This window comes from Populus nigra, chromosome 5 (assembly GCF_951802175.1).
Source record: "Populus nigra chromosome 5, ddPopNigr1.1, whole genome shotgun sequence".
NCBI lineage: Eukaryota > Viridiplantae > Streptophyta > Magnoliopsida > Malpighiales > Salicaceae > Populus > Populus nigra.
In genome coordinates, this window is record NC_084856.1 from 2,454,135 (window position 1) to 2,518,187 (window position 64,053).

Here is a 64,053-nt window from a genome sequence, read left to right on the forward strand (position 1 = left end):
AAGCATGCCATAAACTCGCGGCAACGCGTGGGCATAGCATCTAATTAACTAATACTCTAAAATTCATGAGGAAAGTACTGTAGCTTTCCTCACATGTTTTTTTTTTGTCTTTCTTTCTTCTTTCTTCTTTTTTTCTTTTTTCCCCACATTTTTTTTTCATTTTTTTGGGTTTTACATTTTTTTCCCCAAGATTGTCTTCTTTTTTTTTGTGTGTTTTTTTTAAATTATCTTTGTTGATTTTTTTTTAATATTGAATTAGTTGAGAATTTAGTTTTGTAGTTTTTTTCTTTAAAACATTATGGATTACTACAATGTTTTCCTCCATGGTTTTTTTTCTTTTTTTTTATGAATTTTTTTCTTTTTTTATCCAAAATGGTTTTTGTCGATTTTATTTTTTTTCATATTGAGCTGGTTGAGAATTTTGCTTCGTAGTTTTTTTTTCTTTAAAACACTATGGATTGTCACAATGTTTCCCAACATGGTTTTTGTTTTGCTACAGTGTTTTTCCACATGTTTTTTTTTTAAATTATCTTTGTCGATTTTTTTTTAAATATTAAGTTGGTTGAGAATTTAGCTTTAACTTTCCCCACATGTTTTTTTTTTTACTTTTTTTTCCCCAAAATTGTCTTCTTCTTCTTCTTTTCATTTTTTTATGTTTTTTTTAGGAATGTTTTTGTGGATTTTATTTTTTTAATATGGAGCTAGTTGAGAATTTAACTTTATAATTTTGTTTCTTTATAACATTGTGGATTGCTATAGTGTTTTCCTCACATGGATTTTTTTTTTCAGAATTGTCTTTGTCAATTTTATTTTTTTCATATTGAGCTGGTTGAGAATTTAACTTCATAGTTTTTTTTAGAACACTGTGGATTGCTACAGTGTTCCCCCACATTATTTTTTTTGTTATGATTTTTTTTAAAATTATCTTAATCGATTTTATTATTTTTAATATTGAGCTAATTGGGAATTATAATTGTAAATTTCCTCATGAAACACTATAAATTGCTACAATGTTTCACTGCATGGTTTTTTTTCTTTTTTTGTTATGATTTTTTCCAAAATTTTATTTTTTAAATATTAAACTGGTTAAAAATTTAGTTTTGTTTTTTTCTCTTGAAAACATTGTTGATTGCAATAATTTTTTTCCATATAATTTTTTTTCTATAAATCCACAACAGCGCACAAGTATGCCATAAGTTTGCGGCATCGCACGGGCATGACATCTGGTGTTTATCTAAATGACGCATCCTTGAAAAACCAATCAAGAGAAATTACAATTACAAAACATTATAAATTTCTTACAATTTTTTTTATTTTACTGTAGCCCCACCGACCTTTTTTTTTCTATTTTCAATTCGTTATTTTTTTAATAGCAACTTTTCATGCCCAAATTAATAATTAATTTGTCAAAACTCTTGAGGGATAGACAAATTTAAAAGACAATACACGGATAAATATTTCCCAAATCTAAAATTTACGGAAAAAGTTTATTTTAGTACTCCTATTTTCATTCTTCTTTAATTCCTTAAATTGTTTGTGAATTGAATTTTATCAAAAATTTATTATTTTTATTTTTTAATTTATGACTTCGAGAAGGAGAGAGTAAGTCATTGAGTAAAGAAAAAATTTTCGGTTGATACTGATTTTAACCACTAAAACAAGTGATTTTAGTATCAATAAATTTTATTCAATAAAAGAAGCTTGATAATGATTATTTTGAACCTTAATATTGTATGGAAAAGAAAATCAAAGTTGAAAAGAAAATTTTTACTCAGTTTGATTTGGTTTTTTAAGTTTTTTTTTAAGATTTTTTAAGTTGATGAATTGTTTTTTTAATGTTATAAGAGTTTTTATTAGGTATTTATAGATAAAAATAGATTTTTAGAAAAAAAATAAAATAAAACCCCTTAATTTTCCCGTTACCATAGTGTTAATCTACTTGTATTTTTTTCAAAAAACAAGTGGATTTGCTTAAATACAAATTGTGCTTAAATGCATACAAGTATCCACATGTTTGATTGAATAACAAGAAAAATTCAAAATTTTCTAGATTTTGCCTACGTCCAAGTTGGAATCTTGTTTTTTTCATTGTTCAATTTGTTTTAGTAAACTTATTTTTTTTATATTTTGTTTCTGTAAAATTTGTCCCTTTTTCCATCAATGTTTTTTCTTGAACTTTTTTTTAAGTTTTTTTATTATAATATAACTAAATAAAAAATAATTTAAAAAAATAAAATTAGTAAACCTAGTTGAATCCACGACTCAAATCATAAATTTAGCGGGTCAAGCCGTAAAACTCCATCAATCCAAAATATTTTTATCTCAGTACTTTTTTAAAAAAAAAATCATTTTGAGTTTTTTTTAAGCATTTGATTTATTTTAAACTGGACTTTATAATATTTTTTTAGTTTTGTTTTTATAAAATTAATTTATTTTTATAAAATTATCATGATCTTATAATCAAGATCGTGAGTTTACTACATTAATCCACATCGATTTAATATATTATTTTTTTAAATTATTATCATTCTTTACATGCTTGGATTTGTTTTTGTTAACTATTTTATTTTGCCTTTTGACTTTTCTTTTTGCATTTAAATTTCTTTTTGGTTCGAATGACAACGTGGTACAAAGAAGTAACTTAGAATATTTGAAGCATCAAGTGAATGCTCATATAGAATGCAGAGAAGTGAGCCCCTTCGATAATAACATATTTATTAATGAGTTGATTTAGGACAAGTTTTATTTTAAATTAATTTTAAACAATAAATCCTATATAACTTGGTTGATTCAATCGATTCATTATATTTTAATAAAAATAATTAAATCCCGTAAAACATGATTGATTCAATCATATTTTTAATAATTAGATTGATTCAATTAAACTCTGTCCATGTTATTTTAATAAAAATAATAGACTCAAGTTAATATAATAATCTAAACCTAATTCTAGATCAATTACTAGATTGAATTTAATAAATATAGACAATCCATGTAAGATTGTACAGAAACATAATCTTTTCTACTCGATTTTAACACTTAGTTTGTTTTTGTTAATGTCTCAAGATATAAGAAACCTGAAGAGATATAAATAAGAATATAAAATAAATTGTATTTTAAAATAATTTTTAAATGAATTTCTTTACTTCAATGAAAGGACACACAGAAGAAAGAAAAGAAAAGGGAAACCGCAGCCACACTTGCAGACGGTGGACACCTCACACCTTAGCTATCCTTTAACAGCATCCATGTCCTTTTTTTTTTTGTTTAACTTTCTGCACGAGGAAGAGTAGAAAAGCCCATACGCGCCTCTCCTCACATTTCAGAATCTTTCACACCCTTCATAAATCTCTTTCCCTTTCACTCTTCTTGCATCACACCCAAAAAGAGAGAGCAACAGAAGACATATTCTCTTGTCTTGAAAGCACTGAATTTCCTTTTTCTGTATTTCTTTTAACTTCTCTATAACTTGGCCACTACCTTCCTTTTTTTGTTCTTTATAGATTTCTTAGAATTGAAGCGGCTGTGCTGTTTGTTGCTGTCCTTCATTTACCTTATAACTCAGCTACAATTCTCCCAACTCTTTATAAGCTGCCATGAATTTCAGAGGTGCAAGTCGGGTAAGCCCCATCTCTGTCTCTGTTTATTTCTACAAGGGCTTGTTTTCTTTTGTTAAAATGAGATTGTTTTGACTGTCTGTGTTGATGCATGCATGATTTTTCTTCTCTTGTTAACCAACGATGTTGTCTGGCAAAATTTGTCCCCTTTTTTCTATTTTGTTATTAAAAGATTTGATCTTTTGGGGTAATGAAGAGGAAATTCGTTGTTGTTTGAACCCATTTGTGATTAATCTTAAAAGAACGGATTTTTTTATACTTAGAAATTGCGTTTTAATTTGACAGCAAGTTATTTATGTGATTAATTCACTGCAAATTTCCAGGCCAATGCATCATCCGGCATGGGGGTTGCTGATCACAGCAAAAATACATTTATTGAACTTCAGAGGAAGAAGGTACACCGATATGTGATCTTCAAAATTGAAGAGAAGAAGATGGAAGTTGTGGTCGAGAAGACCGGGGAGCCAGCTGAGAGCTATGAAGATTTCGCTGCATCTTTGCCTGACAATGATTGTCGATATGCTGTTTATGACTTCGATTTCGTGACTTCTGAGAATTGTCAAAAGAGCAAAATCTTCTTCATTGCATGGTGAGTTTCTGCCTTTCATTTCATTAATTTCGATTTGATTGGTTGGATTAGAAAATTATTTGAGACATGATAGATTTACACGATTCTTTATACACGTGTTATGTTTTGATGAATCCCTCGAAAGATAACTTGCTATGGTATTTGGATGTCTTTGGTGTTGATCGTGGACTAGCTGTAATCATAAAATTGCCAAGTCTGATGGCATGCTATAAATGGGACTTGATTTCTTTTCTTGTTGAAAGATATGACAAACGATGATGTGTGTCTATCCCTGCACATGATAAACTCTTCAAGAAGTATTGTCCCATTGAAACCACACAATGAGTTTTATCCTTTTAAAAAACGTTTCTTGAGGAGAGATGCCTTTTGTGCTTGTAAGTAACTAAAACTCTTGTTTTACAGCCAATATGAGATTGATGGAATCATAGCACATTTGGATCATCTTGTGTTTCAATATAGGCACTACTGGACTAGCATATGCAACTTCCTCGGCCCTTTCTCCATGTGCAAATTTTTGCACATAAATAGCTGAATTATAGGCATCCATTCTTGCAATATAACACAAGGAAAGTTTTCTTGCCTTCATATGTCTAGCCTCCACAGTTTCTTGTTATACTGAAAAGGCTTGGAGCTGTTAGGGTGATGATTATGATAATATTTGCATAATGCCGTTAAGGTAGCCACAAAAATTGCACTCTGTTTTTCTGCGATTTGTTCACAATAACAATTGCTAATGGTCATATACACACATATACGTACAAATGTTATGTTTGTACATGTACTTGTAAATCTATCTAGTAAATAAATCAATCTAGATAAGATGTTTGGACATCTCCTTTTGGTGTTTATGATAACCAGGGAATAAATTTTTAGCTTCAGATGTTACTATAAAGCTGCTTTAAGTTGTGTTCTGTAGTCTACCCTTTCAAGTTAAACCTGGTATTTTGATGTCTATCTAGTACGATGACGAGCTCATTAGGTAACTGAGGGGGTTCGGCCCTCAGAGATATCTTCGTCTGTCTGAGAGCATGAATTGATATTCAATACAATTTGATTACACTAAGTCTGTACTCTAGGCTGCACTTTTTTTTGCCCATTTAGTTCTGTCTTGTATCATTTTACTTATAATAGCCCTATATCCTTGAAGTAAGTATAGAATTTGTAATTTGGATTTTGGACTTTCGAGTCATGAATTTGCATTTTCTCGCTGCCACAGCTTTATGCCAAAGACTGACAAACCCATACCATGAAAATAATTTGATGGCCTATTCATTCTGTTTATTCCCGTGCCAACTTTTATACCTTGTCTTATGGGAAAGAGCACTGATTATTGATTCCAGCTGCAATTTTTCACACCTCTTAAGAACTTTTGCGTGTTTCCATCCACTCAGCAGAAAAATTGATTTCTTCTTTCATTTATTCAATGTATGACCATTTAATCAGGTCTCCTTCAACCTCTCGAATCCGTGCTAAGGTGCTCTATGCCACATCTAAAGAGAGATTTAGAAGGGAACTGAATGGTATCCACTATGATATTCAGGCTACTGACCCTACAGAGATGGATCTTGAAGTGATCAGAGACCGTGCAAATTAAAGAGTCCATACCATTAATGGTTTCTTCCGAGGAAAACAAGTTTGTCAAGCTCTTGCCAACTTGCGAATTAATGCCTCCTTGTTCCATTAATCTACGTACTGGATCCTTATGTGAACAAGATAAACTGCATGTTACTTAAATAACTAGCATTGCGGAAGTGTGATAAGCAGCTCTGTGCTATTATATTGGAAATTCCTGCTAAATTCAGCTTCCTCAATGTCCCCTTGTTTCCCTAAATTCCTGCTAAATTCAGCTTCTGCACTGGAAGCTGTAGCAGATAAACATCAGCAAATCGAATTTCATTTACATATGTACTCCAATGAACTAACGAATCAATACAAAAATAAATGAGAGGGGTTTTTTTCCAGACCACGTTTACTGCTCCTGCTCCTCAATTCTCACGGGACATTATCTCTAGAGATTTCCCCTTCAATTCTGGCACCAAGGAAGTAAACAGCAGACCTAAGAGGTTAATAAAACCTAGTACAATAAGCGAATTGCGCACCCAATACCAGCAGGGTATCCAGCACATGCCTTGGCTTCGTCCGGATTCTGAGCCAAATATAAGAAACCAAATGCACCAGCTATATCCCCAAGCTTCCCTGATGCTGCTGATATACGGTGGCATGCAGACCTCAACCTTGCAGGGAAAATGGCGGCTGTCACAACAAATGTGGTGGCACTGGGTCCAAAATTTGCTAAGCAGAAGGTTGTTGAGTGCATCATCACGAATCCAATTTGGGTTTCCTTGTGAGTCCAGTGGTAGTAAGGGATGGCTGAAGCAAATATAAAATTGTCATGAAGAAGGCGGCCAACAAGTGGATGACAAATCTTCCCAATCTGTCAATCAAAGCCACTGGAACCAGTAGCCTAGGACAGTACTCCATAGAGCAATAAGTGTTCGTGCCTTTGCAATTCTATAAACCTCTTGAATTTCATTAATAGTTTATGCGGGAGGAATCCATCCAATTGCGCTAAAGAAATCCTTTTGGGAAAGATTGTGGTTGAAGAATGCAACCCTGTAAGCGAAACTCGTGGCATCGAAGAAACTCTGACGAGAACAAACCAAAACATTCGGCTGGTTGCTTATTATGACATGTGAAAAGCCTGGTAGACATATCCATGGACAAGAATGACAGGTTCAAGTTTAAGAAGAGCCTTGGTCACACCAAACAACTTGTTTTACGGCATAAATTTTGATCTGAGCCATGGATTGTGTTCAAATTATATGCCATTAAAGTTGATAATTAAACTTTTTATATTCATATATTATTTTTATTTCATCATATCATTTAAATTGCGTCAATTTTTGTGATTATCAACCTGTAAAGGTTTGTATCAGTACCTCTCAATTACTCTGCATAATTTTTTCATAATAGAGATAGGTTGACAAAAATTTAGATCATTAAATACTGTCCTGTTATGTGAACTTAGCTCCAAATTTGGCACTAGCCCATAACAAGAAAAAGGAAAATTGAAACATCTATCATGTGTTTAACAAACTTATTTTAGAGAAGTGGCTGAAGCAAAATTTAAACCGCGGGCACTGTCCTGTTATGTGATCTTGGCTCCACATTTGGCACCGACCCCTCATCAGTCTCATTCTCACCAGACATCTCCTCCAAAGATTTTCCCTTTGATTCAGGGACCAAGAAAGTAAACACCATGCCGAAGAAGTTGACGACACCCAGGACAAGGAGTGAATTCTTCACACCAATACCTGCAGGGTACCCTGCATCGGCCTTGGCCTTGTCCTGGTCCTGAGCCAAATATAAGAACCCGAATGCACCCACAATTGCTCCGAGCTTCCCAGAAGCTGCTGATATACCGTGGCAAGTGGATCTTAACCTCGCAGGGAAGATCTCGGCTGGTACAACAAATGTGGTGGCATTAGGTCCAAAGTTTGCAAAGAAGAAGGTCAATGAGTACATAACCACGAATCCAATTCGGTTGTCCTTGTGGGTCCAGTGGTTGTAAGGAATGGCCAACGCAAACATGAACACTGTCATGAAGAAGAAACCCATCAATTGGATTGCAAACCTTCCTATCCTGTCAATAAAAGCCACTGTGAACCAGTAACCTGGGACAGTACTGCAAAGAGCGATAAGTGTTTGCGCCCTCGCAATTCTATAAACCTCATCGATGGCATTCATGGTCTGTGCTTTGGGAATCCATCCGATCGCGCTAAATATATCCTTTTGGAAAAGATTTTGGCTGTAGAATGCAATGTCAAGCAAGAACCACGTGGTTGTTGTTCCAAGCAAGTGGAGTCCATGGCGATGAAGGAACTTTTTTGTGAACAGACCAAATTGATTGGACTTGTCCTCGGTCAGTTGCTCGACCTTCTGCTCTTCCGCCTCAAGATCCACCTGCAGAACTCTTGACATATCAGTCGCAGCCTGTTTTGCATTCTTGGCGACAAGTGCAGTGTAACGGGCAGTTTCAGGCATCTTCATCCTCCAGTAGTAGGTAAGTGCAGCGGGAAGCGCTCCAACCATTAGAATTATACGCCAAACGTAGTCAGCTTGTGGGACAGTTGAGGCAAGTGCATCAACCTGGTAAGCTGGAGCATCAAACCTGGCCTTAAATGCAGATGATATAATTATAGCAAATATCCCACCTGTCAAAATTCCGAAACCTTGCATAGCAAAAACTGCAGCAATGAAGGCGCCACGAGTCTTCTTGTTAGCATATTCAGACATGATGGTGGCAGAAAGTGGATAGTCACCTCCAATACCAAACCCAAGCCAGAAACGAAAGAAGCAAAGGGTCGACATGACAGCCTTAGCATCACGGCTAAATGAAAGACCCGAGGCAATCGAACATATGACCATGAGCATAAGAGTCATACCATACACTTTCTTCCTTCCCATCTTGTCACCAAGCCAGCCAAAGAAGAGCTGGCCCGAAAGAGTTCCACAGAACGCCACACCATTAACAGCTGCCGATACATTGGGAGGCAAAATACCAGGTTTCTCTGCTCCATCAACATGGTAATATATGCGGCCAAGCAATTTGGTGACAAGGGATATGCAGAAGAGGTCATAGGCATCGGTGAAGAATCCCATGCCAGCAATAATAATTGCAGTGAAGTGATACCATTGTGTTTTTGCCACATCAAGCGCATTGAGAACCTGTAATTCCCTGGCCATGACTACCTAGCTTAGGTAGGAAAATGCCTTTCCTTGCTCTCTCTTTTCTCTGCAAAACTCTTCACCAGAGTTTTGTGAGAAAAAAGGGACAAAAAAGAGGGAGAGAAGAAGCTAGAAAGAAAGAAATTAATAAAGAAGCTCGTTTGGTTCAAGAAAGATGGTGTTTCTTGAATATATGAGCGACGAGCACCCCTTGAATTCTTAATAAAGCAGCAAAGGCAGGCAAAGATACCACGGCTCACGGGCATATTCCCCCCCTCTTTTCGCCCGCCCTCTTTCCTCGGTCAATGACCTTATTCATTTACGTTGCGTTTATGTTCATCCCTTTTACACCTACAATGATAACTTTACCTCTATTTCGTTGGCTACAGCAATTATTCGAACTAAAAAAAGTCGTCGTCGTCTTCTTCTTCTTCTTCTTCTTCAATTATCATTATTATAGAATTTGTGGTTTATTAATTTTAGTGGAAGTTACAAGAGTGTTGAGCAATTGTAGCGGTTTGGTTCCCTTATTTCAAGTTATATAGATTTCAGTTAAATTGAATTTATTTTCTATAACTAAATTAAAATTATCAACCACTCGAAGTATGTTGAGACAATCACCATGAACAGAGGTCCATAGCCATGACTTCTCTTTCTCCTAGCTTGCACGAGTCAAAGCAACAGCCCTGGTGAGAGTAGGAGGGTGACAATGAAACATTCTAGTCATGCCATGTGGCTGGTCAACATTATGGACATATCTCTTAAAAACGGTCTGGCAGGTAAGGGATGGACAATGATTAATAATTTGGTTCCAATTTTGGTTTGCTGTAATTTGATTATTATCAGTGTCTTCTTGGTAATTCTGTGTATAATACTTTTTAATTGAAAATATATTATAACTTTTTAAAAATATTTTTATCATTAACATATTAAATTTATTAAAAAAACATATAAAATATCAATTATAAAAAAAATTGATATTTTTTTATATAAAAAACAATTAAACAAACAAATTATAACAAAATAAAAATAAAAATCACTCATTGCACTTCTTACCTGTAACTACACAGAAAAGCAATTAGAACGGGCCTCCCCTCCAAAAAACAAGGGCCATCGTGTATTTTTTTTTTATTTTTTCTATAAATTCATGATAATGCACAAACATACCACAAGCCCACAATATCGTAGGACCCTAGCATTATGTGTGTATATCCTATTACATCATCCCGATCAATTTACAGAAGAGAAAGAGAATAAAGTTGCATAGCCATAGACTCGATACAAGTATGAATTGAATATAGAGAATTTATTTTTTGGTACAGTAATGAGTGTGCATTTTTTAAATTATTTTTTAAAAATAATATCAATTAATGTACAAATTAATTTGAAGACACTTCTAACCCGAAGGGGCTGTTCAAATTCTTAATTCATGAAAACTATATGCAAGTTATAACCATAAGATTTGATCTCTGTTTCTTATCAAATTAATGACAAAAAAAAAAAAAAGAAGCTTTGTCAGTTCTAGATTCTAAGAAAAAGGTAAGTGTTAATTAGGTAAAAAGTATGGACCTTACAATATGCTGAAAAAAATAATCAATAGTAATGTTTATATTGTCAATTATTCAGATAATATGAGTATTTCTAAGATTTTTAATGTTTGAGATATCTATAAAAAAACTAAAAATTGTATGTAAAAGGTAAGTGTTAATTCAAAACGCTTAAATTTAATGTTTAATTAAGTGAATATTAACTACTAACTAAAATGTTAACTATTCATTTATTTTGGAAGGTTTAGGTTAAAAAAATGATGAATTATATTAAAAAAGACATGAAAGAACTAATTCCATTTGATACTATTTGTGTTTCAAGACTCTGGATTGTGGGCAGTTCATAGAGAGATTTTGTGGCTTGAAATTTATGCGAAAGGAAAACTAAGGCGTAGTTTCATGGCGATTATGTATGTATTTGTATTTTAATTTTTTTTTTTTAGTTTAACGTAGATGTCTAGGTTAATTTATGTGTATCTTAAATAATCCCACGGATCTTGAAGTTAACGACCATGTAAGCTTCTAGTGGTCATCATATTAACAACTACAGGGCTCGAATATGAGATTACAGAGAAAATAAATCTCTTAATCTCAAGTTATTATCACTAGACCACTATCTATTTTAATTTTTAATTAATGACATTGATGCCAATATTTTCATTCATTAATGTCAAGGACAGATTACACGTGCAATTAAAGTTGATAATTAAGATTTTTATTTTCAAATTTTATTTCTATTGCACTATATCATTTAAATTACATCAATTTTATAATTATCAAATTAAGATTTTTAAATTTCTTCGAAATAGCAATTATAATTATGTGGAAATGTTCTCAAATAATAATAAATAAATAAATAAAAATATGCCTCCTAAATCCCACATGACCATGGAGTCATTTCCATTTCATTTAGACTTTGTTTCTGAGAATTCCAAGTGCATTTTAAAGAGTTCAGGTCAGATTTATAACATGAAAGAATCTAACTACCTAACAGGTTAGGCAAAGTATGAATCTTTTGCAAGTCATCATTAAGAGTTTTCGGCTACTGAAAGCTATGTAGCTTGTCTTGTTAGATTCTGGAAATAAGTCAAAGGTTCTTAAATGGTGATGGTGGTTCACGATTCACACGTAATTCCTGGTACTTGAGCCATAATTGATGCTCGGATGCTGCTGGCTGGCTGGCTCTTAACTGTTAATTAGTCGTCGGTAAATATAGGGAAAGTCTTTTTCAACACGAACACGCACACATGGAAGCAACTTCAGTAAAACGAAGTTTCGTTAGCTCCTCATGAGGCAAAAAGATATACTAGTTTGGAGAAAGAAACTGACGTGTACCAGGGAGGAATTAAAGGGTCTTCAGAGTTTTCGTTCGAGGGGTCACCCTGTAAAGGTTTGTACCATTGCCTCGCAATTGCTCTTGCATAGATAGGTTGATCAAATTTCAAAGTCAAAAAAATGGGGGTGTAGAAGTAGGTGAAGGCAAAGAAATGGGGGTGTAGAAGTAGGTAAAGGCAATTGCTTGGAAAAATAAAATGCTAATTTAAGAGTATTATTTTTTAATTTTTTTTTATTTTTTGGTAAAAATATATTAAAATAATATTTTTTAAATAAAATTAAAATTTAAAGAAAGGTCTTATGAAACGCCCCTAATTCTCGGAATGAGTTTTCTTTCTTAGTTCTTTTTTTCCACCTGCGACAATATTAGGAATTGACTATTGAACCCTATTGCACGTCTATATCAAAACGGAGGTCCAGCTGAAGTATGGAAGCATTCACACCTCGCTTTCGAGGACACCGCAGAAAAAAACAAGAAAGATGCAAGAAATCAAAATAAGCTAAGGAAATGGAGGATTTGTCCATGTGGTTAGAATCGATTGGAATGCAAAAGCTAAAACTCATCATCACAATAGCGTTTCAACAATGTAAACCTCTTTTGACATCTCAGCAAGTTGAAGTGACATAAAAGAGACCTGATTTACTCGGTAACTTACAAGGCTGAGGAAGACAGAGCAGGGGGAGAGATACACGATAGCAAGAGAGGTATATTGAAAAATCTATCAAGGATTTAACCAACTTATAATAGAGAACTGGATAAAGAAAAAATTTAAACCAACGGTACTGTCCTGTTATATGAACTTTGCTCCGCATTTGGCACCGACCCCTCATCAGTCTCATTCTCACCAGACATCTCCTCCAAGGATTTTCCATTTGATTCAGGGACCAAGAAAGTAAACACTATGCCGAAGAAGTTGACGACACCCAGGACAAGGAGTGAATTCTTCACCCCGATACCTGTAGGGTACCCTGCATCGGTCTTGTCCTTGTCCTGGCTCTGAGACAAATATAGGAACCCGAATGCACCCACAATTGCTCCGAGCTTCCCAGAAGCTGCTGATATACCGTGGCAAGTGGACCTTAACCTTGCAGGGAAGATCTCGGCTGGTACAACAAATGTGGTGGCATTAGGTCCAAAGTTTGCAAAGAAGAAGGTCAATGAGTATATAATCACGAATCCAATTCGGTTGTCCTTGTGGGTCCAGTGGTCGTAAGGAATGGCCAACGCAAACATGAACACTGTCATGAAGAAGAAACCCATCAACTGGATTGCAAACCTTCCTATCCTGTCAATAAAAGCCACTGTGAACCAGTACCCTGGGACAGTACTGCATAGAGCGATAAGTGTTTGCGCCCTTGCAATTCTATAAACCTCATCGATGGCATTCATGGTCTTTGCTTTGGGAATCCATCCGATCGCGCTAAATATATCCTTTTGGAAAAGATTTTGGCTGTAGAATGCAATGTCAAGCAAGAACCACGTGGTTGTTGTTCCAAGCAAGTGGAGTCCATGGCGATGAAGGAACTTTTTTGTGAACAGACCAAATTGATTGGACTTGTCCTCGGTCAGTTGCTCGACCTTCTGCTCTTCTGCCTCAAGATCCACCTGCAGAACTCTTGACATATCAGTCGCAGCCTGTTTTGCATTCTTGGCGACAAGTGCAGTGTAACGGGCAGTTTCAGGCATCTTCATCCTCCAGTAGTAGGTAAGTGCAGCGGGAAGCGCCCCAACCATTACAATTATACGCCAAACGTAGTCAGCTTGTGGGACAGTTGAGCGAGCTGCATCAACCTCGTAAGATGGAGCATCAAACCCGGCCTTAAATGCAGCTGATATAATTATAGCAAATATTCCACCAGCCAAAATTCCAAAACCTTGCATTGCAAAAACTGCAGCAATGAAGGCGCCACGAGTCTTCTTGTTAGCATATTCAGACATGATGGTGGCAGAAAGTGGATAGTCACCTCCAATACCAAACCCAAGCCAGAAACGAAAGAAGCAAAGGGTCGACATGACAGCCTTAGCATCATGGCTAAAAGAAAGACCCGAGGCAATCGAACAAATGACCATGAGCATAAGAGTCATACCATACACTTTCTTCCTTCCCATCTTGTCACCAAGCCAGCCAAAGAAGAGCTGGCCCGAAAGAGTTCCACAGAACGCCACACCATTAACAGCTGCCGCTACATTGGGAGGCAAACTACCAGGCTTGTCTGATCCATCAACATGGTAATATATGCGGCCAAGCAATTTGGTGACAAGGGATATGCAGAAGAGGTCATAGGCATCGGTGAAGAATCCCATGCCAGCAATAATAATTGCAGTGAAGTGATACCATTGTGTTTTTGCCACATCAAGCGCATTGAGAACCTGTAATTCCTTGGCCATGACCACCTAGCTTATCTAGGAAAATGCCTTTCCTTACTCTCTGTTTTCTCTGCAAAAATTGAAACCGGAGTAAAAACCATGCAATATCACAAGGATCTTTAGAAAATAATATCGAAAATTTAAATGAGTTTGCTTAAGAGCCGGTGATAATTGAAATTCCAAATGGCGACACCAATAAAAAAAGAACACAGAAAAACAAACAAACAAACAAAAGAAAGCCATTCTCACTCTTCACGTTGCTTGGGGACGGTAGGACTAATTCTCAAGACAGCAATAAAATACATAGATTCTAATTTTGTTAAATACAAGTTTTGGATTTTTCAAACAATTTTTTATACAACGAAGAAAACAGCATATTCAAAGGTTTATCGGAAGAGACTATCCTATTAGTCAAATGGAAGGTCCAACTGCTACTCTATTTCTTAATCACCTCACTTAAATTAGCTTTCTGGAGAGCAAGGAGCAGTGTATGAGACAAGTAAAGGAAAGTAACAGGCACAAGTAGAGACAAAAGAGCAGTTCCTCTATTTCACACAGATCTTTTTGGTGGTAACTATGAAACAAACAAATAAATAAATAAATAGCCCATTAGTCATCTAGAAAAGGAAAAACTTCCATGACGATAGGAAATTTAAAGTAAAAGACAAGGAGAACTCATAGTAGCTAATAAGAAATCTCTCTCACACTGGACAACCACAGATGCACGCTACCACAGATGTTTAGCAATTTTCCATGGCTAAAAGTTCTGTTAAGACAACGACAAATAAGAAAAATTCATGCCCACAAAAAACATTAAATCTCATACACTATTGTGAACAAAAAGAGAAGCTGAAAATTCATCGAAAAAAGAGAGAGAGAGAGAGAGCTGAAAAGGGCATTTTCTAGATGTAACAACAACATTTGAAAGTAGATCTACTGCAAGAAAATCTAGATTTAAAGAGAGAAAAAATAAGAGCAGGGGTAGAAAAGAAACACCTCTACTATTTGATAAATCGAAAGTGTTAACCAAAATTATCAAGCTACACGTACAAGTGGATTCAGGCAGGATGGATGGACAAGAAGTATTATTATGTTTTTTTAACAAAACATGATCATGGGAGAGAGTTTCCTTACTCTACGTAGAATTTTAAATAGTAATATCAATTAATTAAAAGCTTTGATTCTTACAACTTACAAGAACATTTATTTAAAGTGATGCTTAGCTTTTCCAAGGGATGGGGTGAGATCCTAGAATCAGACTAGTAATAATAAATTAATAAAGAAGATCAACCGGCGATTATGGCAGCATTTGTGGACCAAAAAAATCAAAACTGAATCACAATTTGCAGCAAGGAAGTTGAAATATAGATCCAGACAGGTCTCAACTGGCAATACTTGATATGAGATTTGAACCTAAATTGTTTCTTAATTGAAAAAAAATATGTATATGGAGAAAGCGAAAAAATCATGAGTATAACAAAAGTTGTATATTATCGTTTTTTTTTCCTCCCTCTTTTGCATGCATGAGAGAAACACAAGAAATGACAAGAATACAAGGCGAGAAAACCCCATAAAAGAGAGAGCTTTAATTTGCACACTAGCTAACCTTCCTTCCTTCACAAATCTTGCTGTCTTTCTCGAGAGAGTGAGGAGGGGAGAAGGAGGGAAATGAAAAGGTGGAAAAAAAGAAATTGGTGAAGAAGAATGCTGTGGTCCAAGTAAGAGAGTGTTTCTTGGATATATATATATATAGAAGTAATAAAGCAGCAAAGGGATAGGGAAATATACCACCGGCATATTCCTCTCACTATTCGGGCGCCCTCTTTCCTCGGTCAGCAACCCACACGCTTTTCTATTTCCCTTGCCGTTTTATCTCCTTCGACACTTGCAGTAATAACTTCGGCCTCTTTCGTTGGCCACCACTATTATTCAGCCTGAAAAAATCTTATATTATTTATTTTATTGGAAGTTGTCTCAGTGTGCTGGCCAATTGGATCGAAGTAAAGGCTTTCTTTCCTTATGTCCAGCTATCAGTTAAATTAATTTACTAAATTAACTAAACGTAAAATTATCAACGACTTGTCTTGAAGTGAGCTGGAACAGTCACCATGAACCATGGTCCATAGCCATGAATGTTATTTCTCCGAACCTGCACTAGTCAAGGTGCTGTCCGTTGTAACAGTTCTAGTGAGCGTAGGAGGGGGGGCAACTGGGGGCATCCCCGTGTGAGAAAGAAACTCTAGTTATTGTTCGGAACAATTTGTTCCCCGTAGTCGTCGGTCAACATTATGGACATTTGAGTTAAAAAGTGGTCTGAAATTCGTGGAGGGAGGGATGCATTTTGATCGATTGTTATACTTCTTAGCAGCGACTATGTAAAGACAAACAAGTAGGAATGGGCCACCCTCCCCAAAGTCTACAAGAGGGCCACCATGTACTCTATACTATTGTCGTTTCTGATGTGACAAGGCATGATTCCATACACACACGGAGTATGTGTTTATCTTAAAAAAAAAAAAGATTTTTTTAATGTTTTTTTCCATGATAATTTTGATGGGTTGAAATTAAAAATTTTAAAAAAATTCATTTTAATTTATTTTAAAGTAAAACACACATTTAAAAAGTATTATGCACAATAATATCAAAACACAATTCCATGTGTTAAATTGAGCAGATCAATTTCTTTTTCTTAACCACGTTGTTCTATTAGGATACTATCATGTATTCTTGTATGGAGTATTTTTTAAAAAATATTATTTGTTTGAATATGTATTAAAATAATTTTTTTGTTTATTTTTTATATGAACACATTAAAATCTTAAAAAAACACTAAAAAAAATCAATTTTATATTATTTTTTAAGGAAGCATTTTTAAAACACACCAAAAAAAAATCACCATACTCTTAAACACTAATAATTCATCCCGAAAAATTTATTATTTCATTAAAAAGAAAAGAGAATGAAATTGACATAGAAAGTTGTTTGAGAGCAACTCGTGTTTCAAGATTTTTTAAATTTAATTAATTTTTTTTATTTTTTTAAATCGTCTAGATATAATGATATCAAAAATAATTTTTAATATATATATATAATTTATAAATAAAAAATTATTTTAAAAAACAATTATTTTTGTGTTTCATTTTAAACTGGTGACAAGTGTCCCGTGTATCAAAAACCAGCTGAACAATTTGGTCAAAATATGTGAACTTTCTTGATGATAAATTCATTGCTTCTGGAAATGATGATTGTTAGGGAGATTTGGAAGTCATCGGTGATGAACTCAAAGAAGGATGATTAAAACTCTTCTATTCATGTAATTTTGTCATATAAAATAAATAAAATTCGATCAAAGTCATGGAGGAGAAGCCCAGAGATACATAGAGGAGGTGACCTCAACCTGTCGTTATCGGTATCAATTCCCCCCTCTTCTTACATGAGCATGATAATTGCAAAATTTCTATGCCCCGCCACCCGGATTCCTGTCCAAGTGGGCATCTCTCATTTGTCGTCCACAGTTGACCTCCCTAGTCAACTCCTTATCTCGATTATTTTATCTTTTTACTTGCATCTCCAGCCATGCAATCCTGCGACGGGATTTTCTTCATTTCATATTGAAAAAAATCACTTGCAGACAAGCAAATAATGCTGCAGTTGCATGTATCTCACTCTTTCCCTCTCTTGTTTTTTTCTTTTTTATTGACAGTGTGATTAGGGATTTAATAGCTGTCACAATTTAAACAAAAATTATTTAGAAATATAATAAAATAATTTTATTTATTTTTAAAAAATTATTTTTGATATTAACACATTAAAACAATATAAAAATAAAAAAATAATTTTAAATAAAAAATATAAATTTTAAAATAACACGGGTTTAAACAGTGTTACCAGACATGCTATAAATAAAAGGAATTATTTTGCACGTCAAAATCAGATCCCTCGTGGTCAAGTCTTAAACTAACAATTAGGGGTACTCATTGGTTCAAATAATTCAGTTTGGATTAAAAAATCAAATTCAACCAAATTTGCTTTTCTAAAACCTTGAATGGAAGTGAACTGAATGAGATAATCTGATTTATCGGATTGGTTCTATATTTTTGAAACCAAATAAATCCAATTTAATTCATAGACCTTTTTAGATCGGCTATTTTTAACATGTTTTGATTTAATAGGGCTTTAATTTGTAATGAGTTTTTAGTTATAATAATCCTTTTAGTTCGATTCGGATTTTTAATTTCTAAAAGCTAAATCCAAAACCGAATTTAATCATTTAAAAAAAAACTTTTAAATATTTAGCACTATTTAGTACATACAGTAATAAAATGTCCTTTCTTTCGATAGCTGTAAGAGTAGCTAGTTTTCTCGCACGATCAAGCCGGCATGGATTTGTGATTTCCTTTTTGTGTTCAAAGAAGAAGGAAGCTCACACTTTGATTTGATTTTATTTACCTGTCACTTCTCACAAAACTAGTCTACCCTTGTCAGAAGGTATTGATTGATTTCATGGGGGAAACACAGTACGACGTCGCCTTAAAGCTTATCACAATAGTCGTCGAGTTATAATCTTGTGCACCTTTTGCTTCCGTCGTCAATTTTTTCAATTTAATACAGCTTCATACGTCAAAGTACATCACAATCAACAGTAGCAAAATGGCAGAATACTACACCTTGATCTTGTGGGTTGGTGTGTTTTTAGTGGTTTTGACCGGGTTTATTGCTTTTAATTTTCACCAGTGGCTTCCCATGATTTGGAGTCGCCAGATAAATTTTAAGGTGTTTATGGAATAAGTTGTGGTATTTTATTAGTTATTTTTTAAATTTATTTCAAAAAATAGATACATTTAGAAGAAAAAGACGTACCAAGTAGAAATATTTTTTTATTTTTTGTAGGTTATAAGTTTTTTTTTTCTCTTTGTGTCTATCTCTGTTTTTAAGATAAATTTAAAAATTAACTAATAAGATATTAATAATTATTTCATGAGCACCATAAAATCCTCTAGAATAGCCGAACAATCTATTTCATAATCACTCCACCACTCCACAACGTCTCCCAAACAAATTGAAAAGGCAATATTGAAATTGTATTTCCACATGCAATTTTTTAAATTTAATTCATGAATAAATAAGCAGAAAAGAGCCCACCTTGTTTGTACACATTATGTTTAATAATTACTAAACACTTAATTATAATTCATGAATTTCGGAAACGATTGGAAGCGTATGGATGCTAATCTGCCGAATTCAGTACAAGAATGAATTGAGTTAAAATGGTCTGAATTCCGACTAATTTGGTTCCACTTTTTGTTTGGCGTTTTTGGATTTATTATTAGACTTTTTACCGGTAACTATAAAGACAAACAACTAAGAATGTGATACCCCTCCCAAAAGTCTACAAGAGGGCCATCATGTAGTATATATACTGTTAATTTTGTTTATGATGCGACCATCTTTGAATGCAATGAATATATATATAAAACGAGATTGAAAACTTAATCTCAACACTAAAATAATTTATTACGATAAATAATATCAATTCAATTATAAATTAATTAAATTATATAGTTAAATATCTAATAAATTAACTCGTCGATGTGCCTGCACCATCAAACCATGAACATGTCGTCATCCAGCATCATAAACAACATCATCCTTCTCTATTGCATTGTCCAAATGTTGAGCTTCTCCAATCTCGTCAAGTGAAAAATGACACAATAAGAACCAAGTATTAAAAGCATCACATACAACATTGTCGATAGCATCACGAACTGCGACTGCAGCTCTCCAATCCTCGTGTATTAAAACATTCACCTAATATATTAGAAAATATGGTATTATCATTTATAAGATATAGATAAGAATTTTATCATTTTTAAAAAAACTAATCCTTGCATATCAATCTATTATATCTTGGTGTATAAGGCTCAAAATTATATGGGTTACATGATGGCTGACGTGGAGTGTAACATGGATGTCTCATAACATACTCTCATGATGGTGTTATGAATCGCCTTGTTATGTTCATGTACCGTGTCATATAGAAATTTAACTCAATAGGTGAATACTGCTCTGTAAATATGTGATATCTCCTCACATGCCATAAATTGAGGTATTTTACATTTAAAAAATTTCTCATAGAAAATTTATATTTAATAATGCATTCCTAATTATTATTATAGAATTTCAATTGAGAGTTATCTTTCCGTAGCCATGTTGAGCATTTGATTTCTCCAAACATTAAGATAACCAATGTGAAGATTCTCTTATAACCAAAACTTCATATTCATAATAAAAAATTAGTAAATATTTAGATTAACAATATTTAATGGAATATAATATGAAATTATACATGTAGAAACAATAAACATCCATCGATTTGTTTTTTGTCTGACATACATGTGTGGAAAAGATGATAGTACAGATATGCGAGCATTGTCAAGCACAAAAAAATTTTCTAGTATTGGCAGAAACTAACATTGAACTTCATTGCCTATCATATCACTAAAGATCATGGCCCCAAACATATGCATTATGTATGTTCTAGCATAATAATGCAATACAATCTTTGTAGCCCCCTATGGTAAGGTTTTAAAACTCTCTTTCAACCATGTTAACCTAATAAAATCCCCTTTATATCTCTTAGGGGGAGACATCCAACAAATAGTCGAAGACATAAATCATATTTGTTGAAAATTGTGAGGCCTGTAATAGAGGTTTTATTTATCGAAAGGTTGATTTGCATGACAACATCTTGTAAAGTCGGTGTCATTTCTCCAACATGAAAATACCATTCATATGATGGTTCATGCTTACATTATAACTGCATATAAATTGTAGTTGAACGTTGTACTTTGTATTAAAGTGAATTTTTTACATACCATAATTTAATTGCATTGATTGAATCGACCTGGTTCAAAACATTTGTCTAACCTCCAACTTAGTATTTAAACTTAAATTTCTACGACTTAAAACCTAATCAAATCTCATCACATGAGCAGAACCGCTAACACCTTCAAATTCAGGAACAAGGGGTCTTATTGTTTGGTTTATTGGCTCACTCTACCCATCTTCCTTAACTACATCGGTATGTCAACCATCTTTTTCATTACTCGGTTCAAATTCATCATAACTATTGAAGTCGTTATTATATCCAACAGAGGTTTCATATGCACCATTTAATGAACCAATATTAGATTATGGTATCACCGACAGACTTATTGCATTTGATGATTTTTTGGTTCTTTAATTATAACTTGGACCAGAGTCGACTCCAAACTCATAATGATATCAACATATCAAAATAATATGAAAACATTAAAAAAATACTAGTTTGAAATAAAAAAAATTATTTTTTTTGAAAAAACATTTTCAAAACACAAAGTAAAAAACAACCTGTTTAGTTATGAAAACTATATGCATGTTATAAGTCATAACCACGAAATTAATGACGGGCAAAAATGATGGGGCAGTTATAGCCTTCGTACATTCGTGTTTCTAGAACCAGTTGAACAATTTGGTCAAAATACGTGTGCTTCCTTGATGATAAATTCATGACACTAGTCTTACGATGATATGATGTGACTTGGATTTTAATTTAATTTATAATGTAAAAGAACAAGACACAAATGTTTATTAAAGAAACATTAGGGTATTCTTTACGTTTAATGAAATAAATTAAAAATATTTAAATATATAAATTAAAAAATCATTATTAATACTAATTAAATATTAAAATAAAAAGCTAATTTTCTTCAACAAAAAGTAAAAGAGTTGATATTAATTAAAATTTAAATAAAAAATATTCAAAAATTAAAAAAAAATATAATTACACGCTGCTATCTTAGATAGATCAAGCCTGCACGCATGGCCAAGCAGTGAGAAAGTCAATGTCCATATAGTAAGCTGGCGGAATAGTTTTTATTGAAGGAGTTGTTTGCTCCACTTTTTTTTTTTTTTTTTTAAAGAGACTGCGCCATTGACTTGAACAGTGCATATGTGAACAGTTCAGTTTACTGTAAAACCACCCAAATCGTGCAAGCTTACTGTACAATTAGTATGGAAAAGATGATCATCGGAATGATCTGAAGTCATCGGCGATAAATTCAAAGAAAAATAATTAAAATGCTTCTGTTTATAAAAATAAAATAAAATAAAACTTGATCATGGTCACGGTAACTTAGAGTCAGGGAAGCAAAACCCACAAAATACTTAAAGGCGACCTCAGCCTGTCGTCCTCGGTGTCAGTTTTTCCCCTCACCCTCCTCGAAACCCCCTCTCTGCCATTATATGAATAATAAATATGAACGTGACCTGCTATCCTTATCTTTTGGCCCCCTCCACCAGGAAACCTTCATCTTTATTTTGTGAGCACAGTTGACCACTAGAGTCAACTCCTTCAACTATGAAAATTAAGCGCCATTATTTTATGAACATCTCTAATCATGCAATAAAGCGACGAGGATTTCATTAACTCATATAAAAAATTATTTGCAGACAACCAAATAAGGGTGAGCATCGGCTCAGACAGTTCGATTTGAATAGAGACAGATTGTCCTTTCCTTTCATTTCTGTGAGAGTAGTTCTCTCTCCTACAAGCCGACATGGACTCGTGACTTCCCTTTTGTCTTCAAGGAAGAAGGAAACATAGAAGGAAGCTCACACTTTGATTTTATTTATCTGTCACAACTCATAAAAATATTACTATACCCTTGCTGGGTTCTTAAGAGGCCTTGATTGATTTTGTGGGATAAACAGTTTCAGATAGCAAGCACAATATTCGTCCAGTTACAATTTTGTGCAAACTTTTGCGCGTTCATCATTGAAGATATCTCAAAATCTAATATGTTTAACAATAAGATTGATGGTTTGGATTATGGATTAATCAAATATTTATTAAAATAACTTTATAGTAAAGGAAACTATCTCTCGATAAATAACTTATAATATCTACAAAAAGTTATCTTTTGGGGGGGATCGAGCAAGGACTCTTAAATGATTAAATCAATAATCATATAGAGAGTAATAAATATATTAAAAAATGTTAAATTATAATAACAAAATTGTTTATTTTTGTTCTAGATATGTGTACCTTCGAATGTAAATTTTGAATTTTTTATCTAGATAATTTTAGAGATATTTATAGTTCATGAATTATATTTTTTGCTTAAACCATGAGGTTAAAGAATTATTTTACCTTGATAGCATTAATATAAAAAACATATTTCTTACACATGCAATAATGAAAAAAAAAATCTTTATATATATATATAGTGATTTGAGAAGGCATATAGCCTTCATATATTGAGAAGGCATTAATCTGGTGGGTTGGTAGGTTTTTAATTTTCATTAATGGGCTTCCCACAGACTGGAATAGCTGAACAATTTAATTCATTGTCGCTCCACTACTTCAAAAGGTGTCTAACGAACAAATTGGGGAGGCAATATAATTATTATAAAGAAAACTGAGTTCGTGAGGTGAAAACGTTGTTCAACGTGAATTGTGCGATCACTCATTAATTAAGTAATACTCTAAAAGGCGTGGGAAAAATACTGTAGCTTTTCCCACGCCTTTTAACTTTCTTCACTTTCCCCATTATTTCCCCATTCCCCATGCCTTTTAGTTTCCCCATTATTTCCCCATTGTTAATATAATAATAATAATAATAATAATAATAATAATTATTATTATTATTATTATTATATTATAATCATATTATAACATATATATATATTTTTTCGTTTTTAATTTCTTTTTGTTTTTTTCGTTTTGCTTTATTTATTTATTTTATGCTTTTATGGTTTTTTTTTTGCTTTTTTCTTTGTGTTTTTTTCTTTTTATGAATTTTGTTTGTTTAATTTAGTTTGTTAATGATAAAAAAATTTTTATTTAGTTATCAGACTTTCATGAAACGGATCCCGAGTTTGATGGATTAACCTGGTTTGACAAGTTAACCTGAAATTTTATTTTTTTTGCTTTTTTTCTTTTTAATTAATTTTTTTTGTTTAGTTTAATTTGTTAATGTTAAATTTTTAGTCTATTTAATTATCAGGCTTTCATTACACGTATCCCGAGCTTGACAGGTTAATTCAGTTAATTATGGGTAACCCGTCAATTTTTTTTTTCTAATTAGTTATCAAACTTTCATGACGCGAATCTAAGATTTGATGGGTTAACCTGATTTGAAGGGTTAACCCAGTTAATTCAGTTTTTTTTATTTTTCTTCATTAGTTTTTTTCTTCATGTTGTTTTTTTCTTTATTTTTTTCTTTTTAATTAATCTATTTAATTATCATACTTTTATAACACGACATTGCAGCAAAATCCATATCCAAGGCTCTTGGGTCCAGTGTTACAACCAGACTCACTTAAACTTGAGTCATGTAAGTTTAATATTATTATTAATATTTTAAATATTACTCTTGGGTCAAGCGTTGCAGCTAGACCAAAGGCTCTTGAGTATATTTTTATAAAAAGACATAACACTGTTAGATTTAGAGTTTTTTTTGATATTTTTTATGCAAGAAAAAAAAATTCGTGACATATGCCTTTGTTTTGTTTTTTTTTCCTTTTTCTTTTTAAACCTTTTGCTGTGAACTGCACAGTGCAGTCCGCAGTAAAAAAGATGATGCATTTAGTTTTTTTTTATTATTATTCTTTTTTTCTTTTGTAATTGTTCTTTTAATTTAGTTTCTTAATATTAAATTTTTTCTGTTTAATTATCAGACTTTCATGACATGGATCTCAGGTTTGACGGGTTAACCTGGTTGATTCAGATTGTTTTTCTTTTTCCTCATTAGTTTTGTTTTTCAAATTTCATTTTTTAATATTGTATGCAGTCCATGGTGAAAAGGCTGATGCCTTTATTTTTTTCTTTTTATGCCTTTCACTATGGATTACACAGTACAGTCCACGGTGAAAAGGCTGATGCTTTCTTTTTTTCTTTTTAATTAACTTTTTTTTTTATTTTGTTGATATTAAATTTTTTTCTATTTAGTTATTAGACTTTCATGACACAGATCTTAGGTTTGATGGGTTAACCCAGTTAATTCATATTTTTTTTCTTTTTTTTTCATGTTGGTTTTTTGTTTTTTGTTTTTTTTAATTAATTTATTTAATTATCGCACTTTTATGACACAATCTTGCAGCCAGACCCACATTCAAAACTATTGGGTTTGATATTACAGCCAGACCCACTTAAACTTGGGTCATTCAAGTTTAATGTTATTATAAATATTACTCTTGGGTCAGGTATTGCAGTCAAACCCAAGACTCTTGGGTATAACTTTCTAAGAAAACCTAACACTTTTAGATCTTAGTTTTTTTAAATATTTTTTATGCAAAAAAATTGACCCCGCGGCATCGCGCGGGTCATTTAACTAGCAATATACTAAAAGGCGTGGGGAAAACATTGTAGCTTCCCCACGCCTTTTAATTATACTTATATATAATAATAATAATTATTATTATTAGCCTTTTAATTATACTTATATATAATAATTATTATAATTATAATTATATTATAATATATATATTTTTTCGTTTTCATTTTTTTTTGTTTTTATATGCTTTTATAGGTTCTTTTTTTTTGCTTTTTTTGTGTTTTTTTAATGAATTTTCATAATTAGAATTATAATTTGTTTTATATGCCTTGAATATAGCTTTATAAAAAACCTAATAGTTTTAGATCTTAGTTTTTTTAATATTTTTATGTAAAACAATTGATTCGCGGCATCGCACGGGTCATGTAACTAGTAAATCATTATAGTTTGTAGCAATAATTTTTATTTTATTTATTTATTTGATTCTCAAATTTTTTCTTCTAGATTGAGTTCTTTGATTTCAAAATTGAAAGACAACGACTTCCTATCTCTTAACTAGATGTGAAATTAAAAAATAAAGAATCAAGATGAAAAAGACACTAAAAAATAGATGATGGGTTAAAAATTAGAGTGAAAATCTCAATTTAGTCTTCCAAATTTTCAAATTATAACTTTTAGTCCCTTAATGAAGTTTGATAAAAAAAAGTTTAATGGATATTATTTAAAACCTCAATGTAATCTGAAAAACAAATCAAAGTTGAGAAAGCAACCTAACTGTGAGGTGGTGATTTTTTTTTTATTTTCTCGTTTTGATCTCTAAAGTCCTTTTCTCCTTGATGGAGCCCTTCAATTGCAAAATTGAAAGACAATTGCTTTCTATTTCTTAATGAGTGGCAATATTGAAAAATGGGGGACCAAGGTAGAAAAGGTGTCAAAAGTAGGTGGTGGCTCAAACTTGGCATGAAAAGTTCAATTTAGTTCAATTTTTCAAATCATAATTTTTTGGTCCTTTAAATTTTTTAAAATTAAATTTTGGCATAAAATTTTATTTCTATTGTTTTTTAGTTCATGGTTTGTGAGAGGTGAGAAAGAAAGAGAGCATCACTAGATTTTAGCGTAAAGACAGAAAGTCATCATTGACATCAATTTTGACCACTGAAATGGTTAATATTGGTGTGCAAGTCGAAGTTTAGAAAGAAAAATTTTAACCAGTTTGATTTTATGCTTTTTGACTAGTTTTTGAGTTTTATAAGTTAATAAATCGGTTTTTAGATGTATGAAGGTGTTTATAAAATATTTTTTGGGTTAAAATGAGTTTTTAGAGTAGAAAATGCTTTGTCTTGATTTTTTAGCCACCACAGTTGTGTCTAAAATTAGGGTAGATGGATAACATGTCCCTTGTCTTGGCAAATAAAGTGCTGTCTCATTATTATATATAAAAAAATAAGGGTGAAGAACAATATTAAGAATATTTTGAATTGGGTTAAGGTCAATAATCAAATTACAAATTTGATTGGTTAAGCTGGAATGTACATACTCTTTTTTTTTAATGCACTTTTGGCCCTTCAATGTAAAAAATAAAATAAAATATATCTTTGGTATTAATGATTTATTTATTTTTTTTAACTTAAAAAAATAATTTCACCCTTTGTTATATTAGCTAGCTAGTTGGCTCTATATAGTTTAGATATTTAGAATATTTTGATAAAATTTTATCTCAATTTAATAATGAAATAAGAAACTATACTTGTTTCATTAAAATGTGCATTAAACTAATTTGAAATTTCTCCAAATCTAAAAAAAATCTTAAATATTAAAAAAGTAATATAATAAGGGTCGCATGTTAACGTTTGTTAAAGAATCGGAGTCTAAAGGAAGGCAATAATAGGTCCTTGGAGTTGATGAAACAAATAAATAAGCTCAGTTTATGAAGTTTCTTAATTTGAATGCCGAATTCAATGTCACATTCAAAAATATTTATAATTTTTTTTTGTAACGTTGAAATTTATGAAATTCTTATTCCTTTCAAATGGGTGTGTGTGTGTGTGTGTGTGTGTGTGTGTGTGTGTGTGTGTGTGTGTGTGTGTGTGTGTGTGTGTGTGTGTGTGTGTGTGTGTGTGTGTATATATATATATATATATATATATGCGCGCGTGCGCTAGACTTTATATATGAAGTGTGTGTTAAACAAAAAAAAGACTTGAAACTTGACAACAACATACATATTATCTTTAGAAATTACTAATTAAACACTTAAAATTCATGAATTTAAGGAGCGATCACAAGCATATGGATGCTAATCTGCCGAATTCATCAGTAGCTCTATAACGTTAACAGATGCAGGCAAGAATATCTAGACAGGATGATTATATTCAACGAGAGATTTCCACTTAATTTATTATAGGAAGTAGCTGCCAGGAGATTAAAAAGAAAGGGGGCAGTGTTCACCGTTGCAGTCGGCATCATCGATCTTAATTTGTTTTATTAAATCTTAAGTATTTGCTAGCAATCATTAATGATGATATGTACCCACGTAATAAATTATTGTAATGCTTCGAATTTTGCGGCCTAATGGAGGGTATAACCATCGTCCTTGACAAGTTTGAAAGAAGAAATAATTTTTTTTAAAAAATTATAAACAAGAATTGCTGAGTTTTCAGCGGGTAGAGCTGGGAATAAAGGGTGGATGCTCAATGATTACATTTGTGTGAGTGCCATGAAGGTGGTCAAATTCTAAAGAACAATAAACTGCATAAAAACCTAGCTACCTCCAACTTTCTCACCACTTCCACTTCATAATGTTGGCATCCACATTCCTTAAAAAATGTTTAGAATTCGCTAGAGGAGTCCATTCTCAAGGGCCATAGCTTAAAGTAGAGCTTCCTAGATCTTTCTTACCATCATTCATTCACCACTCTTGAATCGAAACCCCTTACAGTGAAAGCTAGCCTCCCACTCCCACTCCCACTCTATAAAAATCTGTATAATTTGATAAAGGTTTCAATGGCTTCTTGGAATCTCTTTCAATGTCCCATGTAAAGGGGGGAGCATAATTATTTAAAAGGATATCCAACACAGTCACACAACTAACATGGCTGCAAGATACCCCTTCCTTTGTTTCTCTCTTTGACAATAAAAGCAATAAGCACTACAAAATGGTTCTCAGAAAAAACCAAAAGTAGCTTTCTTGCTAGAAAATACCATTGATTCAATGGATTTGTGGATGGTTTTTATATGGTCTATTCAGGTTGGCTAATGTTGTGGATTTGAAAAAGAAAAATGCACCAAAATTAAAGTTCAAAAAGTTGTGAAGTGTCTTATGTTAGTGTCTGCCCAAACACCATCGGTCTATAGAATGGACTCTTCTGTACACCGGAAAGTTCTGTTTATAGGTCAGACCATATTAAAGAGATTGAAGGACCCGCCCATGATGATCGCCCTATATCACCTGATATTTTTGTCTGCACATAATGACTAGTTTTTTCTAGGATGGTTGATAGTGATAAAACAGTGTTTTTGACTTTAGAAAATAGGAACACCAATACGACTCGACAAGATTTAATTCTTCAACGCGCATATTATCTGAGTCGTGAGTAAAAGAGAACCTAGAAGTCCAAGATTGCTTGGGAAAGAAATAAGGTTTATGCTTTGTAGGAAGTAGCAGAGGTTGAGGAATCTACAGGTATTTTGAAGCACGAGGAATGAAGACAACATATATGTGCGTATGGCTGTTAAAACCACAAACATGGGGTTCCATGTTCTTTTGACTGGATAATTTGTCTTGGGCCTTTTTCAGCTTTTAGACAAACAAACGAGAGAGACAGACATGAGAATAGATGAAGAGGTTTGACAAGTGAAAAATAGACTCTCACTTTTTGATATGAATTATAATCTGAGAGCCCAGACGAACCAACTAAGAAAATCTAGTCCCGAGCAGGCAGGACTAGTTAGGCATTCAGGTTCGAAATCTTTGCCAAGACCCATCTATTTTTAATTTGTATATTTTTATTATTAAAAAACTATTTTAATTAAAAATTTTAAGTTTTTTGGATGGAACTTCAATATATAATTTATATTTTAAGACTAATTAAAAACACAGAAGAAAAAAAATTAAAAATATAAAAACTAGACTAGTCCTAATACACAGGAGAGATGACTCCTCGGAGTAAACTTCGTCTAGATGAGAAAAAAGTCTAATTCCCAATGAACAATTGGGCCAACTTAGATTGGTGGGATGCGCTAATTAAATGGTTCAGGATTTTCAGGCAATCCAAAAATCATCAACTTATGCTTTTAGACAGCTAGGTTTTTGGTATGTATTTCCCAAATACAATCCAGGTGTTCATATAATATTCTTTTTCATAACCTCTAATAAATTATTTTGAATTAATTATAAATAAATATTTTTAGATTTTATTAAATTAAAATATTTTGTTTTTAAAATCTAAATATTTTTACATAAAGTTTATAATTAGATTATTTTATTGATTGTTAAGACATCTAAATTATTGTTTGAGCACTGAAAGAGTAGCATAGGCCTTTCTGGTACACTGGCTACCCAAAATCCAGTATGCATCGAGAAGGGTCACATGGGTTCTAAACCCACAATGCATGGACTTTATGTTATGATCAAGTAATAGTAGTTCTTCTGGGCTTTAGATTCTATCTATTTATATTAGGGCTCGATTCCCTTTCAGGACAAGGGTTAAACACCCAAATTAGAAAGGCTTTATTTAATTCCATCTCTCTCTCAGGCAACACTGATTCTCTGGAGTAGTCATACACTCGCAAAATCAATTTACTTTTTTGTCTCATTTATGAAGAAACGTTTTCTTTTACTAGTTTTTTGGACGAAAATTACCACAAAACAATAGGAATTAGCTTATCATATATGTTGTTATATTTGTAGATCCATGTTTTTTTTTATAAGTTCAATTTGTTATTAAATATAAAATTATTTTTGTAAATCAAAGAGATAATGAAACGAACGGAGCATCTGCTACTCTCCTACACGTGAAAGACAGATGGAAGGATTCTCTCATAAGGCTATACAGGCTTCTTATCTGCTGCTTTTATCTATATAGATTTCGAATGATGATTTCTAGAAAACTGATTGAATCGCCCTAAAAACCTGATTATACAGAGAAATTCCAAGAGCTGTGCCCTAGAAATTAGAATAGCATAGAGTGCTTGCATCGATGCATTAAAAAAAATTAAAGCTCACGTTCCTAGGAAGCCAAACGTGATGGTGGTGGCGATGATGGAGTTAAGAACCAAAAGTTTTTAACTTTTCCATCACGTTCTCAAAACTATAGCACTATTTATTACATTTGATATTCATTGAAATCAATAAATTAAGTCCGACTGAGATTTAAATAACAAAAAGGTGCGGTAAGAGACGTGTTGTTAAAGTTCAATTCAGATTTTTCAGTAATATTGTCTCTCCGATCTGGAGTTCTTAACAAAAGTCTAAAGAACTCCAGATCGGAGAAAATTACAGACTAGTTAGTTACCATAGACTGAACCAAGCCTACAAATGTTAGACATAGAACCACCTGGGTAGTGCGATTAAATATAAAAGGCATTAACTAGGTTAGTATCCTGAGTAAACTTGTTTTGTTTTAGTGTTAACAGATGGTATTTATTTATTTTTTAACCAAAACTAGCCATACATATACGCACGGTTTGACTAGAGAAATTATAAGTTTATATATAGATTTATTTGATTGTTGGATGGTTTTACGTTTTATATTTTGGATGTTTTTTAATGTGTTTATATATATGCACATGTAAGAATCCAGATATTCTTCTCATCACAATTGTCTCCAGCTATATATACATATAAAAAATTGCCCCTTTTTTAATTATAATTGTCAATGTTACTTATGTTTGAAGTTTAATAAATGATATCAGAGTTTTTATTCAAATTAGTCCTATGTATACGTACAGTTAACTGAAAAAATTATGATTTTATTGATTCCATGACTTGTTGAATGATTATATATTTTATATTTTGGTTGTTTTCTATAATGTCTATGTATTTATTTATCTCAAAATTATTCTGTTTTTAAATATAGAGTAATGTTCTTTTAAAAATAGTTAAGGAGTGGATACATAATATATACACACACTAGCTAGTTATGGAGGCTGATTTGAGAAAGCATTAACTAGGTTAGTATGGTGACTGCAAGAAAATAAGTGAGTGCGTGGGCAAGAAAATAAGCATTTTGAGCATAGTGAGTGCATGTGCGTGGGGTTACTTGCAGTGAGGTTTGTTCTTTGAGAGAGAAATATTGTGCCGAGTGGTACTGTGACGGTGATAATGGGGGAATGAGGGTTTAACTGAATGCAACTAAGTGCAGTACTATGCAGTGTTTAAAGTTTAACTGAATGCAACTAAGTGCAGTACTGTGCAGTGTTTAAACTACAATGACAGAAATTAATGCGCGCGCACACACACACAAAACTAATTAAATCTTATTTTGGCATTATTTTTTAGAAGTAGAATCATGGAAAAGAAAAGGACAGCAGTAGTTAGATACCGACGGGGATGCTGATTCACTTGAGGAACAACTCTCTCACAAGAGCTTAAAAGTTCTTCCACATATTCAGCTCCTAGCTAGATCCTCGAACACCACCACTTCTTTGGTTCCTAACCCTTTATAATTGGGTTTGTAGTATTGGGTTTCTTCATAAAGTTAATATATATTTTCTTGTAATGTTTCTGTTCGTGCCAACTAATGTTTGTTAGGCATTAATGCAAATTAATTATGATATGCTATACTTTTGTTGTTTGCAGATGTCTGGTGAGTAGTGACGTTATTTCTGTTTAGTTAAGGAATATTGCATGAAGTTTAAATATATTTTCTGCTCTTCAATGTATTTCTAGTTTATTTGACAATTAATCTTTTTTTTTTTTTTGATAATCATCGAGAGTATATTGAGAAGGCCATAAAGCGAATAGCCAAAGAGAAATACAAGCGATATAAAAAAGAAAAAAGAAAAAAGAAAAAAGAAAAAAAAACTGATCTACTACAGCAAACAACAAGAAGACTACCTAAGATTTCTTATTACACCATAATTTGATGCCATCAAAAGATCTTAAGAGGTCATTTCCTGTATAATTAAAGTTTGAATCTTGAGTATGCAACCAAATAACAACCCGATGAAGGATGGTGGAGAAACAATCAAATAAGTTTATAGTTCCCTCCTCAAAAACAATTTTGTTACTCAGCAACCATATACCCCAAATAGTACTACTTGAAATTAATGTCCAAGCTGATCTTTGGAATTTGCCATGAACCATTTCGGGCCACTGCAGAAGAAGCAAGTCAATTGTTCTCGGTAAACAACATTGGATACCCCACCAATCCAAAACTTTCATCCAAACACTCCTAGAAAAGTTACAATGTATAAAAAGATGCTCTGAGATTTTCAAATTTGAGCTGCAAAAGACACATGAAGCTTGTGTGGCAGACAAAACAGTCCGTTGATGGAGAAAAGCTCTTGTACTAACTTTGTCCTGTACTGCCAACCAGAGAAACACCTGAACTTTCGGAGGAGCCCCTTTAATCCAAACATTGGCTTCGAAGACTCTATCAGTCTCAGAGGAGGTATTGTCAATTAGGGTGCAACACGATTTAACTGAGAAGCTGCCATCAGAATTGCATGGCCATATAAGTTTGTCATCTTTTCCTTGACGAATTATCGTTGGCTCCAGCATTGAGAGTAAATGATGATATTGTTGCTCTTCATAAGATAAGAGCTTCCTACGCCAAACCAGATTCCATCGCCATTGATCATTCACCCATTGACCCATCTCATTAACCAAACCATTCCGAAAAGTAGAAATTTGGTAAAGCTTAGGGAAAATGCTACGTAATGCATTTGATCCTATCCACACGTCAGACCAGAAAAGGATGGAGGATCCATCTCCAATCTTGAATTTAATATTTTTACGCAATAATAAACCGATGACACTGTTTGGATCTAAGATTGACAAAACATCTTTCCAAAATGGGGAAATATGACCATGCAATTTTGGGATTCCATTCTCGAAAGTTGGGGAGTAAAGATGGGTTGTTACCTGTTTCCATAAGGCTTGTTCTGGTAAGCTTAGCCTCCATATCCATTTGAAAAGCATGGATATATTTTTTGACATTAAAGAACCCAACCCGAGGCCTCCTTCTTTTCTAGCTTTCACAACAATACGCCACTGCACCTTGCAGATTTTCTTTTGCTTCGCCACTCCAGACCACAAGAATCTTCGTTGAATAGATGTTAGTATATTGCAGACACCTTTAGGCATAAGAAAAGAAATATAATATACTGGCAATGAACTCAAGACACTTTTGATTAAGCAGATACGTCCTGCCATACCAAGCATACGACCTCTCCACATGCTCAACTTTCGTCTGAAATTCTCAATAATAGGCTTCCATGTAGACAATCTTTTAGGATTGGATCCTAAAGACATGCCTAGATAAGAGCAAGGCAAGAAATCAAATCTGCAAAAGACTGAATGTGCCATACTAGCACAAGTATCTTTCCCAACATTTATGCCAATTAAAGAGCTTTTATGGAAGTTAATGTGTAAACCTGAACAAATAGCGAACCACAACAGGATCCTTTTAACTGTTTTGACCATATGAAGATTAGCAGGCATGAAGATCAAAGTGTCGTTTGCATATTGTAGGTGACTGAGGCAAAAGCTGTCTCCAAAAGGGATACCTTTGAAAAGATCATTTGAAGCTGCTCTTTGAAACAAAACAGATAATCCCTCTGCTGCTATTAGAAAAAGGAATGGAGAAAGGGGGTCACCTTGGCGAATCCCACGACCCATCAGGAATTCCTTAGAAGGAGATCCATTAATCAGCACTGATAATTTTACAGTGGAGATGCAAGTGTTGATCCAATTAATCCATTTTTCACCAAAACCCATATGCCTCATAACCTGCTCTAAATAATCTCACTGCACACTATCGAAAGCTTTGTGAAAATCCACCTTAAAGATAAGGCTCGACACTCTGTGTCTTTTCAAGGAATGAACTGCTTCATTGGCAACCAAAAACCCATCAATTATTTGCCTCTCTGCCAAGAAAGCTGTTTGATTCTCACTAATAAGGTCATGCATAACTGCTTTCAGACGGCTAGAAAGAACCTTTGCCATTATCTTGTAAATGCCATGAATCAAACTAAGAGGCCTGAAATCTTTGAAGCCAACTAGGGAAGCTATCTTCGGAATTAGATGAACATAAGCATGATTGACTCCTTTTGGAAGCCTACCTGTTTTGAAGAAATTCTTGGCCAGGTCTAACAGATCATCTGCAATAAAATTCCAAGCAAGCCTGTAGAATTTGAAATTGAAACCATCTGGACCCGGACTCTTGCTCCCATCACAATCCCAAACACTCTGCTTTAATTCTTCCAAAGTGATATCTCGCTCCAAGTTAGCTGAAGAAGAAGCCGAGAGTGTTTTAAAACCAACAGGCCCTAAACCAATTCGGAATCTATCAGAACTTCTGAATAAGTTGGAGAAGAAGTTAACCGCCGCATCTTTTATGACCGGTAAACCTTCAACAACAGAACCATTATGAACCACTTTCTTGAGATGGTTTTTAGCCCTCCTGAAGTTAGCAACTAGATGGAAGAAACGCGTGTTGCGATCGCCCAGGCGACACCAAATTTGGCGAGACTTTTGACGCCACATGCTTTCTATATGCAAGTTACATTGCCACTGTTTCTTGATCAATGAATCAAGCGAGTTCTGCTCTACAGTAGATAATTGCCCATATTCTGATTTCTTTTCTATAGCTGAAATATTGCTATGGATCAATGACAAAGCAGTCTCCTAATGCCCAAAACCAACCCTGTTCCACTGTCTGAGCCGAGTTGCCATAAAGCTGAGCTTCTTAATGAGCTTGAACTGACCTGAAAATTCATTGCAAGCTTCATCCTATATACCCTTTACGATATCTTTAAAATTTGGATGATGGAGCCAACAATCCATGAATTTGAAAGGAATCCAACCTTTTTCTGCAGGTGAAACCCCTAGGATTAAAGGGCAATGATCAGAGAACCCTCTTGGAAGCCGTCGAAGAGACAAAAGAGGGAATTGCAAATGACAACAAGGACTAGAAAAAATACGGTCTAGTTTACTCATGGATCCCCCACGAAACCAGGTGTACAAACCCTCTGACATGTTGTACTCGATTAGGTTGCAATCATCAATAAAATGTCTAAAAGCCGTTGAACCCACCTTGTTAATGAAGCCACTGCTTCTGTCACTTCGCAACATAGTTTCATTGAAAACAATTAATCTTTCTCTCTCTAATCTAATCAAAATCCTTGACATTTAGCTGCACTATAAGAGTTTTTCTGGGCATGAATTTGGGGCCAGCAACAGAAACATGTTTCTTAGTGATGTGTGAAGTTGCCATAGCCTGCTTGCCGCTTGCAATTAAAAAAGATAAAGGAAAAGGAAAATGTGGCAAGGAATGTCATTACCTTTGATATTATTAGTGATCTTTCAGTTTTAACTTGAGCTTAGGCTCTCTTCGGTTTATTTTCTCCTTGACATCCATGCCTGCTGCTTGGTTTCAAGACTTGTTAAAAGCAATAGATTTCTCGCACATAATTCTTCACGTATGTGCTGTTCTTCTATCTTATAGCATTCTTCAAATATATATATTATCTGCCCGGAGACGTTTTGCTTGAAAATTAAATTAATCAAAATTTAATTTGTTGCTTTATGGCACCATCACCGGTGACGCTAGACATCATACTGCTTGTTATTAAATATTGTGTTCTTGAGGAATCTGAGGACTAAAATTGTTGAGCGTAAATAAAATATATATCTTGAATAAGACCTAAGACTGAAGTATAATGTTAGGCTTAAGGGCTTGACATTGGGCAACAGCTAGAAGAGAAGGACATGTCAAAGTAGTGCCTCAGGATCGTTGATGTGGCTAGAATTAGAAATGGTTTTATAACTCCATTTGTAAGTTCGAGCTAATTGGAACTGAGATTTTCTATCTTTCTACGACGGATCCTCATAGACTCATACAACTCCATCACATTCAGATATATAACTCACTAAAATTAATGGAATTTATTGTCACTAACCTATTGAAATTTGGAATTCAGCGCACCGATCAATATAATTGATCAATGTTTTGAATAGGTGGTCTCATTTATGAAGAAACATTTTCTTTTACTGGGTTTTTGTTTTTTGACAAAATTACCAAAAAAACAATAGGAATTAGCTTATCATATATGAGAGAAAAAGCTGAACAAGGGAACGGAATAGTTGAAGAATATGAATTTACTACAATTATTGTCAAGAATACAAACGTGAGCACTACAACTAGTTTGTACATGATACTCTCTATATATAGAGTACTAATTAATTATTGCCTTTTTATCACTTATTTCTTTCTATGAATACAATATTTCTTATTTATATATATTGATTTGTTTCTAATGTGAGGTAGCTGTAGTTTCCATCTATAAAAGGTTTGTCATAGCTATAATTTCCTTCTTTGAGAAGTAGCTGTTGGTTGAAATAGTTGTTGATTCTTTATTGATCTATCTTTGATCTGCCACAACTATGATTTCTATGTATGGTTAATTACCATTCTGAATAGTAGCCGTTGGAGGTGTTAATTCAGAATGGTTGTTGACGAGGGTGACAATTCTATGATGCTGCTGCTGTTGTCTCCTGCTGCTAGGGGTGTTCACGGTCCGGTTCGGTCTGGTTTTAACCCAAAAATTCAACCGAACTGGAAAATAGTATTTCTTATTAATATAACCCGAACTGAACCGAGAACCGGTTCAAACCGAACCGGTTTTGTTCGGTTCGGGTTGGTTTTTTAGCATAAAAACCAGAAAAACCGGACTCATCTTCATCACTGAACAAATCAGAGGAAAAATCTGACATCAAATATTAATCTAAGCTATTAATCACAACAACAACTTGAAAATTCAAGAAAAGCAACCGGAAAAAGCAACCAACAATCAAAGTTTTCCACGTAGGGGCTGAGAAGGAGAAGAGATGGGCTGGGAAGGGGAAGGGAAGGGGAAGGGAGGTCCCGAGAGAGCTGATTGACCATAAATCTCAAAGCTTGCATTCTCCCAGCACAAGGATGGAACTAGTATAAGTTATATTGTATCACCATCAAAGGCAAGATTTCTTGAACAATGGTTCCCTCGCATCTGGATTGTTAAACTGGAAGGGGAAGGCTGGGAAGGGGGAAATGGAAGGGAAGGCTTGAGGAGGGGTGGCGGCTGGAAAGGGAGAAAATGATTTAGGGTTCTGGGAAGAGGAAGGGAAAGGGGAAAAGGGAAAGGCTGGAGAGGGAGGGGAGTTGGCGGCTAGAAAGAGAGAAAGTGATTTAGGGTTATGGGAAGGGAAAAGGAAAGAGGAAGGGTAAAAGGGAAAGGCTGGAGGGGGAGGGGGGGTTGACGGCTGTTAAGGGGGAAAGTAATTTAGGGTTAGGAATTGTTCTTTTTATACTTTTTTTTTAAACCGGTTCGGTTTGGTCCGGTTCAATCGGTTTAAGCTTTTTTATTTATTAATCGGTTTATTCAGTTTTTTCTATCGGTTCGGTTTTTTCGGTTAATTTTTTCTCGGTTTTTTCGGTTTAATCGGTTAGTCGGTTTTTTTGAACACCCCTACCTGCTGCTACTGCACTTGCTGGCAAGGATGAGGATCCTGTGCTGCTGCTGTAGCAGCAGAGTTGTTTTGTTGCTGTTAATAATATGATGTTGTTGTATTTTTAGATATAATCTTTCAATCCATAATTTTTTTATAAGTTCAGTTTGTTATTAAATATAAAATTATTTATAATTTAATATTCTATCATATATTATCATCATGTTTATATGAATAAAATTGAAATTTAAACAAGTGAAAGTTATTATTCTGTTAATTTAACCTCTAAGATAACCTCACCCAACATTTCATTAATTTTTGTGTCATTAACTTTATCAAATATCTAGGGATACAAATATTAGGGCAAAAAAGTTATTTTGCCATGGTCATTAACTTTATAAAACAATTGCATTTGTGTTTTTAAAAATTTTATTTATTTTTGTTAAAAATTAATTTTTTTAATATATTTTTTATCGTTTTGATATACTAATTTTAAAAATAAAAAAATATCATTTTAATATATTTCAATATAAAAATCATTTTAAAAATATAACTATAACGCACAGCCCTAAACAAATCAGCTACACTCCTGAACGCCACGGAAAGACTGATGGCAGGATTCTCTTATAGGGTTCTATTCATTTCAATATTTAGCAGCACTCTAGATAGATTTCCAATGATGATTTTCGAGAAAACTGATTGGATCATACTAATACCATGATTATACAGAGAAATTCCAGGAGGTGTGCCCTAGAAATTGGACTCCCACAGACTATAGAGTGCTTGGATCGATGTATTAAAAAAAAAAGCTCAGGTCTCCAGGAAACAAAAGGTGGAGGTCATCTATTTTCGTACATGTGCGCGGTGAACTTCGACAAAATATATATAAAAAGTTTTTTAACTTTTCCTTGACGTTCTAGAAAATATAACACTATTTACATTTGATATTCATTGAAATCAATAAAGTCTGATTGAAATTTAAATAATAAAAAGGTGTGGTGAGAGACATGTTGAGGTTCAATTCAGATTATTCAATAATATTGTCTCTCCAATCTATAGAGTTCTTTACAAAAGTCTAAAAAAGGTTTATCCTTAAAATCTTCCTTTAAAAAAAATTTATTATAGGTTTCTTTCTCTGTGTGTGTCATTGTTACAGACATCTCAAATTTAACAAATGGTATTAGAACATTTATCTAACTTTGTTCTTGTCATTACTCTTATGACATATATAATTTTTTTTTTTATCATAGCCAGCTGTCTACAATTATATATCTATATATAAAAATTCAGTTTTTTTTTCTTATTATAGTTGTCATTCTTAATAATGTTTACAGTTTAACAAATAGTATTAGAACTTATATCTAAATTAATTCTGTATATGCACAAACGCGTGGATAGTTTATTAAAAAATTTATTATTTTATAGAATCAATGACTTGTTAAATGATTATATATTTTCTATATTTTTATTTTATAAGATGTATGTATAATTATTTATCTCAAAATTGTTCTATTTTCAACCATAGATTGATGTTTGGTATCTTTTAAAAATTAATTTTTGTTTGATCATACATTTGGATATATAAGATATTATCTAGTTATGGAGGCTTATTTTCAAGGATTTATGTTCAATTTAATCAATTCCTTGCAAGTTTTACAAAAACCCTTTCAAGATGACTGGCAATTTAAACTTTGTAAGCTAATTTTTTTGGATGAGAAAAGAGGAAGTGAGTGTGTTTTGATATGGGCGGGTACTCTGAGAATAATGCATGAAACCAACACATCTGATTACAGCTTCTTATCATTGTTTTCGAGTTGTGGAATTTTTAATTTATTCGGTCCCCAAGCCAATAATCAAAAGTCGAGCAGAGCAGAGCAGGCGAAAGATTGAAATATTTTTTTTTTTTTTTTTTTTTTTTTTTTTTTTTGATTATCGTGGGTGTCCGGGCCAGCTTGCGCGCACCTCGACTAATCCCACGGGTCCTGAAGTTAACGACCATGTAAGCCTCCAGTGGCCATCATATGAGCAGCCATAGGGTTTGAACCTGAGACCTAAGAGGGAGCAAACCCCTTAGTCCCAAGCTCTTACCACTAGACTACCACCTAGATCGAAAGATTGAAATATTAATATGCTCGGTCGAGACACCCTATACGACAAATCTATGGCGACTACTTAACGCCACATTTGCTTACGTCGATAAAGGGTATCTAACAGCATTCTTTTCGGTAAATTGTACGAGCTTGTTCTTACTATTAATCTTTGACCTCTCTTACAGCTGGTAATTTCCGTTACTGTGTAACAACGATGAATGAAAATTCTTTAAGTGCCAACGGTAAATTTCAGAATCTCACTTGTATGTTTTTTTCTTCCTGGTAAAAAATAAAATGGAAAAGATAGTGGGTTATCCCTGATTGAAAATATTACATCACCATTGCATTATATTTTTATTAAATTATAAAATATAAGTGGGAATAATAAATAATCTTAAACATTAACCAAATTATATTTTATCTTAAACTAGTTTAAACATTGATCTAATTAAATTTGGTTAATTTAATTGACTTGGTTTGATCTAGATGAGATCCAACTAGTTCAACTTCAAGAATTTTTAAAATAATTTATGATGTTTTAAAGTTATCTCGGTTCACACAATAAATATATAATTTGAGTCTTAATTAGATGACTAAATCTAATAACTATGTCCTACATGTGGTTGTGTTAATATCAAAACTTTTAAGTCATTTCTTAGAAGAGCTTCGATAATGCAAAATATGTCATCTTGAGAAGATTTTGCATATGTAATCCTAATTAGTTTCAATATTTATAAAAGCATCATAGGTTTTGTTTTATTCTGGTATTATTTTTTAGAAGCATAATCATGCAAAAGAGATTTTTATCAGTTTTTTCTCACAACTGTTTTTCTCTTTTAGTTTCTCTCGGGTGTTTTTCTTTTTTATTAAACAAATAATACTCGAAAGCCACCACTTCTTTGGTTGCTAACCCTTTATAATGGGATTTGTAGTATTGGATTTTTCTATAAAGTTAATATTTTTTTGTATTGTTTCTGTTTCATGCCAACTAGTGTTTGTTATGCATTAATGCAACTTATGATATGCTACCGTTTTGGTTTTTGAAGATGTCTGGTGAGTCCTAACGTTACTTCTTTTTTGTTGAGGAATCTTGCATGAAGTTTAATTATATTTTCTGTTCTTCAATGTATTTACAGTTTATTTGATGATTGATCTCTCTCTAATCCAATCAAGATCCTTGATCTTTAGCTGCATTTGAAGTGTTTTCTGGGCATGAATTTGGGGCCAGCAACAGAATCATGTTTCTTAGTGATATGTGATGGATCAACTTGTGGCTTTGATGGTTTATCTAGGGTTTACCCACGACGACAAATGCCATGCCATTGCTTGTGTTGTGATTACTTTCATATCCTATACTTTGATTTGGCACATGCCCGTGGTTTGATTTGAGAACTGTTAGTGGGTGACAATAAAATGTTTTTTTAGAGAAAATTGTGGTGCCAAGTTGTCAGTAAGATGTCTCAGCCTTCTTGCAACTTACTATTAAAAAATATAAAGGAAAAGGAAAATGTGGCAAGGAATATCATGACCTTTGATATTGGTGATCTTTCAGTTTTAACCTGTGCCAGATTGTCTTTCGTTTATTTTCTCCTCGACATCGATCCATGCATGCCTTGCTGCTTGGTTTCAGGACCCAGACTTGTTAAAAGCAATAGATTTGCAGCCCATAATTCTTCAGGTATTTGCTGTTCTTCTATCTTACATCATTCTTCAAATATATTTTCTGCCCGCAGACGTTCTGCTTGAAAATTAATGAATGTTTGGTTTTACTTGATTCTGTCAAACTTTAATTTGCATCTTTATGGCCCAGCCAGTGGTGATGTTATATATATTACTGCTTCTTATTAAATATTGTGTTTTTGAGGAATCTGAGGGGTTAAAATTCTTGAACATATATAAATAATATATTTTGATTAATTGCAGTAGGCTCATAGGCTCGTGCTTAGAAAGCAACGGATTTCCAACTCGATTTTAATTCTGAGTTACATCATACATGGATCTAATTACACTTGAGATTTTCTATCTTTCTACGTCGGATCCTCGTAGGCTCATACAACTCCATCATATTCCGATATAGAGCTCACTAAAATTAATGGAACTTTTGGTCGCTGACCAACTGAAATCTGAAATTCAGCGCACCGATCAATTTAATTTCTTGTGAGTATGAAGAAACATTTAATTTCTTTTACTAGTTTTTTAGCTGTTCTTACGAAAATCACAACAAAACATGTATTAGCATATCGTATTTTAGGCATAGTCTTCAATCTATATTTCTTTTTAAGTTTAATTTTTTATTGAATATAAAATTATTCTCTAATTTAATTTCATGTTTTGTCACAAATTAAGTAGAAAGTAGTATATCTATGTTGACAGAATCAGAATCTAAACACGTGAAGGTTTTAATTATGTCAATTTAATTACCTCTAATAATGTAACCTACCTGAATGTTGTAAGAGAAATCAAACCCTATTTAATTAAAACTAATTAACCAGCATTTCACTAATTTTGGTGTCGATCGATCGAATATAAAACATATAGAAGTTATTTTGCCATAGCCTTTTTGTAAATCAAAGAGATCAGCGAATGCTACACGCCTGAAGGTCAGAGACAGGTAGAAGGATTCTCTCATAGGGCCTAATTCATTCCAATTTTTAGCAACTTTTAGATAGATTTTCAATTACAGGGAAATTTCAAGAGTGGTGCCCTAGAAATTAAAATAATATAGAGTGCTTGGATCGATGCATTAAAAAAAGAGAAGAAAAGAAGAAGCTCAGGTCTCTAGGAAAGAAAAGGTGATGGTGCATGGTGGTGGCGGAGTTAAAACTTTTCTCGGAAGGAAACAAGTAAAACCATAAACTTAACCAAGCCTGCGAATACTGGGCCTATATATCCTGAGTCTGTGTGCGCAACGAAAGAAGCATTTGAGGATAGTGAGTGCATGTGTGGGGAGTTAATTACTTACTGGCAGTGAATTCGAGAGACAAAAATGGAGTTGAGTGGTGTGACGGTAATAAAGAGAAAGTTTAGTGTGTGATTGTTAACACCTAACTTGGTGTGTTTAGTGCTAACATTTTGTACAAGTGTCCTTGTAAATAAAAATTTAATTGTTCTTTTCATCATTGTTATCCCAAGACCAACAGATGGTATTAATTTCTTTTTTCAAATTTGTCCCTAGATATATGCACAGTTGACTATAGAAATTATAACTTCATGAATTTATCGGTTTGTTAGATTCTTACATGTTTAATATTTAGTTTTATATATATATATATATATATATATATATATAGCTGTGTTGAGTGTCATAGATACACACACATATAGATATAGCTAGCGCCAGCTGTTATGAGAATAAAAATTGAATTTTTACGTACACAAACATATATATTTATATATGTGTGCGCGCGCGTGTAACTGATCTTATCTATATATGTTTATATAAAAATTTAGCTTTTATTTTTTATTATAACTGTTTTTTATTACTGATGTATCAAGTTTAACAAATGACATTAGAATATATATCTAAAATTATTAACATCATAGCTTTTATCACATATATAAAAATTTATTTTTTCTTCTCATCACAACCAGCTGTCTCCAATTATACATGTATATATAAAGATTCAATTTTTTTCATTATAGTTGTCCTTATCAATGATATTTTAATATTAATTAACAAATATTGTAAATGCACAACTGGAAAAATTATGATTTTATAGACTCAATGACTTGTTAGATAATTAAATATTTTATGTTTTATTGTTTTGTATAACATGTGTTTGTGTGGAGGGGGCACAACTGGCTTTATAGCTATATATACTTATATAAAAATTTAGCTTTTATTTCTTATTATAACTGTCCTTTATTATTGATGTATCAAGTTTAACAAATAGCATTAGAACATGTGTCTAAAAATATTCTCATCATAACTTTTATCACATATATATAAATTTATTTTTTCTTCTTCTTATAGCCAGTTGTCTCCAATTACATATGTATATAAAAAAAATCAGTTTTTTTTTTTATCTTATAGTTGTCCTTATGAATGATATTTTAAGTTTATCCCGAGATTGTTCCTTTTTCAACATTAAATTGATGTTGATGATGTCTCTTTTTAAAGATAGTTTAGGTTGGATCATAAATTTGGATATATAAAATATTATCTAGCTATGGTGGCTGATTTTCAATTCCTTACAGGTTTTACCAAAACCTTTTCAAGATCATTGGCCATTGAAACTTTTTAAGCTTATTTTTTGGAAGAGAAAAGAAGTGAGTGTGCTTGACAAGTCGGTAGAGATTGAGTGTTAATGGGCGGGTATTATGAGAATAAGGCATGGAACCTCCATACCTGATTACATCTTGTTTCTTTTCTCTTCTCATTATCATCGTCTTCGAGTTGTGGAATTTTTAATTTATTCGGTCCCCGAGCCAATAATCAAAAGTTGAGCAGAGCAGAGCAGAGCAGGCGAGAGATTGAAAAATTAATATGCTCGGTCGAGACACACTATACGACAAATCTATGGCGACTACTTAACGCCAAATTTGCTTACGTCAATACAGGGTATCCCAGAGTTCTCTTCTCGGTACATTGTACGAGTTTGTTCTTACTATTAATCTTTGACCTCTTTTACAGCTGGTAATTTCCGTTACCATGTAGCCACGATGAGTGAAAATTCTTCAAGTGCCAACGGTAAATCTCACTTGTATGCTTTTTTTTCTCCGGGTAAAAGGTGGAAAACATAGTTGGGTTATTCCCTCCTCTTTATTGGAAATTTTATATCACCATTGCATCATATTTTTATTTTAAAACATGGTTATTAAATATAATGTAACTTCATAAATTGGCTTGGTATCATGTGAACTTAGAACATAATTTAAGCTAAGTTTTATTTTAAATTAGTATGTTTGTTGTTCTAATTGGACTAGCTGACTTAATTCATTCCGTCAAACTTGGATGATATATAAATAATTCAGTTTAAAAATTACTTATATATATTTTTTAAAAAACAATTTTTATTTAAAAAAATATTATTTTGATATTATCTTAATTTACCCACAAACTTGCAATCCTAGTCTTTCATCAAGTCAAATCTCAAGTTGAGATTGTTTATAGATAACGTTAGGACTTTCAACCTCTAAATGAGGAGTTCACTTACCGCTATTGCAAACTAGCGTTTAATTTTCGAGAAGATGTTGCATCTGTAATCCTAATTAATTTCATAAGTTTTGTTTCCATATGAACACTATGGGAATTATTCAATGCAAATGTTTTAGGTTATGTGTGTAATTAATTAATTTTCGCACTCATTTTGTAAAATAAAATATTGACAAGAGTATACGTGTCAATCAAGTGCAGCCTAATTAAACTTTAGTTAATTAATTATTTCTATTGGTGTTAAGAGAATTTTCTTAACTATATTAAGATTTCTATTATAATGAAAATCCACTTGATATGGACCTAAAGGAAAAGCAAATTTTATCACAGAGAAAAAGCAAAGACTTGTAATAAAGCAGTCCTAGAAATTCAAAAGCCTTTCCCCGTATATTTTCTCCCAGTAAAACAGAAGGAGGGCGCCGAAATTAATTCTATAGAGCAGAGATATTTTGAAATCGAAAATTATTATATATACATGGAGTCTAAGCTCTCAATTGATATATATATATATATATATATATATATATATATATATATATATATATATATATCGCACCAAATAATAAAGTATCACCCAAATTTCATTAACACATGGGCACGTACAAATTAATCCACATCAATATCATAGTACAAATAACTCAAATAAATTGGCATTTGAATCCAAAAAAACCTTAATCTGGAACTGTCATAAATGAACCGAAACAAGGTGGAGCAGTGCTACGCGCACGCGCTTGCAGTTTGGGTCGAGGGATTGGTGGCGGTGCATGCTCTTTATGTGCTGCACTGACCAACAAAAAAAGAAAAGATAAGAAAAGACAGCAAAAACATCGGGGTTTTGAGGGGTAATTGAGGTTGTGACTAATGGGTTTTGTCTAGGAAAGGCTTCATGTTGATGTTGGTTGGTTATGGTGGTGTTTTCAAGTGATTTTTAGGTTGAAGTTGGTGGTTTTCAGGTCTGATTTTTTCTGGGCAAAATTAGACTAGTTTGAGTTGAGGTTTTGGGTGGATCAACACCGTGATAAAAGGGAGACCAGAATTGTGTTGAGGTCGGGTTGCTACTGTCGGTTTGAGAGGATAAGATTGAACATTTATGGGTTGAAATGAGATCGGTCAAGGGCTGTTACGGGTTGGTTCGGGCTGCTATGGGTTGGTTTGTGAGGAAATCACACTGATGTTGGGTTGGTTCGGTCAAGGGTTATTGTTGGTGTGTCTCTAGCGACCGGTCGGAAAGTGATGAGAGAAGGTGGCTAGGGTTTTGATATTTTTTTTTTTGAGAGAGGGTGGAAGATGATGAATAGTCCTTTTTCTCTCTTATTTTTTTTTGGTTTTTTCTTTTGTTTTTCTCTCTTTATTACGTGTTATTTCTCTGTTGTTTTTTTTATCTCTTCGATTTTCTCAGTGTATGCTTTCGCAAAAATATTTCGGACTACCTATCTATTAATTTATAGGTCCTTCATAAGATATATTTCCTTATATATATATATATATATATATATATATATATATATATCCTTTTATCCGTCTATCTTTTAATTTTTTTATTTCAATGTTGTTTTGGAGAGGCTCAGACTTTTTTTTTTCCTTCCTATTCTTCACCTTATTGTCGTTTCACTCCCCAGTTTTATTTTTAATGTTTTTTGAATATAAGACCAAAAACCGTTTACGACAAATTAATATATTGTTTTGTTTTAATTAAAATTAATATGACTTCGCATGCAGATCATTTTATAAGAGATATTTCTTACAATCCCACCATCCTCTTTTTTTTCCTGTAAGTAATCCAATATACTAAGGGAAAACAATAACAATTAAAAACTTTAGAAATATATATGTGGATTATTTGAATTATTGAATCGACAATTAGGCCAAAAAAAAAATCTGTAATTGAAAACATATTGCAATTGTTCTGTTTAATTGGATGTGATGAAAATATATATTTTCCATACAAATTAACAAACATATAATAAATAAAAGGAATAAAAAATAGAGGAATATTTTAGGCATGAAATAATTCAAAATACACACAATAATAATTATTAGGAATATACTAATCTTAGAACAAAATGTATAGTTTACTCTCATCAAATTTCCAAGGCTAGCGAAGTGAGTCTCGCAGTCAAATGCTTTGAATTTGTTAATGGATTTTAGAAGAATAAAAGGGAATTAATGAAATACATTGATGTTAAAGATTAAATCTTTTATTAGGCTAAATCTTTGCAAGTAATCTCTCGGAATTTCAACTACACTATTTTCAAATGTTGGCTTATTAACTTAGAAAACAAATTCAAATTCTTTATATGTCAGTCCTTCCTAAAGTTCTGGAATTAGTAGTAAGCAAAATGACACTGTTAAGAGACAAAATACTTGTTTTGCTTGCTTGTATTATCCGTACAATCCCTCATCCTTATTTATATAAAGGACCTTTTGGGCTTCCAGTAGTGATGATAATTTAATCTAAATTTCATGTATATGGATATGATATAAATGGGTATTTTTTAAAAAATAAATAATGGATACATATTTGTTAAAAAGTTATATAAATTATATCTTGAAACATCATGTAACAAGCTTAGCTACTGGGTCAAAATGATTCTTTAACATGGTATAAGAGTTTCGTTGGCTAAGCAGTTACGAGTCTGAATCTCATCACTCATTCTATTTGATAAAAAAAATTAAGCACAAGCTGGTAACATGAGCTTAAACAAGTTTTAAATTCAAAGAACTTTCACTTGAACGAATGTGTTAGAAAATTATATAAATTATATATTAAAATATTATCTCATAACTTATGTTAATTACTGGATTGAAATGATTCTTTAACACTATTGGATATCCTATATATAATTTAAAAGCATCTAAATTTTTTAACCAATAAATAATAAATAGGATATGAATACAAGAAACTCGACCTACAGGTACTCGTTGCCTTAACTTGCTACTAAAATAAAATTTTTTAAAAATCAAATAATTATTTGATATTTGTATAAAGCGAACATCATTGTCATGTGATTAATACATATTTTTAGCATTTGGACGGTGGGAATCTGGCACCTGATTTGAAGAGAATTTATAAAAAAAGAAAAAAAGAAATGCTGTCAAACCTCTTGCTTTCTAATCTCTAATGTTTCGAGTAAATTTGAAGGACAATCTTTTGTCAAGTCTTGCGCTCTCTCTCTAACCATTTTCGCATAATATTTGGTGGTAACTTTATGCTTTAGTTATCGCTTTATATATTATAATTATTTTCTCATCTTAGACACTGATTGCGGCAGACGAATATGAAGTTTCTCTCATCAATAATAATGAGATCTCATCATCCTGGCAAAGAGCTACTGTGTGTGTGAATGATAAAAAAGATGTTTTTTACTCTCACCTAAAAATTGAAGCTTTAGATTGAGTAGTCATTTGACATTGCTTAAGAGTTGGTTAATTCAACCTCATGTTTAGGAGCACAAATCCTCAAAATCTTCGTTTAATTTATTTCTAAATTAATTTCAATTTAATCTTTCTTTTCTTAAATACAGTTGTTTTTCGTTTCGAGTTTTCGCTCTTTAGACTTTAATCAATATTATGAGTTTGTGTTGTTCAAGTGTGTTTTGTCAGGGATTTATTTAATTTCTAACAATTAATAAGATAACCTCAACTATTATATATATATATATATATATATATATATATATATATATATATATATATATATATATATATATAAAAGGTGTGTAGATTATGGACAATGGTGTATGATATATCTTTATATTTAATTTCTAACAATTAATAAGATTTTTTTTCTTTTTTTCATTTTAGATGGTGGACGTTAATTAGACCAGTAGTATGATATTATATATATATATATATATATAGAACTATGCACGGTCGAGTTAAAATGAAACAACATCAGATACTTACAACGTACGTAGTATTTTGTTTTTTTAAGAATAATTAAACTGATAGGAACGTACTTCACAGTGCTAAAAGATTATTCATGCCATATTTGGAAAACACATCTTATTTTGGAACATTATTAATTACGGAAGTTCAAAGAATATTGACGATGTTTATAGAACTATGTTCAAAGAATATTAATGTGAATTTTTGTGAATAAATGAACGAAAGAAAAAATTCATATCTTGTTCTGATATCTGGAAGGAAATTACACAACTAATTGAGTTTTATTTGGTATTATTTTTGAGAAGCAGAATCATGGAAACTAAAATTTTATTCAGTTTTTTCTTACTAACATTTTTTCTCCTAGATTCTCTCAGTTTTTTTTCCTAGTGAAACAAAAAATCACACACAAAAAAGGAAAAATATACAAAATCAAATTGGAAATTAAAAGACAGTAGTAGTGAGATCCTGACGGAGATGCTGATTCATTAAGGAGTACCTCTCTCACAAGAGCTTAAAAGTTCTTCCAAATATTCAGCTCCTAGATCCTCGAACACCACCACTTCTTTGGTTGCTAACCCGTTCCCTTTCCCCTTCCCTTTCCTACTCACTGCTCTTCTTTTGGAATGAGTCTTCTTCAGTGCCTCGGCTGGGGAGCACCAGTACTGATCTTCTAAACCACTTTTCATTTCTCTTAATGATTTTCTCACTTTCTCAATCGGAAAATTGAGGACAGCCTTAGAGCCATGCAAGGATAATGCAGCTTGGTCATAAGCTAAAGCAGCTGTTTCACCAGTATCAAATGTGCCTAGCCAAACTCGCACTCCGTTTCTAGTGGAATCTCTTATTTCCGCCGCGTATTTTCCCCACGGCCGCTTTCGGACCCCTCTATAGGTCTTTTCCCTTCCGGGATTTTCTTCTGTAGCATTCGGAGCGGCTTCCTTTTCCTCGATCTCATTCGAGGAAATAAGTTCCGACAAGTCTTTGGCTTTGTTATTTGGTGGAACATCGGAGGTAACACTAGTAGCAGATTCTTTGGCTTCGGTGAAAGGAACATCAGATGGAAGTGTCTCTTCAGAGTCATTTGAGTTGAATAGATAGAAATTATCATGAGGGTTAAAAAGAAGGTCATCCTGCAATAGATCTAGAGAGCTGGAGGGAGATGATGGCGAGAATTCTAGATTTGGGTGGTTGAAGAAAGAATGATCCATCGATCCTTCATCAGTTGTTGGGTGCTATAACTTCTTCTAAGGTCACCTAACTTGTTTGCTATCATCTGAATACCTGCCCTTATATAAATATGCACGAAGACGAAAGAGAAATTACAAGAAAAAATCATAAAAAAACATGCATTAATTATTGCAATATAGAGGGAATTTTTTTTATGATGATGGGAAGGACTGAGCATTTCGGGGGAAAAAATACAGCTACAAATTGCATTTTTGCAATTGAATGAGGACCCACACATTAGTTATACACAATTTGCTAATTAATTTTATTATTTTTGTTACTTTAAATTAAATGATACGAACTAGGCACTTCCCTGCTCATCTTAACTTTTCTCATATAGCTGAAACCATTAGTGGAGCTAGACAATTTTTTATTTTCTTTTGAGAACCAAGTGGTTTTATTATAGGGGACCGAGCTTAAAATTTTATTTTATCTTACCTAAATTAAGATAAGATTAAATTTTAATCTAAGTCTATTTAGATATATTTGATTAATTTATATATATATATAAAAATAGCGTGTTAGTACAAAATCAATGTTTTTTATAATTAATTTAACATGGGCTACAAGGTTGGTCAATTAGGCTTACACTTTTTTTTTTTTTTCATGAAATCTCATCCCCTTTAATTATTAAGAACTCAAACGACCTGGCATAACAGAAGATGAAAGGGAATGATTGATAGGGGACTCTCCTCTGTAGATTCTCCGAATCTAAATAGCTAGCTAATTGATTTACTAATTAAGAGCGGGGACAAAAGAAGGAAAGCCATTTCCTAGGTGAATAATGTCATCCGCTTCATGGCCAAGTTCATTTTGAAGCAGATGTGAGGAATTGAGAGCATGGATCACCAATTTTTCTTTTCTTTTCTTTTTCTTTTTGATAAATAGCTTGTATGCCATCATACAATCTGTTTCCATCACAACATTTGTGGGCTACATTTTTAAATGGTCATCAAAAGTGATAGGCAGGCATGGTGTGCCTAGCTACTGATGAAATATTTCAGCCTGCTCTCATTTATCGGTCTGATGCTATAAGCATACTATAAATTTAATTCTTATCGAGTTCATCACTTATACCAGGCAGATATATGTTCGATAATGGTGCAGCTTTCCGAAAATGCAGAAGGAAGGAGAGAGAAAGGACGGAGAGGATTGAAACATTGGACAACCTAATCTCCTTCTATGAGAGGTGGGGAAGCTTACCGTTAGTGTAGAAGGGAAGAGGAAGAAGCCTCACACCTGAACCTGTTATAGACGTGCCTATACCATCCATTGGTGCATGGAAGTCATTCGCTACAGCTTTGCACCTCCACAGCTCGTGTCTACCATAAGCCACCATGTGCAAACACTATTCTGACCATTTTCTAGCTTCTCACGGCAGTCCTGACGACTTCAAAAAGTCAATTTCTCGCATTAATGAAAATTTTTAATAATTTTTAACATATTGTTGAATTTTTGTGACAAAATATTTATAACTTTTGAATATTTGTAATTGACTCATTATGATGTAAAACTGATTCAAAATATTTTAAAATTGATATGTCGATGTGGTTTTGGAGTTGTTATGTTTTTTATTCATTATGATGTGTCATCATTTTTTATTTGTGTGTTGATAATATTTTTAAATTGTCATTTTGTATGTGTGTGGATGCCATTTTTTTTATGTTAATGTTGTTCTTAACTAGTTGTCATGTTGATGTTATTTTTAATTTGTTATTTTGCATGTTCAGTTAATTTTTTTATTACATAATTTTGTTGTGTATTCAGAGTTTTATTATTTGTGTATCAGCCTAAGATAAATAAACTATTAATGTGTTTTATCTTTAAAAGTTAACCGAAAAGATCATGAGTGCATGACTTTATTATGCGCAAAAGTATTTTTTCAAAACAATTTTCTAAAGATAAACTACTTTATAATTATTTTATTTTTCTTGAAATTTATTTGTGTATTGAGGGCTTTATTATTCATGTATTAACCTATAATAAATAAAGTATCACATGATGTTATCCTAAAAAGTTGACCAAAAATATTATGGAATTTTTTAATATATGACTTTATTATTTGTAAATACTTTCTTTTTTAAAACCCTTACTCCGTTGAATTTTTTCTTGTAATTTTGGTTTCATATTAATTATTTTTATTATCTAAAAATCAAACTAGTATTGAATCATTACCGGGCTTAATCCTTAGCTCCTATAAATGAATAATAGAATCATTTAATATGTGACTTTATCTTTGTTATGTGTAAAACATTTTTATGATATAATATTTTTTTCATTACAATTTTATCTCTAAAAACAATCCATGATATATGAACAATCACTGAGCATATCCTAAAAGGTTGTATTAACAGGTAATAGAAGCAATTAATGTATGACTTTATTTTATATGTTGTAACCCAAGATTTTACCCCATTTTTATATATATTTAAAAGAAAAATTAGAAAAATTCAAAAAAAATTGTATTTTTAATAAATTTAGTTAATTTTAATAATTTTGGTATTTTTATCATTTTTATTTAATTTTTATTTGTTAAAAAAATAAATCATAAAAATAAAAAATAAAATAACCAAAACTGAAATTCTTGGATTCTTGGATTTTTGTTCATATTGAAATTCTTGTGAAAATTAACTTTTACCAACCAAAGAAATCTACTGCAGTAAAAAACTGATTTGATCTACACAGATCTGGTTTGTTTAATAATTTTTCCTCCTATATTATTTTTTTCTTTCTTTTTTCTGAATGAATTTCTACTCCTACTCTGATCAGTAGTTTCTTTTTTTCCGATTTGAACGAGGGAGAATTTGCCTCACTGTTATAAGCGTACGAAGGAGTATCCTTTTGCCACAAACTGTACATTTTGGGTCTTGCCACACACACTTTGGGCCTAGGCTTTTCTTTCCTATAAACTAAAAAAGGGCAATGCCATGTTGGTTTTTGGGTCTCACTAGATTTGATTTACTTTAAATTTAAGTAAGTTAGTTAGTGGATCGCTATCTTAATTAATATCCTTAAGTTTAAGATGAAAATATTTATATTGAATCCTCCAAATTTTAGTTTGAACTAAATTTACGATGTGTTAAATCAATTTTTTTAAAAAATGTTACAAAAATATAGAGGCATTACTAACATATTTAATAATGAAATTAAAAAAAAAATTAACTACAAAAAATTACCTAAAAGACCTGTGTCAATCGGGTTAACCTCTAAAACCTATGATTTTGGAAATAAGACTAAAATAACCTAAGAAAATAAAAAATAACCTAAGTAAATCAAAATAAATTATGAAACTCAATTTTCAATAAATATAATATTAAATGATGAAATTAAAAAAATTTACATTAAAAATTAAATAAAAAAACAAATTATTGTTCCAATAAAGAGTAATGGTTATCATTTTTTATATATAAAAAATTAAATTAAAAATCAAATTAAATAAAATATCTTAATGAAGTTATCATTTTTTATAAAAAAGAAAAAGAAAAAAAAAAGATAGCAATGGTTTGAAGTTCTTATTGCCATTCACAATAATTTGCTGCTTCTGGCCTATATTAACGAGACGTCAGAATTTTCTACGATTACTTCAAGCAAGTCTGCTAATCTGCTTATAAAGTTTTGGTACCCCCTCACTTGCTAGCTGCATATTTCATGGTCAGGTGGTGACTCTTCGGCTTTTTTTTTAAAAAAGGTATTTTTTAAAAGAAAAAAAAATTATTTTTTTATTTTAAATTAATATTTTTTTATTTTTTTATATCAATTTGATGTGCTGATATTAAAAATAATTTTAAAAAAATAAAAAAAATATTATTTTTATATATTTTTTTTAAAAATAATTTAAAAAATAACAACAACTACACTCTCAAACACCTTTGTATCATCTTTATTTTGTTTTATTTGTCGTCCATAACTATCATAGCTTAAAATCCTGTAAGCTCAGCTTTGTTTGCATCCTATTTTCAGTCTTCTTCCCTTTAATTCAATGTATTGATTCTAATTTATTTATTTTTTTAAGAAAATCATATATAGGGAATAATTTTCACTATCATAGTTATGTTAACTCATTGCACAATCCACGCATATAATAATGTCAAAAAACTACGTAAGAGTTTTAAATTGTAAACTCAAAATATATGATATATATTCATAGTTATCAAATTTTATATATATATATATATATATAAAAGTTTAAGCTATTTAATAAGGTTTTAAAATATGATTTATATTATTTTCTAACAAATAGCTATAATAGTCTAATATTTGATAGAAAAATCTTGTATCAATTTTTCTTTTTTCACCAAAAAAATGTTCGTGCAATAATTTATATATAAAAAAATAGTATGATATTTTGAATTGTCGAACACATTTCACTACACATTCTTGTTCAGATGCACTAACTAAAGGCAACACTCTTATTTGGCTGGATACTATTTCCTGCTTCATTTTCACTTGTGACGAACATGTAAGAACTTCTCCCACAATCAAAGATAAGCAAAGCAAAATTATATGATTGAGAAAAGCACCGATATGTCCAAAGGGGGTGGGGAAACCAGAGCAAACAACACACACACACCTCGCTACCAAAACTAGGAGCGTGTAGGGCACATTGTTTTCTTTTCGACCAGGTAGAAGTAAACGATGGGAGTTGAGAGAGAAAAGTCGTCACATAGGTTCACTTTAGTGATCAACATACAATATCAGATCTTTGATTTTGACAAACTGGTCCCTAAAATTGCCACTTAATTAACACCAGCTTGGATCTTAAAATGAACAAGTTGGTCATAAAAGGGAAGAGATTTTTGATGCTTGCTTCTTTATTTCTGTTTTGTATTCGAGAAAACTCTACTATTTAAAAAGTGTAATTTATAAGTTTAAATGAGCGAATAAAACTATGATTGTTCCAAACTCTTATAAAAAATATACATTTTAACTTGGACTCGAAATTTTCTGTACAGATTTCAAGCTCTTAATTTGTTTTGTTTGACTTCGAAATCATTTTTTATTTATTTGCTAGCCTTCAAACTGCAGTAATTGATGGAGAGGAGATAAAGCAATTGTGCAGGGTGTTTTTTTAAAAGAAAAAAACATTCCATCATTTTTCCACTTTATAGAGAGAATCTTGCTTACACTAGAAATAAAGTAGATAAAGAGAGATGAGTATTATATCCACTATGCAGGCCCATGGCTCAATCGACCTTCTAGTAAATGAAAAAGAAACAAACTTTACGTGGTGTTTCAAAATTAGGATTAACAAGAAGGGATAAAAAAAACTCATGCCACGACATACCCCTCTCCTCAACTTTGGAAAAAAAAAAAACCAAAGGTCTGAAAAGAAGACAATTATTGACAAATAAAGGAATTAAGGAGATGCTAACGGTCTGAATTCACCAAGAATTAGAACTGTCACATGAATTCAGAAGCTCTTCCAGGTAGTCAGCTCCCAAATCCTCCAAAACCACCACATTTTGTGGCCTACTATGAGGTACTTGATTTACTTTAGTTTTCCAACTCTTTGATTTTCTTCTCATGGAGTGTTTCCTCTTCAGTGCCAGCACAGGCGAGCACCCATCTTCACATCTATAATTCATGTCTTGAAGTGACTCTCTCACCATCTCCACAGGAAAATTGAGAACAGCCATCGAACCCCGCATGGAAAATGCTGCTTGATCATATGCCAAAGCAGCTGCCTCTGCACTATCAAAGGTCCCTAGCCAAACCCTGATGCCATTCCTTGTAGAATCCCTTATCTCTGCAGCATACTTCCCCCATGGCCGCCTTCTAACCCCTCTGTAAGATTTCTCTCTCTTAGCCTCCTCCTCTTCTTTCGCATTTGAAGTCACTTCCTCTTCCTTAATTCCACTTGAGGAATTAGATTCTGAGGATTCCTTGGGCGCTCCATTGGCTAAAGCATTAAAAAGGACCATTTCCTCCGAGTCATTAGTGTTAAAAGGAAGTGAGTTGCTCTGGAAAAGAAGTTCATCCCATGAAAATGAATCTAAAGAACCAAAAGAACATTCAGGGGAGAAATCAGAATTTAGGTATTGATCATGGTAAAACAAAGAAGATTCCATCTAGGATTCTTGATCGGACAATCAATTGATGGTCTATGACTAATTGTGGGTTTGGTTGCACTTGTTCCTAATTGGCAACTAAGTTTTTGTCTTGAAAATTTTCATCACCTAACTAACCCTTTATATACCAGCAAAAAAGGGGGCGATTTGAACAAAGAAATAATTAAAAAAAACTTGGGAAAGATTTAAATAATTGAAATGATAAAATAAGCTCTAGTACATAAAGGATTATAGAGTATTTAATAGTAACAAGCAAGCAATGCAGTACAAGATTTGGGGTGGTGTTCTTGATGTTGTTAGTAATTAGGAGGACCAGATTAGGAAGGTTTAGAGTTTTTTAGGCACGTGAGTTTAGTGACGTACGGCGGCGGGGGTGGTCCCATAATCGCTCGTTTATGTCATCACCTTGCCGATGTCACCCGACCTTGTAGGCATTTCTAATTATCTTTTCCACGTGGCAGCATTTCTTCAAACAAAGTGGCAAGCTTTTCATTATCATTGGATGTCTTGGACAGTTTAGCTTAGCATTGACAGTTGAATGTTTTTCACTGCTCTACAAATCTTGAATTTTGAGTGGTTTTCTGGTACTCCATAGTTGTTTAGTTAGGTGATGTATATTGTCTCTCTCCGATATATATATATATATATATATATATATATATATATATATATATATATATATATATATTGTTAAATAATATTTATATAATGTTATTTATTAAGGGTAGAATAGTACTTTCAGTTTGACCTATATATACTTTATTTGTATTTAGGTTAATACTAAGCATTCATAATACACCGATTATTCAGAATTCTAGCCTCCTTTCTCTATTTGATCTTAATTAATTTAACATGGTATCAGAGCCTTTCATTTCTCCTTTAGGGTTCACGATGACACCAGCATTATCTTCAAAGTACATGAAAACACCGTCCTTTCAGTGCCAAGGCTTACGCTGCCTAACAATGACAGCAGACATAACCTTTTTCCTGAGATCAGGCTTCCCCTTCTTGACAGTGGCCATAACCATATCACCAACGCAAGCAGAAGGTAAACGGTTCAAACGACCCTTGATTCCCTTTACGGAGATGATGTAAAGGTTCTTAGCACCAGTGTTATCAGCACAGTTCATTGTTGCTGCCACTGGCAGACCCAGTGACATCCTGAACTTGTTATGAGACAGCAAAAGAGGTTTGGGATCATCTGCAAAGGTTATTCACGCAATCAAATTTTGCAAAACAATATCAATTAGAGAATGACATACGAGCTCTTCATTAGAAGAATATGAGTATTCAAGAGTTTTATTCTGCTATGACAGATCTTTGGGATCAATTGGCTCTTACAGAATCAGCAAAATTAAACGCATGTGGTGCCTATATTGAGCGTAGAGAGCAGCAACGATTGGTACAGTTTTTAACAGCGCTTCGCAGTGACTTCGAAGGACTTAGAGGTTCAATTCTGCATCGTACTCCACTGCCTTCTGTTGACTCTGTTGTCAGTGAGTTATTGGCTGAAGAAATACGTCTTCAGTCTTATTCTGAAAAGGGAATTCTTTCTGCTTCAAATCCTTCTGTACTAGCAGTATCTTCTAAGCCATTCTCTAATCATCAGAACAAGCCTTTACACAAGGGTTGGCTTTGATGAGTGCAGTTTCTGTAAGCAGAAAGGTCATTGGAAGCCTCAGTATCCTAAGTTGAGACAGCAGAATCAAGCTTGGAAGTCTAGCAGTCAGTCACAATCTAATGCTCATCGACCACCTCAGGGTTATAAACCACCACACCACAATACTGCAGCAGTAGCTTCCCCAGGCTCTATTACCGATCCTAATACTTTGGCTGAGCAATTTCAGAAGTTTCTCTCCTTGCAGCCACAAGCAATGTCTATTTCTTCCATAGGTCAGTTGCCTCATAATTCCTCAGGTATGTCACACTCTGAATGGGTCTTGGATTCTGGTGCTTCCCATCATATGTCTCCAGATTCCTCATCTTTTACCTTAGTGTCCCCTTTGTCCTCCATTCCTGTTATGACTGTTGATGGCACTCCCATGCCCTTAGCAGGTGTTGGTTCTGTTGTAACACCTCACTTGTCTCTCCCTAATGTTTATCTTATTCCAAAACTCAAATTGAATCTTGCGTCTGTTAGTTTAATATGTGATTCTGGTGATTATTTAGTCATGTTTTCTGGTTCTTTTTGTTGTGTACAGGATCTGCAGTCTCAGAAGCTGATTGGGACCGGCCGTAGGGAGAATGGACTATATATTTTGGATGAGTTAAAAGTGTCAGTTACTGCTGCTGCTGCTGCTACTACTACTACTGCTGATTTGTCTTCTTTTTGTTTGAGTCTTTCATCTTCTAGTTTTTATTTAGTGCATTCCCATTTAGGTCATGTTTTATCTTCTCGTTTGAGATTTTTGGCATCCATAGGAGCTTTAGGAAATTTAAAAACTTTGTGACATTTCTGATTGTAGTGGATGTAAACTGGTAAAATTTTCTGCTTTACCTTTTAATCGAAGTATTTCTGTTTCATCTTCACCATTTGATTTGATTCATTCTGATGTATGAGGACCTTCTCCTGTTTCCACAAAAGGAGGGTCTCGATATTATGTCTCTTTTATTGATGATCATACTCGTTATTGTTGGGTTTATTTAATGAAACATCATTCTGAATTCTTTGAGATATATGCAGCTTTTCGAGCTCTTATCAAAACTCAACATTCTACTGTGATCAAATGCTTTAGATGTAATTTGGGTGGGGAATACACCTCTAATAAATTTTGTCAAATGCTTGTCTTAGATGGAACCATCCACCAAACTTCATGTACAGATACTCCTGAACAAAATGGTGTAGCTGAAAGAAAGCATAGGCACATTGTTGAAACTGCTCATTCTCTCTTATTGTCTGCCTTTGTTCCTAGTGAGTTTTGGGAAGAAGCTGTTCTTACTGTTGTAAGTTTGATTAATACAATTCCATCTTCTCATAGTTTGGGTTTATCTCCTTTTGAAAAGTTATATGGGTATGCCCCTGATTATTCCTTATTTAGAGTCTTTGGTTGTACTTGTTTCGTTCTTCATCCTCATGTAGAACGCAGTAAGCTATCCTCTCGATCTGCTATTTGTGTCTTTCTGGGTTATGGTGAAGGTAAAAAGGGGTATCGTTATTTTGATCCAATAACTCAGAAACTTTATGTGTCTCGTCATGTTGTCTTCCTTGAGCATATACTTTTCTTTTCTATTCCATCCACTACTCATAGCCTGACAAAATCTGATCTTATTCATATAGATCATTTTTCTGAGGATTCTAGTAATGATACCTCTCCCTATGTTCGATCAATTTGTACTCATAACTCTGCAGGTACTGGTACTTTACTCTCTAGCACACCTGAAGCTCCATTCTCATCTACAACCCCTCAAACTTCATCTGAGATTGTGGATCCACCTCCACGTCAGTCCATCCGCATTCGTAAGTCCATAAAACTACCAGATTTTGCTTATTCTTGTTATTCTTCATCATTTACTTCCTTTTTAGCTTCTATTCATTGTCTCTTTGAGCCCTCTTCCTATAAAGAGGCAATTCTTGATCCGCTTTGGCAGGAAGCTATGGATGAGGAACTTTCTGCTTTGCATAAGACAGATACTTGGGATCTGGTTCCTCTACCTCCTGGTAAGAGTGTTGTTGGTTGTCGTTGGGTGTATAAAATCAAGACTAATTCTGATGGGTCTATTGAGCGATACAAAGCTAGGCTGGTTGCAAAAGGATACTCTCAATTGTTGTAACCCATTTTTGGGTCCCCAATTAAATGAAATAAAATAAACAGCCAAAGGAGGTTAGAAAAATAACAGGAGGCAGAAGCGCTCAGCAAATGGTCAGAAAAATCAGTCAAGGAGGTTAAAAATACAAAGATTGGATTTTTGACAGTATATTCTTGAAGGATGAGAGCCCTGTTGAGAAGGAAAATTTGAAATTTGAGGAGAAAAGCCCAAATTTGGAGGTTTATGGACTTAATTGGATTTTTAATTGAATTTATAGGGGATTTGATTGCAAGAAAAATTGATTTTTAAGTCAATTTGGGCTTTAATTAGAAGAAATTTAAGTTCGGGGGCCAAAATATATTTTTTAGGAATTTATTGGGTCAAATCAGGGGCTTAATTGCATAAATATTGAAGTTTAAGGGCCAATTAGGGACTTAATTGAAGAAATCCGAAACCAGGGACCAAATTGAAGAAGACGCGTAAGTATAGGGGCTGGAATTAATTGATTCAGGGGCCTAATTGAAGAAATTTGAAGTTATTTGGTCAATTGAGGGCTCAATTGCATAATTCAGAGGCCAAGGACCAAAGTGAAAAACGCGGCCAAATATAGGGACGGGGTTCGAATTCGGCAGGGATGCAATTGAAGGGACAAAAGATGATTGAGGGCTGATTTGGACTTTGGCGCGTTCTGGCGCCACATTTAAATGAAACGGCGCGTTTTATCCAAAACGACGCCGTTTCATCCATTCAAAAAAAAAAAAAAAAAAGGGAAAGAGCAGAACGGTGTCGTTTTGAACGACACTGTTCATCTTTCTTCTTCCCCCCCCGAACAGGCAGCGGGGAAGAAGGAAAAAATGTTGCTTTTTTTTGAATTTTTTTGGTCGGCCCCTCTCTCTCTCGCCTGGAGCCCACCGACCGAACACAATGGCCGACCACCCACCGCGCACCACTCGCCGAACCTCGGCAGCCGTGCCCATGGCCGACCAGCCGGCTGCCCCCCCATGTGAGCTGTAAAAAAGCCATGCCCTTGGCTCTATAAATGGGAGCCAAGGACGCTGAACCAAGGGGACCGAGAGGGAAGGGACCCGAAAGAGGGAGAAAGAAAAAACAGAGGGGAAGAAGAACAAAAAAAAAAACAGAGGAAAGAAAAACAGAGGAGAAGAAAAAAGGCAGGAAAAAAAAAAAAAGAAGCAGGAGAAGGAGAGGCTGAAAGGGAAGGGAAGAGAGAAGAAGAAGGAGAGAGAAGGAAGGGAGGAACGAACCAAAAAGAAGAGAAGAGGAAACGGACCGAACCGTTGGAAACAGCCGCAGCGCCGCCTGGAGCCGCCGTCCGTGAGCCATGACACCGCCACCGGCCTCCGCTACAGCACCGCCAGAAACGCAGCAAGCCGCCGCCTGCTCCGCGCCGGGTAATTTTTCTTCTCCTCCGTTGTTGCATTTGGTGTTGTTTCCTGCATGCAGAACGAATAACGTTCTGCATGCAGGAGGGTGGGGGGAAAATAATTCCCCCCCCCCGCCAGCTTTGTTGCTGGGCCAGGTTGGTCCTGGCCCAGCCTAATCTTCTGGGCCGGGTCCGGCCCAGAAGAAAGTAATAGTTTTTTTGGGCCGAAATCGGCCCAGTAAATTTTGGGCCGAAATCGGCCCAACACTTGGGGCTGAGACCGGCCCAACCCAGTTAGTTGGGCCGGCCCAGCCCGATTTAATATTATATATTATATATATTTTTGTTTTATATATATATATATAAATTTAAGAAAATTCTGTAAAAAATTATTTAAAAAAAATATATGTTTTTTTGGTAATTTTATTATTGTATTTTGATCAATTTTGGTTTGTATTTTTATGTTATAGAAATACAAAATTCGGTTTTAAAATACCCGGTTTTCGTCAAAACATCAAAGATTTTCAAAATAAAAATGTCTTTTGCTTTCAAAAATTTCCTAAATATCTTTAAAAATATTTGTGATTTTTCTACATATTTTCACCAAAATGGATTAATATTTGGTTGTACTTTTGTACCGTAAGAATACAAACCCGGTATTAAAGTACCCGATTTGCGTCAAAACAAAAAATATATACATAATTAAAAAATGTTTTGTTTTAAAATACGGCCTAGTCTCTCCAATATATATATATATAAATATTACAACATCATATTTTTCATACAACAAAGAAAATTTCAAAACGATATATGTATTAGCATGCATTTTGGCTTTAATAACCAGTTTATTCAAGCCATGAGAACTAGGCCAATATTTCAAAAATTCTAAAAAATCCTTTTTGTTTTCTTTTAGTATTCGGGATTACGAATTTATATATAAAATGTTTTTCCTGATATTAAAAATATGGTTTTTTACATAGTTTTTTAGAACGGTTAGGTTTTACCCGATAAGATAAGGACCTCCTTATTGAGGAGGACTTTTCTTGAACCATAGACGGCCCAATAACTAGGAAACACAACGAGACCTTGAATTTTATCAGACAAATAAACAATGCAGCTTACCTTAGGTAGGGCGTATTTGGGGTGCTAATACCTTCCCTTTACGCAACCAGTCCCCGTGCCCGATCTCTGAGACCAGTTAGGGTTCCTAGTGACCAAGATACTAGGTGGCGACTCCCACACCATTTTTCACTGCTAAGAGACAAAAAACTCCTTGTCTCACCATATTTACTAGATATATACCCCCCATCACAACACCTGAGGGTGGACGATCGCCACGACGTCGCGCACCCCGCGACATCAATAATATGGTATGGACTATGAGGAGACATTTGCCCCGGTTGCAAAAATGACTACTATTCGCACTCTTATTGTCGTAGCTTCGATTCGTCAGTGGCATATTTCTCAGCTTGATGTTAAAAATGCATTCTTGAATGGAGATCTTCAAGAAGAAGTTTATATGGCACCCCCTCCTAGTATTTCACATGACTCTGGATATGTTTGTAAGCTTAAGAAAGCATTATATGGTCTCAAACAAGCACCTCGTGCTTGGTTTGAGAAATTCTCTATTGTGATCTCGTCTCTTGGCTTTGTTTCTAGCAGTCATGATTCTGCTCTTTTTATTAAGTGCACTGATGCAGGTCGTATCATTCTGTCTTTATATGTTGATGACATGATTATTATTGGTGATGATATTGATGGTATTTCAGTTTTGAAGACAGAGTTGGCTAGACGATTTGAAATGAAGGATTTGGGTTATCTTCGATATTTCCTGGGTATTGAGGTAGCATACTCACCTAGAGGTTACCTTCTTTCTCAGTCGAAATATGTTGCAGATATTCTTGAGAGGGCTAGACTTACTGATAACAAAACTGTAGATACTCCTATTGAGGTTAACGCAAGGTACTCTTCTTCTGATGGTTTACCTTTGACAGATCCTACTTTATACCGCACTATTGTTGGGAGTTTGGTATATCTCACAATTACTCGTCCAGATATTGCATATGTTGTTCATATTGTTAGTTAGTTTGTTGCTTCTCCTACTACTGTTCACTGGGCAGCTGTTCTTCGTATTTTGCGATATCTTCGGGGTACAGTTTTTCAGAGTCTTTTACTTTCATCCACCTCTTCCTTGGAGTTGCGTGCATACTCTGATGCTGATCATGGTAGTGATCCCACAGATCGCAAGTCTGTTACCGGGTTCTGTATCTTTTTAGGTGATTCTCTTATTTCTTGGAAGAGCAAGAAACAATATATTGTTTCTCAATCATCCACTGAAGCAGAATA

At 33.2% G+C, this 64,053-nt stretch overlaps 6 protein-coding genes across 11 annotated transcripts; 1 reads left to right on the forward strand and 5 right to left on the reverse strand.

The window, feature by feature from the left end:
- The first annotated feature begins 3,158 nt into the window (after positions 1-3,158).
- On the forward strand, positions 3,159-6,167 carry LOC133695031 (actin-depolymerizing factor-like). 2 transcript variants are annotated; one of them, XM_062116773.1, is made up of 3 exons: positions 3,159-3,620; positions 3,941-4,206; positions 4,609-5,037. In XM_062116773.1, exons 1-3 carry the CDS (start codon positions 3,597-3,599, stop codon positions 4,736-4,738), a joined length of 420 nt encoding a protein of 139 aa, XP_061972757.1. In that variant the 5' UTR covers positions 3,159-3,596; the 3' UTR covers positions 4,739-5,037. The 2 variants fall into 2 exon arrangements, with proteins under 2 accessions (XP_061972757.1, XP_061972756.1); XM_062116772.1 differs by lacking the exon at positions 4,609-5,037 and adding an exon at positions 5,650-6,167 and having other exon boundaries at positions 3,164-3,620.
- Positions 6,161-6,687, reverse strand: LOC133695032 (inorganic phosphate transporter 1-4). Its single transcript, XM_062116775.1, is given in 2 exon segments — positions 6,161-6,594; positions 6,597-6,687. Coding segments are annotated over 2 exon segments (405 nt in total). The 3' UTR covers positions 6,161-6,280.
- Positions 6,688-7,186: 499 nt separating this feature from the next.
- Positions 7,187-9,242, reverse strand: LOC133695030 (inorganic phosphate transporter 1-4-like). Its single transcript, XM_062116771.1, has one exon. The coding sequence runs from the start codon at positions 8,950-8,952 to the stop codon at positions 7,333-7,335; it is 1,620 nt and encodes a 539-aa protein (XP_061972755.1). The 5' UTR covers positions 8,953-9,242; the 3' UTR covers positions 7,187-7,332.
- Positions 9,243-12,355: 3,113 nt separating this feature from the next.
- On the reverse strand, positions 12,356-16,118 carry LOC133694002 (inorganic phosphate transporter 1-4-like). 5 transcript variants are annotated; one of them, XM_062115404.1, is made up of 3 exons: positions 15,791-15,918; positions 14,890-14,950; positions 12,356-14,254 (listed from the first exon to the last, which is right to left on the reverse strand). In XM_062115404.1, the coding sequence occupies exon 3, from the start codon at positions 14,203-14,205 to the stop codon at positions 12,586-12,588; it is 1,620 nt and encodes a 539-aa protein (XP_061971388.1). In that variant the 5' UTR covers positions 14,206-14,254; positions 14,890-14,950; positions 15,791-15,918; the 3' UTR covers positions 12,356-12,585. The 5 variants fall into 5 exon arrangements, with proteins under 5 accessions (XP_061971388.1, XP_061971387.1, XP_061971385.1 ...); XM_062115403.1 differs by lacking the exons at positions 14,890-14,950; positions 15,791-15,918 and adding an exon at positions 15,973-16,118; XM_062115401.1 differs by lacking the exon at positions 14,890-14,950 and having other exon boundaries at positions 15,791-15,949.
- A 33,476-nt stretch (positions 16,119-49,594) lies between these two features.
- LOC133695476 (ethylene-response factor C3-like) lies at positions 49,595-50,675 on the reverse strand. Its single transcript, XM_062117491.1, has one exon. The coding sequence runs from the start codon at positions 50,490-50,492 to the stop codon at positions 49,770-49,772; it is 723 nt and encodes a 240-aa protein (XP_061973475.1). The 5' UTR covers positions 50,493-50,675; the 3' UTR covers positions 49,595-49,769.
- A 4,952-nt stretch (positions 50,676-55,627) lies between these two features.
- On the reverse strand, positions 55,628-56,761 carry LOC133694141 (ethylene-response factor C3-like). The gene has a single exon (XM_062115594.1). The coding sequence runs from the start codon at positions 56,577-56,579 to the stop codon at positions 55,893-55,895; it is 687 nt and encodes a 228-aa protein (XP_061971578.1). The 5' UTR covers positions 56,580-56,761; the 3' UTR covers positions 55,628-55,892.
- Positions 56,762-64,053: the final 7,292 nt, after the last annotated feature.

What these genes read in the sequence shown, in the direction of transcription:
- LOC133695031 (XM_062116772.1), top strand. Translation starts at nt 3,597, where the DNA reads ATGAATTTCAGAGGTGCAAGTCGG. An exon ending in ATTTCAGAGGTGCAAGTCGG is followed by an intron (nt 3,621 to 3,940) that starts GTAAGCCCCATC and finishes GCAAATTTCCAG; the next exon opens with GCCAATGCATCATCCGGCAT. An exon ending in AAAATCTTCTTCATTGCATG is followed by an intron (nt 4,207 to 5,649) that starts GTGAGTTTCTGC and finishes CCATTTAATCAG; the next exon opens with GTCTCCTTCAACCTCTCGAA.
- LOC133695030 (XM_062116771.1), bottom strand. Translation starts at nt 8,952, where the DNA reads ATGGCCAGGGAATTACAGGTTCTCAATGCGCTTGATGTGGCAAAAACA.
- LOC133694002 (XM_062115403.1), bottom strand. Translation starts at nt 14,205, where the DNA reads ATGGCCAAGGAATTACAGGTTCTCAATGCGCTTGATGTGGCAAAAACA.
- LOC133695476 (XM_062117491.1), bottom strand. Translation starts at nt 50,492, where the DNA reads ATGGATCATTCTTTCTTCAACCACCCAAATCTAGAATTCTCGCCATCA.
- LOC133694141 (XM_062115594.1), bottom strand. Translation starts at nt 56,579, where the DNA reads ATGGAATCTTCTTTGTTTTACCATGATCAATACCTAAATTCTGATTTC.